This window comes from Vulpes lagopus, chromosome 12 (assembly GCF_018345385.1).
Source record: "Vulpes lagopus strain Blue_001 chromosome 12, ASM1834538v1, whole genome shotgun sequence".
Lineage (NCBI taxonomy): Eukaryota > Metazoa > Chordata > Mammalia > Carnivora > Canidae > Vulpes > Vulpes lagopus.
In genome coordinates this window covers 5,850,613-5,905,491 of record NC_054835.1, presented here as the reverse complement: position 1 = coordinate 5,905,491, position 54,879 = coordinate 5,850,613, and the positions used below count along the sequence as shown (strand labels likewise).

Here is a 54,879-nt window from a genome sequence, read left to right as displayed (position 1 = left end):
ACTGTGGGACTCTGGGCAGTGACACCCTCTCTGAGCCTCCATGTCCTCATCTGTCAAATGGGCATAATGATAGTCTCCACCTCAAGGGGAAATTGCAAGGGTTTGAATAGGAGAAGGATGCCCCTCTCGGAGCAGGGGCTAGAGTGGCTTCAGTCCCAGCCCTGGGTAGGGGGCCCTGGGACAGGGGTCTGTAGGGAAAAGCCAGCTCTGGGAGCCAGGGGGGCAATAAGTAGAGTCCCATTCTAAGCAGAGCGCCCTGGGTCAGGGGGTGCCATTCCCCTGGTTCTGGTAAATGAAGAACACAGTGGTCTCCAGCGGCCTGACAGGTGGCCAGCAGGCCAAACTCTACTCACTGGACTTACCGACTCCCCCAGACCTCTCAGGAGAGTCTGATAATTTTTTCTTTCTTTCTTTCTTTTTAAGATTTTATTTATTTATTTGACAGAGAGAGAGCACAAATCACAGGAGGGGCAAAAGCAGGTTCCCTGTGGGGCTCGATCTTGGGACTCTGGGATCATGATCTGAGCTGAAGGCTGACACTTAACCAACTGAGCCACCCGGACACCCATATTTTCTTCATTTTTTTAAAACCTGAAAATAATTAATGCCCCTTGTGATGGCAAACACTCAGATAAGGTAGAGGGATGGTGAGTACTCTGGAGGCAAATAGACTAACGTTTGGAAGCAGCTGCCTCAGTTTCTCTTGCAGAAACAGTCTGCTATCTGTTTGTTCTCATACCCATCATGGGCTTCTGTCTGTGTCAGCACATGTCACGCCAGCTCTGTCACAGCTGCAGAGGGCTCCTCTGTATGGATGCACCGTAGCCCACCAGCCAGGCCAGGGGGAGCACCAGCCTGGTCCCCTTCCTGTCTCCCTGGGAGTGTCTCTCCTGTGGGAGGAAGCAGCCAGGGCCTGAGGCCACATCAGTCTGTGGCATGAGGAGCCACAGAGGCCACCTCCAGGAGCCACCCTTGTGTCCAGACACGGTCCTCCTGAGTCAGGCCTTAAGTCCTGAAAGGCCTTTGCTCCAGGGACCTGGCATGACCTGTGGATCCCAGAGCCTCCCTCCGCCAGATAGGAACTGGGCCAGCAGCGCTATGGGTCCCCCAGGGAGCGCCTTCCCTGCATCCCTGTGCCCCTTCCCTTCTCTTTGCAGATACCTGTCGTGACCCCGTGGCCAGGGGAGGGTCTCACCACCCTGTGTTCCCTGCCCCTCTTGCTCCAACCAGTGATCATGTCTCCCAGCCTGGCTTTCCTGCCAAGGCCTGGTCTGGCTAAGGAGGCTTGGGTGCAGGCCAGGCCCCAGTCACCTACCTTCTCCCTATTTTCACAGATTGAGAGATTTTTTCTGTCTCTGCATCTTGCAGAGGAGAATCCATTGGTGGCAGAGCCATGCTGGAGATAGGGACCTGACTCCTGACTGGGGCTTTTACCCTGTGCTGCTGCAGGCAGAAAGGCACATGCCTGCACCCTCCACACCCACCTCCACTGAATGGTCACCCTAATGAAAAGTCCAGGGACTATACTAGCTAGACCCGTTCCCAATGGCTGGGGCTGGAGAGACTTTTTTCACTGAGCATCCCCCTCCTCCATCCCTGGTGACAATCCTGCCTGAGTTTTCCCAAATGTTCCTTGGCCAGCCCCTGGGTGTATTTTCCCCCCTAACCACTAGAGGGCAGCGGAGGATGCGAAACAAGGCCTCATGCTGTCACCTTGTGACCAACTTCAGAATTGCATCTTGTCGACAATGTTATCCAGGGACTCTATTTGCTCATCTGTAAAATGGGTTTAGCAGATAAGGATCCGAAAATAGGCAGGCAGGAAAAGCCACACCTCTCAGGGGAAAGGGCCCCAAGCCAAGAGCCTCTGCGGCATTGTGGTCACGCTCAGATCAAGGCATGTGCTCTCTGGCCTTGATGGCAGCAGAAGGCCTGAGGTAGGAACCCTGCCACTACCTTACCCATCCCTGGGTAAGCCCTTGGAAGTCAGTTAACCTTCGTGGAGCATATTCCTACCTTAATATGGGGTGGTTCAACATAAAGTCTGACATTGATGTCTATTTGTATTTTATTTATCTTTTGTTAATAAAGATATGTAATTGAGAATTAAAAAAAAAAAGAGAGAGATGGAAAAAAAAGAGATGGAAAGCCTGCAGAGAGTCAATGGGCACAGTTGACATGTATGGGCATTTTATGCAGCCAGTGGGGTCTGCTAGCTTGGAACATGCTCCCTGCTCTGTTCCCACCCGGGGTCCTCAAGCTCATGGTCAAGAGCTCCAGGAAGTAAGAAGAGAGGAGTCGTGAGAACAGCAAGATCTTTCTGCCCTGGGAGTCAGGGAGGTCTCCCTGGGGAGGGTAAGCCACAGCTGGGGCTCCAAGATTCGGGAAGATTCTCATTTGCTTTTCTGTTAGATTGTTAAAATTTAAAATTTCACTTTGATTATGCAAATGATTAAGTATTGTACATGAACAAAACTCAGATAATCAAAAAGATGATACCAATAGTTTACAGTCCCACCAACCTAGAGGTATGACCACTTAAAAATTTGGGGGAGGGGACACCTGGGTGGCTCAGTGGTTGAGCTTCTTCCTTTGGCTCAGGGCATGATCCAGGATCGAGTCCCACATCCGGCTCCCTGAATGGAGCCTGCTTCTCCCTCTGCCTGTGTCTCTGCCTCTTTGTGTCTCTCATGAATAAATAAATAAAACCTTTTTTAAAAATTGGGGGAATAAAAAAAATTGGGGGAATATAGCCTTCTAGATTAATTTTTATGTAGTTTACATATAGGTGCATGTGTGTGTGTATGCAGACATGAATAGGTATAAATATAATTTATATTTTATAAAAGAAATATGTCCATTACAGGGGGCCCATTTTATGGCAAACATTGTTTTATTTTATTTCATTTTTTAAATTTCATTTATTTACTCATGAGAGATACAGAGAGAGAGAGAGGTAGAGACACAGGCAGAGGGAGAAGCCGGCTCCATGCAGGGAACCCCATGTGGGACTTGATCCCCGGTCTCCAGGACCACGCCTTGGGCCGAAGGTGGCGCTAAACTGCTGAGCCACCTGGGCTGCCCAGCAAGCATTATTTTAAGCACTTTACATATTTTACCTTATTTAATCTTTGCAACCCCATTTTACAAAAGAGAAAACAGTCTTCAGAGAGGTTAAGTGAATTGTCCAGTGTCACACAGCTAGTAAGTGGCAGAGGTGGGATCTGAACTCAGATCTCCTGGCTCCAGAATCTGTAATCTTAACACAGTGTCTTATTGTTCCTCTCTCTCTAGGTAAGTTTTTCCTTTTTTCTTTTCTTTTCTTTTTTTTTTTTTAAGATTGTATTCATTTATTCATGAGAGACAGAGAGAGAGAGAGGCAGAGACACAGGTAGAGGGAGAAGCAGGCTCCACGCAGGGAGCTCAACACAGGACTCGATCCCGGGACTCCAGGATCATGCCCTGGGCCGAAGGCAAGCGCTAAACTGCTGAGCCACCCAGGGATCCCCAAATTTTTCCTTTTTTCAAGGAAAAATTTGGATTGTGAACATATTCCAGATCAGCAACTGTTTTCTCTTACTGTTTTTTTTTTTGTTTTTTTTTTAAATTTGAGAGCGAAAGAAGGAACAGGGGGAGGGGAAGAGGGAGAAGGAGAAGCAGACTCCCTGCCAAGCAGGGAGCACGGCACAGGGCTCGATCCCAGGACTCCAGGATCATGACCTGAGCTGAAGGCAAATGCCCAACCGACTAAGCCACCTGGACGCCCCTCCCGTACCAGTCCTGATGACTGTGTGGTGTTCCACAGTAGCCAAGTTCCATCGGATGGCTGTTCCCTAATTTACTTCACCAGTCAAATGGGATTTTGCTGGGCAGAAGTGTCTAATGAGGAACAGGGTTTGCAGCGGGGAAGTGGTGTGGTGGATTGAATAATGACCCCAATATGTTCAGGTCTTATGCCCTGGAACCTGTGACTGTCAGCTCATGGGGTCAAGGGCATTTGTAGATGTGATTAAATTAATGATTTTGGGATGAAAGGATTTTCCTGGATTGCTGAGGTAGGCCCTAAATGTAATATAATCATAATCCCTTATCAGAAGAAGGTGTGACTCCAGAAGAGATGAGAAGCTGTGCCTGGGGAGATTTGAGAAGGGGCCACGAGCTGAGGAATGATGACACCCCCAGAACCCTTAGGGACAAGGAGACGGCCTCTCCTTAGGGGTCTCCAGAAAGAACCCGCCCCGCGCACACCTTGATCTCAGCCCAGTAAAATTGAGTTTGGACTTTCAGCCTCCATCACTGGCAGAGAATAGATTTGTTTTGTCTTAAGACGCCACACTTGCGGCACTTTGGAACAGCAGCCATAGGACATGAATACACATGATCCGGGATCCCTGGGTGGCGCAGCGGTTTAGCGCCTGCCTTTGGCCCAGGGCGTGATCCTGGAGACCTGGGATCGAATCCCACATCGGGCTCCTGGTGCATGGAGCCTGCTTCTCCCTCTGCCTGTGTCTCTGCTTCTCTCTCTCTCACTGTGTGCCTATCATAAATAAATAAAAAATTAAAAAAAAAAATTAAAAAAAAAAAAAAAGAATACACATGATCCAAGCCAGTGTGGTGGTGTGGGGGGGAGGTGGAGACTCAGCCACAGGGGGTCTAGAGGCCTCTGGTAAGTCCCTTGCCTGGGCTGCCAGTTTCCTCCTCTGGAAAATGAGGGGTGAGGCTAGACTGGAGCAGAGTGGGTGCTCGCCCTGGTGGGCAAGAGTGGATCCAGCCCCCTCTCTCAGCAGCACCCACAGCTGCTGTGGGGAGACAAGGGGTGGTGTTGATGGGCCACAGCATGTGGCCAAAAGAGGTGTCTGGTGGCAACCCCGGCCAGCTGGTGTTCCAGGAAACTGCAAGCAGGAGGCCCCCATCTGTCTGAGGACAGGCCTCTGGCCCTCTCTGGCCTCAGTTTACCCATCCTTGGTTTGGAAGGTAAAACCAAGGGGAGGGACCTTGGTCCCTGCCCCATTGCATCCCTCCTGCTGTCCCTTCCTAGCCAGCCCTGACCAGTCTTTCCAGCCACCGTGACCAGGCCTCGCTGGCCTGCTCCAGCTTCCTCATTAGCCCAAAGGGCAGGGACCAAGGTCCACACCTGGGCTGCTGAGCTGAGCACACAGGTGCTCCCCTCTCCCTTCCCGTACATTCCAACTTGCTCAGACCAGTACGATCGGGACTGTGGGTGGCCCAGCTGGGAGCCAAGGTTGAGAACATGGCTTCAGAGTCAACAAAGCTGGTTTGAATCTCAGTTCAACATTTACTTAGCCTTTGTATGAACCCGGACAAGTCCCTTCCCCTTCTGAGCTGTCAGGAAGGTACTGTGCCCATCTTGATCGTAAGGAAACTGAGGCCCAGAGAGGCAGATTTGCCTAAGATCACACAGCGAGGTGCCAGGATTCAAGCACAGGCCTGCCCAATGCTTCCCAGGCTGTCTGTGGCCTCCTGACCCAGGAGAGTAGCCAGGGACTGGATGCCACCTGCCTAAGATGAGGCAAAGAGCACTTGCTCCTGGGTGTAAGTCCCCACAGGTGGGTCGAACATGTTCCCTGCCTCCTGGGCCTCCTGACAGGCAGCCCCAGCAAACCCCAGGGGTCTGCTGACCTGCATGTGAGGCCCTGTCACCTACTCATGGTGAGGCCCTGGCCGAGTCACTTTTTCCCCAGACTTACTTTTTTTTTTTTTTTTTTTGAGATTTTATCTATTTATTCATGAAAGACACAGAGAGAGGCAGAGACACAGGCAGAGGGAGAAGCAGGCTCCATGCAGGGAGCCCGATGTGGGACTCTATCCCAGGACCTCACCCTGAGGGATCATGCCCTGAGCCAAAGGCAGACACCTAACAACTGAGCAACCCAGGCATCCCAGACTTAGTTTCCTCATCTGTAAAATGGGGTCATGGCCATTTTAATACCTCCTCGAACCTCTGAGGGCTAAGCTAAGTCCTGTGTGTGCCATGCCCCAGCTGGTGCCCTTAGGATTAGAGATGGGAGGGTTTAGCTTCAGGAAGGAGGCATGAAGAGGAGTTGCCAGATCTTGCAGCACAAATGGCTCCCCCCCTCCCCCAGGTTGGATATCTTCAGGTGCCAGAGATCCCAGACATGTGCAAAGCTCCTTGCATCAGAGGCAGGATTGACAAGCACTGAGGGTGAAATTGCTGTGTGTGTAGAATCCTGGATGGGGAAGGGGAGCTGTTTTTTTTGGGGGGGGGGGGAGCTGGTTTTTAAGGACCAGTTATTTCAATTTCCTGTCTCATTTCAATGTTCTTTTTTTTTTTTTTTTTTTTTTTTTAATTCATGAGAGAAAGAGAGAGAGGCAGAGACACAGGCAGAGAGAGAAGCAGGCTCAATGCAGGGAGCCCGATGTGAGACTCGATTCTGGGTCTCCAGGATCACATCCTGAGCCGAAGGCGGCGCTAAACCGCTGAGCCACCCAGGTGTCCCATCATTTCAATATTCTTTGTAAAAAAAAATATTTTTTAGATTATAGTTGACACACAATGTTACTTTTCATTCCAACTTGTTAAAAAATAATTTATGGGGGATCCCTGGGTGGCGCAGCGGTTTGGCGCCTGCCTTTGGCCCAGGGCGCGATCCTGGAGACCCGGGATCGAATCCCACGTCGGGCTCCCGGTGCATGGAGCCTGCTTCTCCCTCTGCCTGTGTCTCTGCCTCTCTCTCTATCTCTCTGTGACTATCATAAATAAATAAAAATTAAAAAAAAAATTTATGGCTAACATTTTTTTTTTTTAAAGATTCTCTTTATTTGAGAGCAAGAGAGAGCATGTGGGCCCAGGGAAGGGACAACCGGACGCGTGCTGAGCTCAGAGCCTGACATAGGGCTCCATCCCACAACACTAGGATCATGACCTAAGCTGAAATCATGAGTTGGACACTTAACTGAGCTACCTGGGTACCCCACATTTTTTTGAAGATTTTATTTTTAGGGGCACCTGGGTGGCTCAGTCAGTTAAGCATCTGCCTTTGGCTCAGGTCATGATCCGGAGTCCTGAGATCAAGCCCAACATGGAGCCCTGCTCAGCAGGGAGCCTGCTTCTCCCTCTCCTTCTGGCTTGTGCTCTCTCCCTCTCTCTCTCAAATAAGTAAATAAAGTCTTTAAAAGAAATTTATTTTTAAGGAATTTGTACACCCAACGTGGGGTTTGAATTCATTACACTGAGATCAAGAGTCACAGGCTCCATCCACCAGCCAGCCAGGTGCCCCTCACTCCAACTTTCTTTCTTTTTTTTTTTTTCAAATTAAAGATTTTATTTATTTATTCATGAGAGACAGAGAGAGAAAGAGGCAGAGACACAGGCAGAGGGAGAAGCAGGCTCCATGCAGGGAGCCTGACATGGGATTCAATCCCGGGACTCCAGGATCATGCCCTGGGCTGAAGGCAGGCGCCAAACCGCTGAGCCACCCAGGGATCCCCCTCACTCCAACTTTCTAACAACACTTCCAGGCAAGCCTTACTCTCTTGATCTAATGAACATGGGCTCAGAGAGGAGGTGTGACTTGCCCAAGGCCACCTCTCTGCCACCGTGGGGCAGGGATTTCCACTGTCCTGGTGTCTGTCCGTGGGAAGTCAGACAGGCTCTCTGCAGCTCCCACATCCCCCGTTCCCCAGACTGCTCCAGGCTCTCCAGCCATAATCTAACTGTAGGTGGGTGGCTGGATGCCATCTACACAGACCTGAGTACCTGGGGCGGGGTGGTGGTGGTGCCCACAGTGCTTGGGCTTCCTGGTGGAGCAGTAGGGGTCTGCTGGCCCCTGACAGGGTGCTCCTGGGGCTTCAGTGTCAGCCACCTACTCAGATGGGCCAGGAGCCAGGCTGGAGCCCGGCCCCTCCTAGGTCACCATTCCCTGCATTCCCCACCTGCAAAGTGCCAGCTGGAGGCAAACCCCAACCCAGGGGAGGCTCTTCTCAGCCCAGATGGAAGAAATTCAGAGCTAACCGTGTGTGTGTGCATAGAGCCTTAACCAGTACAAAATTATCTTACAGTCCTGGAGGTCTGAAGCCTGACATGTGTCTTACTAGGCTAAAATCAGTACATCAGCAGGGCCGTGTTCCTCTTGGAGACTCTCCATGAAGATTCCATTCCTCCTCTCTTCCAGCTCCTAGGGGCCACCGACATTCCTTGACTCGTGGCCCCTTCCTCCATCTTCAGAGCCCGTGACCGTGGGCTGAGTCCTTTCTGTGCCTTCTCCCTGGCCCTCCCATTGAAGGACCCATGTGATTCCGTGGGGCCTACAGGGATAATCCAGGATAATCTCCCTATTTTAAGGCCAGCTGATTAGCAAACTTGATTGCCCCACGCCTCATAACCTAGGTCACAGGTTCTGGGGATTAGGCCAGGGATGTCTTTGGGAGGGGGTGTGACTCTGCCTACCATACTATGGGACATTTGGTTGGGAGAGCAGGTTCAGAGTAAAGGGGATCCACTTACCAAGACCCAATCATTGGGAAATGGTTTCTGCCTGTTACCCTGGCAATGAACTGAAGCAGGTGGCATATTAGTTTCCCCAGGGCTGCTATTAACGAAGCATCACAAACTTAGATGACCCCAAACAACAAAAATTCATTCTCTCATAGTTCATTCAGGAGGCCCAGAGTCTGGAATTCAGGTTCTGGCAGCCGTTGGGTCCTTCTGGACAGGCTGAAGAAGAAACTACTTCCCACTCTCCTGGCTTCAGGTGGCCCCCTGCAATCCCCGGTGTTTCTTGGCTTGGAGGTGCCTGTCCTGTGATCACGTGGCCTCTTCCCTGTCCCTCTCCTCTGGGCTTGTCTGTCCAAAGTCCTCTGTTCTAGGACACCACTCATTGGTCTTGGGGCTCACTGTAATCCAGTGTGACCTCATTTTAACTTGATTCCATCCGCATGAGCCCTATTTCCAAGTGAAGCAACATTCTGAGGTTCCCAGGGGACAGGAGTTTTGGGGGGGATGTAATTTGACCCAGGACAAGTGGTATATACCTCTCAAACCTGGACACACTTCTGTGCCTCCCTACAGTCTCTGGATGCCACACCCCCTCCTGGGTTCCCCCAGCTGCTTCCTAGTCTGCTGCTGCCCTGACCCATGGTGCCTGGGGCCATGAGGAGACAAAGGGTGGATAGTTTTTTAATGAAAACGGCATCTGCACTGTCTTAAGTGCTGAAGAGAATGCCACAAACGCATTCCCTGCCTCAGAGGACTCATCCCCTCCTGGGAAGACAGAGAACAAACCGAGAATGCCAGGTGGAGCTCTTCAAGACTCTAAGTGTGCAAGTGTGTATGTAACAATGAGGCTGGGAGGGGGGCAGCCAGCGAATGGACAGCACAGCAGCGTCTGCAGGTGCTTCAGGGGTAGGGAGTGATCAGCTCCGCCCAGGACAGACTTCAGAGAAGGGCTGAGAAGGACCACCAGGCTCCGGTGACCTGGGCAGAGCACCCCAAATCCTACAAGCACCCACTTTAAAGAGGCAGTGCCTCCAAGAAGCCCGGAGAGGGAAGCTTTCTCATTTTCTGATGGCAAACATGGATTCATCTTCTAACACGCAAAGCCCCCCACCCCAACAAGCCCATATCAGAAAAACCATGGCTCTGTCATCAGCTTTGAAAACAACTTTATTAGAAGGCTGTTTTTTAAATGACAACTTCCAATCCTTTCTTAATTTGCTTTTTCACAAATTCCAGTTATCGCTAGATTTATATATAACAATTTTTGCATTGATCTTTGCATCCTATTTGAATTGTCCTCACCAGGCCATTCTGGTGGAATGGAAGTGCGACCCTGAGAGTCGCAATTTGACCAGCATTGCTGAGCAGGGGTCGTGGTGGCAGGAAAGGAGGGAGCCCGATTCACAGGCAGGAGGGCGGTGCTAGCCGCCCTCTCCTCTCCTCCCCACCCCAATCTCACAGTGATAGGACCCTTGGCGCTTGTTGTGCTAAAGGATGAAACAGATCCTCCGAGCCCAAGAAATGATGTGAACCTCCATCTTTGATGGAATTGAGATTTCTGCCACTCTTCCTGCTGCTGGTCAAACCCTCAGACCCTAAGGCTTCCTGGGTGTGAACCCTGTCCCAACCTGCCCACAGTCCTCTCCCCCTGGCCAGGGCCCCTCCCGATCTGACTTTTTATCTGTCGCCAGTTCTGAGGAATTTCTTTGGACAGACTTGACGTCAGTGTGGCCAGTGGCGGGAAGGGCCACTCCCACAGCCCCTCCTTCCTCTCCCCACCCGGCCTGGAGGGTGTAGGGAAGGTACAATCAACCACAAACATAAATATGAATACAAAATGAACTTGAAAATGACAGGCTATTAATTAAACAAATCTATAAAAATAGTTAGGACATAACTCTGTTCAAATAAATATGAAATAAATAGGCTCCAAGCAGTGACACCCTGCATCAGTGGAATGTGAGGCTGGTCCCACTCTGCCCCGATTGGGATCCAACAGGAATCCCCAGGGGCTCGGAAACAGACTTTAATGCCATCAGCCAGGCTCTCAACCCCCTTTGTCTCCCTCTGGAAGCACAGAATTTGCACATTTGTCCAGCTTGTCCTTCTGAACAAAACCCTTTGCCCAACGGTACATAATTAAGGCCTTGAATACCTTCTCCTCTCATTGGGGTGTGCAGACACTGGGCAGCAGCTCCCTTCCAGGAACTATGTGATGGCCCCCTGCTCTCATTCCAGGGCGGGCACGGGGAGCTGGTTCTGAGCTGGTGCCAGTACTGACAGTCTGGGGACAGCACCAGGACAACCCTGGCAGCAGGAGCAGCAAGGCCCTCCATATTGCAGAGGCCAGTACTTGCCTTCTGTGAAGCCATGCACTGGGTCGCCAGGCAGCCAATGGCGGGGCTTGGCCTTGCCACCTGCATGCACACACACATCCAGGTGCCCATCTGTTGGTGAGCTCAGAGGCCAACAGCAGGGCTCAGAGGAGGATGAGCAAGAAGCCAGACTCCTCCCTCTCCCCGGCACAACCTAGCCAAAGGTGACACCATAGGCCAGAAGTCAAGGTGTGAGGCCCCCATGGACCGAGGGGAGGGGAGCAAGCGGTAACATGAGGAGCGGGCTGGCAGCCTTCCTCCTACCATATCAACACAGCAGCAAGGAAGGAAGCAAGGTGGGCATGGGGTAGATGCCCAGCAGGCCAGAGAGCAGGGCTTGCGGCCGGTGGTCTGGCTGCCAGAGGGAAGAACTAAGCCGGCTCTGGGCTCTGCTATCTGGCAGGCACCTCAGGAAAGGTCTGGAGCTTGCGTGCCTGTGCCCATGTCCTGCTGGCCCCGGGAACGTACGTGGTGGTCGGCCAGAGTCAGCAGGACATACCCGGTGGGCCTGCCAGGCCCTGCCCCACTCCCTTGCGGGCACATCCCAGGCTTTTCACAGCTTGGCTTCTGTCAGCTTAGTGTTGGCACATTCACAGAATGGATGACTACATATCCCGGGGCTGCAGACCCAGGATCTGGGAGTCCGCCGAGCAAGCGCAGCTGCCCCCCGTCCCGTCACCGAGACTGCACACCCAGGGTGATCTTCAGGTTCTCATAGACCACGTAGCTGATGCTCACAGCTGGGATCACCTTCATGAAGTTAGGGGCCAGCCCCCGGTACAGGCCAAAGGCCCCCTCGGTTCGCAGGATCTGTCTGAAGAGGCTGCTCATGGTCACCTCTGGAGCGCCCTCAATGGAGGCTATAGTGAGAGAGGCACCATCAGAGGTCTGCCAGTTCTGCCCTGGAGCCCAACCTGCCCGGGGACACAGGCCTCTGGGGACTGGCCCAGAACCAGCATTACCTTGGGCCTGCATCCGGGTCCTGACCAGGGCCAGTGGGTAGCTGGCCAGCTGGCCACAGGTGCTGGACATAGTGCCACAGGCCAAGAGCACAAACACGCCAGGGTCTGCACTGTTTACCGCATACCGCTGTAGCCAGGCGTTCTTGAGCGTCTGGAGGGGGACAGGGGGACAGGGGTGAGCCAAAATGCCTGTGAGGCCCAGAAAGAGCCTATGAGGCAATAAGAGACAGGGGTCTGGGAGTGGGGACACACAGTTACTGAATCCACTCAGGACGCATTTCCTTATCACATGGCATCCTTGAGGCTACTGTAACCTGACTCGCTTGGCCTGACTGCCCTTTGTTTCTGCTGTCACTGGGGATTCCTGGATGGGACAGGGGGTGGGGATGAGGCAGGGGCAACACCCACTTCCCCACCCAGAGTCTGACTGCTGTGGTTTCAAGTCTGCTGGGGGCCCAGTGAGCAACCCTGGCCAGAAATCAGTCTGGTTATCTGTCCACTTGAGTCCCTGTCGGTGGAGAACTGGGCGGTCCCAGGGACAGGGAATGTGACAGGAGACCCCTGCAATCAACAGAGGAGTCTGGAAGGAGACACTGTTCCCTGCTGCAGCCATCCCCCATGTCTATCAGGAGGTGAGAGCAGGTGGGGGGGCCTGACTAGGAGGAGTTTCTGGGTCTCTGCTGCTGGGTCAAGGGGCCTGAGCCACCAGAGCCTCACCTCATAGACGGCTAGGTCTATCCCAGCGTAGGGGATGATCCCCAGCATGTTTGGAACGTAGCCTTTGTAGAAGGCGGCCATTCCCTCTCTGGCTAGGATCTTCTTGGCACAGTCCAGCATGCCCGAGTACTGGCCTGTCTTGCGCAGGGCCATTCGGGTCTTCAGAACCTGGAGGACCCGAAAGAGTGATGGTAGTGTGAGCATGGCCCACTCCCCACCCTCAGCCCCAAGGGCACTGACCACTCTAGGACCGAGGGGGCCCTCACCTCCATTGGGTAGATGCTACTCTGGGCGATGGCCCCAGCCAGGGACCCTGCCACAAGTCTCTCGTGAATCCTCAGAGTCTCCTGGTCACTCCCCACAAGACGCTTGATCTAAAACAGAGAGCACATGAACCGATATAGCCCAGAGACCAGCACAGCTGCTCCTGCTCCACCGTTCCTCCCAGAGCCAAAACCTGGTGCCTCTGGAACACCCGTCACTGCCCAAAAATAGAAGTAACTGGCCCACAGTGGAGCTGGCAGCAGACTGGGGGCTTGTCCCAGCTTCCTGCCTCACCCTGCTGACCCCTCAGTACAGTGACTGGCTCCACGTTCCAGGGCATCAGCAGGGCAGGGAGGCTCAGGAAGCAGCTAACGACTGATGACTCTCCCTGGGAAGCTGGGTCCTTACCTGCTCGTAGGCCATGAATTTGATGGCTGATTCAGGGGCAATTTTGAGGACATTGATGCCATTGCCCCGCCAGAGAGATTTGGCCCCGCCTTCTCGAATCATCTGGGTGAACCCGCCCACAATGCACATGTTGTTGCTGCGGGAGGCGTGGACCTAAGGAGGGAAGGACAAGCAGTCAGAAAATTCTGCAGCCAGAGGGATGCCATCAGGGCACAGAGAGCCTCTACTACAGGCCAACACAACAAGGTCAGCAGGCAGCTCTCTCCTCTTGGTGTCCTAAAGGGTAACTGGGCACTGGGAGAATTAACCATGGCTACCCTGGTTCTTCATGGCACCTGCCGCGTGCCAATCACCTCCACGACCACTACTTTAAAAAAAATTTGTTCAACTGAGCCTTTAACTATGGAGTTTCAGACACATACAAAAGTGCACAATATTCGGGATCCCTGGGTGGCTCAGCGGTTTAGCGCCTGCCTTCGGCCCAGGGTGTAATCCTGGAGTCCCGGGATCAAGTCCCACGTTGGGCTCCCTGCATGGAGCCTGCTTCTCCCTCTGCCTGTGTCTCTGCCTCTCTCTCCCTCTCTCTGTGTATCTCATGAATAAATAAATAAATAAAATCTTAAAAAAAAAAAGTGCACAGTATTATATATTGGGCTCTCGGGAACCCATAATCAGCTCTGATAATCATAAAACCATGGCCCATGGAAGACTGCACACTGCCCCCACCTCTGCTGGATCAATTTAAGGCACATCCCAGTTACTGTGAGTCCATCCATGGACAACTTTTCATCTCTCCAGCATTCCTGGGAATTCAGTTAGGAAAAACAAACTGATGAAGCAATTTGTTCAAGCCTCTTGGTTTCTGCAGAGGAATGGAAATCCTGGCATTGAAGTGACTTGCCCAAGGTCACACAGCTGTGGGGTGGGACCTGGTCAGGTTCTAAAGCTCTTCTCTCCAAACCATTACGCTGCCTCTCCACTTCTGCATGAGAAGGGAGCTCATTTAACAGGCTTCCCACCAATGCCAGCTCAGGAGGGCAAGGCGGGGAGGAAAGGATGTCACCTTTTTTTTTCTTTTCTTCTCAAAAAAAATTTTAGGTAGTTACCACATAATGCGAACTTGGTTTCTGGAGTAGAACTCAGCAATTCATCACTTACACATAACACCCAGTGCTCATCACAAGAGGATGAGCTCGAAACACAACGCTAGCACCTATGCCAAGAGGCGTGTGTGTGTGACCAGCCATGTTCAGGCAACACTGAAGTCCGACAGGGCATCCTTGTGTAGGCCAATTTCGCAAGCCTGTCCCTGACGTGCACCTAGCTTATCTCTGCCCTGTGGATGTGGAGTTGGGCGTCTGGCCAAAGTAAAGGTGTCTGGGCCAGGTGGGGGTCTGCTCGCACTTATCCCATGTGCCTGCACAAGATGTACCCAAGGCAACAGGTTCCTGCCATACCTGGTTCTCACTGGCTTTACCTGTCCACACTTCAGCCCTTTAATGTGACCCCTGGCTTTTGTGCCCCGGATAAAATGAAATAAGTTCTGTGCAAAGGTACCCCAGACCTGGATCTTATGTTGCCCTTGTCTGAACAATGATTCCAATCTAATTCACTGGGGTTAGAAAAGTATGAGCCCAGAGAGCACAAGACACAGGAGGAGGAGATCAACCTACTGAGGACCCCTGGGGTGGAAAGCCAGTGGTCTGAGGCCTGTTTCCCTACATACCTGCATGAGCACCTTGAGCCTGTCCAAGGGCGCCGTGCAAGTTCTGGATACAGCCCCCGCCCCGCCTCCAGCCACGAGGTGTCTCCACCACATCCCGGTCTGCCTCTCCTCCACTGTGAATTCATCAGGGACTGTCAGATTCTCACCCACATCAAAGATCTGCAAAGGAAGACCAGCAAAGATAAAACAAACAGGCTCCTGACGTTTGCAGCCAAGCTGCTGGCAGACAGCTCAGTTCATAACCTTCCACCATCTAGAATGGCCAGGCCCCAGGGGCCATACAGTGTAAGAAGGCCCAGGGGAAGGAGACTGGCATGCCCCTTCTCGTTTATCTGTGAAGGTGGCATAGCTCTGGTCCCTGTCTAAGCCCTGAAGAGGCCCAGGGAGAGAATCTGAAAGCCTAGGGAGAGAAGAAAGTGGTTATACAACCATTTGGATGGCCTTGCAGATACCTGCCCACGGCTCCTGCAAGAACGGCTTACAAAGGCATTTCAGTTGAGGATCACCAGACCGCCTGTACTGCAAGGGTCAAGTCAGGGGTAAAGATTCTGAAACCCAATGTGTAACCAGATCACGCTGGCAGAACATTGCACAAGGCCTCGGCAAATATCAGAGCGCTGTGATGCCTATGTAACAGCCGCTCTCCTGGGCAGCATTTCGCCTGGCCACAGCCAGCTCTGCTCCAAAGCGTGGGGCACCGTGCTGGATTTCAGCTAGCTGGAGAACCAGGCGTGCCCTGAGGGTAGGCCCTGCCCTGGGCACTGTGGGAGACAGACCAGAGGCACGCCCCTGGCCTCCCCTCCCAGAGTGGAGAGTCTGGGGTGGCTAAGATTGCAAATAGGGTGGGTGTACCCCGAATGAAGGGGCTCAGAGGTGGGGAGTCAACATGGCCATGACCAGGGAGGTGTGGATGTGTCTTTCTGTTTTTGTTTTGTTTTTTTTTTAAAGATTTATTTATTTATGATAGTCATATATATATATATATATATAGAGAGAGAGAGGGGTGCAGAGACACCGGAGGAGGGAGAAGCAAGCTCCATGCCGGGACCCCAGGATCGCGCCCTGGGCCAAAGGCAGGCGCCAAACCACTGAGCCACCCAGGGATCCCCGGATGTGTCTTTCTGAACAGCAGCACTGACAGGGGTGAAAAGGCAGCATGTACAGGACCACAGGGACATTTCCTTTTGACAGAAAGGACACACAAAATGGGGTGGTGGGGGAAGAAACTTAATGGCTCTACTATTTGCTGTCTGTGGAGTGACCCTGCTGCCCAGGGCGCACACGGGCTTTGGGAGAACAAGCAAGATTGGGGCAGGGGTGTTTGGAGTAGACCTGAAGAACAGGCAGCGGGAGGGCATCCTTGGCAGATGGAGGCCTGCATCTGGGAAATGGTTAGGCTGCTCAGGTTGGCTGGTGTGTGGGATTGCGGTGGTGGTGGGTACATGTGGAGGGCTCTGCGGGGCTGGTGGAGTTGTGGACAGCCTTTTGTTGAAGGAGGCAAGCTGAAAACCCTACGTGCATCTCCACGGATGCCGCAGGACCGGACCCGCCTTCGTGTCCCAGGGCACAGGACTCACCGTGGAATGCTTCCAGTACAGGATGATCTCAGGGATGTTTTCCACAGGATGGAGGAGGTGGTAGTCTCTCCATTCATTCCAGTCAATAGTCATTGTGCCATTCTTATCCATGCTGTAAGACAAACATATGGTTGGTTGCCCGGGGGGGAAGACAGGCCGGTGGGTCAGCTGCACACCCCCCCTCCCAGCAAGCTAAGGGCAGGTGCTGGGCCACCGAGGAGACCATGGGCGGTGTCTCTGTCCCAGTGAAGAGGTGAGGTGGCTCTACTTTGCACAAAAACGGGAATTTAATGGCCCACAAGAACCCCACTCAGATCAGGCACAGAAGGGAGGGAGTCACCGGGGTGACACGGATACTTACTAGGTGACAGGGCCCCAGAAGTGGCCCGTTCGTATTCTGACAGACAGACAAAGGAGGATGCAGAGGAGAGAGGAGAAACACAGATAAGTGCTCTGAGCAGATGTTAGTGAAGCAGGCACACAACCACAGCATGATGCCCGGGGATGCCCCGGGGATCTGGAAAGGTGCACGTGAGAGAAGAAGCCGCTCCTAAGGCCAATCTGCATGATTTCCTGGTGGGGACACTATGTTCTCCCCTGGGACCAGGGCTCCCCCATGAGCTGTCTCCAGGCAGCACATCTGATTACAGGGTGGAGGAAGGTCAGTATTCTCAGGAAGCCCACCCTAAATGGGGTGCTGCCCCTGGAGCCCCTTCCCCACTAGGCAGAGAGAGTGCTCCTTGCTGGCCTTTCACCCTCTTGAAATCTCCCCAACTAGTCTCTTCTCTTCACGGGTCACTGGTGAGTGGGCATGCTTCCAGGCGATTTGTGACCCTGGCCTGGAAGCTGGGGAGCGGCTGCTCTTGGGGATGGGCTACCTTTCCATCACGTCAAACCACCTGAAGCCAAAGTTCAGAGAAACTGGGTCAATACAGTGAAGGGCACCACAGAGTTTGGTCCAAGAAACTCTCTTTCATCACATGTTTGTTAAACCAAAAACAGAAGCTGACTAGGCTCTCACCTCTTGAGAATCTTTTCCGCCTGCTGTTCGGATATCTTTACTCCTAGGTCCCGCAGGGACTGCATGATCTCCTGAGCATCGATTCGTCCTGTAACAACAAAGGCTTCATCCAGGGGCCAGGCCCATGAGAGGTCTGAGACCCGGGTGGCCGTGGACTCTGGAGGGAACACTTACCATCATTCTTCTTGTCCAAACTCTTGAATACCAGCCTCAGCTTCTTCTCGTGATCTTGTAGATAATGGACAAACTCTTCAAAGTCGAGCTGCCCATCGAGGTCTTTGTCTCCAGCTTGCACGATTTTCTATAAAACAGAAATTGAGGTTTCTTCCTTTAGCATGTACCCCAGCTTTTCCTTGTCCCTCATGGTGCCTCGTTCCCCAGGACACAACTGTGCTAACCCAAGGACCGAGGTGGCTCTGAGGACCTGAGAGGCTTGCTCTGCTCTATTCCCAAAGCTACCACTTGGATCCCCGAAGGCCATCCAGAACCCAAGTGAGAGCCCACCTTGCTTCCCTCACAAGCAAAGAGGAGAAAGGCACCCCTAGGAGGAGCCCTTCAGATAGAAACCAGTGCTGGCCAGCTTGGCACTTTCTCATTCCAAGTATCCTGAAGACTAGCTTGCACAACCAAGGTCAGTTGTGTGGCTCCCCTGCAGCACTGTCCCTGGCACCAGGCCTCAGCCCGCATGCTCTCTGCCCAAATGTGGGGACGGCCTTGGACGCTCCAGATTCCATGAGGAATGCTGTATCTTGCTCTTTTTATCCCTAGAAGTGGCACCGGCCCAAGAACCAATGGGTGACCAGGGTAAAAAGGTATGGGGGCAGAGCTAGCTCCTGCCAATGCCTGCAAGGCAGAAACACTGCCAGAGAACCCTGGTAAGAGCCAAGGGGGACTATTCTTGGGCATGGACATGGGCTTGATGGCACTGCTGGCCTCTGACTCCTAGGGAACCAGATGACATCGCCAACCTCAGCCCACTCAACCAGGCACTGAAAAGCAGGACAGCTCTTCTTAGCAGTCCTGACCCAAGAAGGCTTGAAGAGACCCCTTGAAGAGAACTCTGTGCCTGTCCTCAAAAGTGAGCTTTGTTCAGCAGCCGCAGTTTTACACTCTCAGCCCTGGAAATTCTCCCTATAAGGAGGGAGCAGCCCTTGGCCTGTGCCACAGGGCCTGCTAAAAGCTTTACCTCTGGTAACCTGCTGAATCCTCTCAAGCAGCTCTAGGAGGCAGGTACTGTTATTTCCCCCATTTGTACAGAGAAGAAAACAAGCTCAGAGAAGTTAAGTAATTCATCCAAGGTTGCACAGCTAGGGAAGTTGTGGGTAGGATTCAAGCTGGGCCTGTCAGACTGTACCTCCCTGGATATCCTGCTGCCACCCTAAAAGTTAATCTCAAGAAGGTGCGTGACACACATGAGTCACTGCAACCCAACAACACCCCAAAATCTGGACGGAGACTCTCCTAAGGAAAATGGGGATAGTCTTCAATTCTCTCAGTGAGAACCACGTTCACTAGTCACAAACCAGGATGGCTTTAAAAGTCTCTGAGCCAGAGGGTTTGGAAATTGATGGACCACTGGCTCTGGCTGGCTGGTACTCTCCAATGACTACAATCATGGTTACTCTCTGAACCACCTGATGGCCCTTTGTGACTGCTCAGCCACTAAGGGTGCAAGGAGGAGGCCTGGACAGACACCATGTCACTTAATATGATCCAAAGAACAACGCCAGGGGTGTGGCTGGAATGTGAGATAAGCTGGCACATATTTTATCTGTTATCTGGAGTTAACTTCCTGCAGACATTTGTGCTCTCAGCCAAGAATGGTACAAATTACATATAGGGTTATTATTCTAGATTTATAGCAGGAGTGGAAATAGAATCTAGGAGGCGAATGCTAGGCATTGAGCTTTTTGGTATCCAAGCTGCTCTGCCACCAACACAATCCACGTGCCTTAGTGGGGTGGGTGTCTTGTAATATAGAAAACCCAAGGATGTGTTCATTGCAGCTGATTTCAAGATATTCTCAAAGACCTTGCTTCTACCTCAGAACCACTAGATCTACTTTCTGTCTTCTTCCTAGGATACGCTAATCACCATCCCTGGCACACCATCTAACCCCCACTGCCATCATGAGCACCGGAGGACAGCATGAAATCTGATTAACAGAAAAGTCAGAGGAGGCCCTTTTAGGAGGCAAGGAGTCCCTCACAGGCTCTGGAGCCATTTCCCCATCTTTAAAATGTGATTTCTGCTGCCTCTCTGCTCCCAAGGGAAGCTAGGAAGGTTCCCCTCCCCAAGGCACAGCCAGGCCAGCTCCAGCCTCTGCAGCTCCAGTTCCAACTCCTGGCCTCCAACAGGAGCTTCTCTGCCTCTCCCTCCCCCAGCTCTGAGAAATGGTCCCACAGCAGCCCTGTACTTCTCTGGAACTCCCACCACTCCACCCCATCCCCGGCTCCCAGCAAAAGAACTCCTTTCCATCTCCCACAGGTACCTTCCCCGTAATTCCAGCCTTCCTTCCTTGGAAGTCATAAGAAAGCCAGTCATTCCCGTGACATGACATAACCCTTTCCCGGCTACAGCCACATGACAACTGGGGAAAGAACTCGCACATTTCCGTCATTCTTGCCCTGTAGCGGGGGGACGACGACGACGACACAGTTCGCGCATGCGCACCCCTACCACCACTCAGGCATTTGCTCAGCCGGCCCGACCCGGCTCCCCGCCCGGGCTCCCCGCCGCGGCTCCGCCGCTCCAGACCTGCTTCCACTGGCGGTAGGTGGAGAACTCCTGGGAGGGGATGAAGACGCTGAGTTTGAAGATGGACTTCAGCTCGGCGGGAAGCCCCTTGGACTCGAAGTACTGGAACTCGCTCTGGGTCTCCCCGATGAGCGGCACGTAGAGGCAGAGGCAGAGCATGCTGACCGGGATTCGGGATTCGGGATTCGGGATTCGGGCGCGCAGCCGCCGCCGGGGAGCCAGGGAATGCTGCCCGGGCGCACACTCGCTTCAGATAAGCCGGGGCGCAGCTGTCATTGGCTGCTCCGGCCCTGCCCTTTTACTTAATTGCGAAAAGCCGGCCCAGGGGAAGTCCTGCCCACAGCCAATGAGCACGGCCCCCACCTCCAGCGCCAGCGGAGGGGTGTAAAGATCAGGGCTGACGTCACCCGCGCCCCGAGTTAACTCTTCGGTAGCAGGCCGAGAGATCGAACTTTCACCCTTCGTTGCCAACCCCTCCAGATGAACAAATACTCCTCAGCATATTTTTCCACAAGGTCCCCAAACGCGTCACGCCGTGGTTTTCTCCCCTTAGTAAATCATTCCCAGCAGAAAAATAATGGAGGTACAGACTGAGTCGATGCTCGCTGGAGAGGGGCCCAGTTTAGCTGTGAGGGCAGAAGCTGGGGAGCCAGGTGCCCAGCCTTCCTGGAAGTAGCCCCCAGGCGGGCTCATTCATCCGCAGGGGAGTTGCCCCTGAACTGACTGAGCCCTGGACTCTGACTGCCTGGGCCAGCCACCTTCCAGCTGGCTCCAGTGGCCTTCTTTGGGCCATTCCGTGATGTGAGCACTTCAGCAGAAACCCATTCCCCTGGGGTTTCCCGTGAGGGTCCTGCAAGGACCCTCGCTAAAGGTGGTTGTGCTGAGGGCCTCCAGAGGAGATGGGGTCAGCCAGGCCCTCACAGAAGACTCCAGACAGCCTTCAGAGCCCACTCTCAGAACACGTGAAAGTTCGGTATAGTCCTAGCTTTCTGGCCTAGGTCTGTGTTAATCAAGCAGTTTTAAATTTTGAATTAAAGCCTGCTTTTCTCTCTCTCTGCCTGTGTCTCTGCCTCTCATGAATAAATAAAATATTTAAAAAATAACTAAATAAAGGTGATCCTCTCCTGGCCAGCCTACCATCTCCACCTCACCTCTTGCCCACAAAAAGTGTCAAGAGATTCATGCTGCGGAGGCAGACTGCGTCACAAAGATGTTCCTTCTATATAGTGTACCACTTCCTAATATAGACTAAATCTCACTACTGGGATGGATAAAAATGGATGGTTATAATTTGGAAATAACCAAAGTAAAAGGAATTTTGTAATTCACTAAAGAGCTTTTTTGTTAAAAACTAGAAAAAATGATTTTAAAATAAGATGTTGGGGCGCCTGGCTGGCTCAGTCGGAAAAGTAGGTGACTTGATCTCGGGATTGTGAGTTCGAGCCCCATGTTGGGTGTAAAGATTAAATAAATAAAACTTTAAAAATATAAAATGAGATGTTGATGCTTACATACAGTATTATGAAACATTTTAATAACTTACATGACATTTCAGCCCTTCTAAAAGAGATGTGATAGGGGCAGCCCTGGTGGCACAGCAGTTTAGTGCCGCCTGCAGCCCAAGGCATGATCCTGGAGACCCTGGATCAAGTCCCATGTCAGGCACTCTGCATGGTGCCTGTTTCTCCCTCTGCCTGTGTCTCTGCCTCCCTCTCCTCTCTCTGTGTGTGTGTCTCTATGAATAAATAAGTAAAGTCTTTAAAAAAAAAAAATTAAAAGAGATGTGATGGGCAGCCCCGGTGGCTCAGTGGTTTAGCGCCACCTTCAGCCCAGGGCGTGATCCTGGAGACCTCGGATCAAGTCCCACGTCAGGCTCCCTACATGGAGCCTGCTTCTCCCTCTGCCTATGTCTCTGTGCCTCTCTCTCTCTCTCTCTCTCTCTCTCTCTCTCTCATGAATGGATAAATAAAATCTTAAAATAAAAAATAAAAAAATAAAATAAAATAAATAAAACAGATGTGATGATGAGTCTATAAAGACAGGTCTTGGACTACACTGGGGAGGATTCGATGAGGAATCTAGAGGCAGCTTGGATTATCCAGATTTCTGCTCAGCCTCCACCCAAGTCCATGACACTCATCTATCTCTTCAACTGCCCCATCCAGAATTTCTGGTTCAGGGGTATTTTCGTATATAACTTATCTCTGCTACTGGGGTTCTTGAAGGCAGAGGCTATTGGCTTTGAAACTTTGTATCTTGACTTGGGTCATGGAGGGTGCTGATACAAACAGCTTCTGAATGAGTGAAGCCAGTGGCAGCCCTTCAAGATCCAGAAAACAAACATGATCACTCTTGATGAAGACTTAAAGTGTGTTCTCCTGAGCGTCTGCAGTTGTCAGGGTATTTTATCCACCTCAAGAGGATCACGTACTATTTTTATTTTAAAGGAGGTTCACATTTATAAGGGCACCTGGCTGGCTCAGTGGGTAGAGCATGAGACTCTTGATCTTGGGGTCGTTAGTTCGAGCCACATGTTGGGTAGAGAGAGTACCTAGCTAAATTTTGAAATGGTGATCTTCCTTTGTTAAATTATTCATGTTTGCCTCTGAAACAAAAATAAGTTAGAGATGTTGAAATATCTCAGTTCAGTGATGACTGCATTCATTCCAATACAATAGGACAAATATTTTGACTGAAAAAAATAAGTTGTTCAACTTGGAGATGTTCATTTCCTAATAAACTATTTTTCAAATAATTATGATAACTGTACCACTGAATTTTTCTTTGTGTACTATTGAGTTTTCTGACCCATTTATAGAACAAATGTAAGAAGAGTAGATAATAACAAATAAAAGTAAAACCTATATTCTATACTTTGGGGAAAACTTTATAAAGTATTATCAGATAAGAGCAACTGTTTTCCAGAAAAAAAAAAAAAAAAAAAAAAACAAGGTGAAATCCTAATTATAACAAAGCTCATTACTCCACAGACCAATGGCATCATGGGGTCAGGAAATGTCCTCTGACAAGCTCTGCATGTGCTTAATCAAATGTTATTTTACAATGCTAACGTTAATTCCATTCCAACGTTAATTCTAAAGGTTCAAACTTATTTTTATTGTGCAACTGTGATGGAATCCAACAGAATGTCTTCATTGGGCAAATGTGAATTGCTATTTGCTTATTTATTTAAACCACTCCTCCTGAGTCTCATAGGTCATGCAGAATTCCACTTTGAAACAGAAACTGGAAATTCTGCCCAAGTGAACCAATCTCTAGGCACCTGGGATCCATGGTAAGTGCTGTATCCCTGGGGTTATAGACAGCGGGGCCTGCAGGGGCTCCTGGGGTTGCCCCTTAATCTCTGAGATGAGCAAAAGGACTTAGGAGAGGTGACCTGGTTTGCCCAAGCCCAGAGCCTGTTTGCAGCAGGGCTGAGCCTCACCCAGGACCCAGCTCTTGTTACATCCACGTAAGACGGCACCCAAACCTGACACTGCCAAAAATATTTTAGAATTCAGTTTCCAAAAAAGCCCATACGCCTGATACTGAGAATTACAGTAAGCCATACTTCATATTAAAAGGTGGCAGGTGTGTGGGAAAGGTGTGACCCGAGCAAGTTCAGGCTTAGGCTTAGCTAAGAAACGACACAAAAGCTGATATGGGTTACAGCTTCTGAACGCGCATAGGAGAAATAAAATAGGAAAGATTAAATCAAGGTTGTGTTCAGTTCCTCACGATTCACACCAGTGCATGGTGTCACTTGTTGTCCCTCTCCTTGTCCTGTTGTGTACCATTCTTTTCTGCTCTTTTTACTTATTCTGATTTTGTGACCCAGATCTACTTTCGCTGGTCTCTTCTGATGTCCATTCCTGTAACAACTAGCACACAAAACCAATGACAGCAACTCCAGATCCCTGAGGATCTAATGGTTATCAGGTTCCATTTCATCCGTAATGTAGAAGTTCCTCTCCTGAGCATCTCAGCATCCTGTCCCCCTCGAATCTGCCAATACCACAAGTTGTCCCTGGTTCTACCACTCTGGTTCATGCCCTAGGACAGGCACTTCCTGTTAAGTGCTGAATACCTTGAGTAAGAACAGGGCAGGTAGAGTACCTTCGGGACTGTAGCATTAAGTCATAAGGTATCACCCCCCTCCTCTGCAATGACTCAGACCAAGCCAAAAATATTAATATGAGAAGAAGCCCTGCCAGCATCCGGCTCTTCTAGCCGCACCCACCTATACGGCTCTTGAACCTCATTTGCTGCTGTGGCCAGAGTGTCATTTGATGATCAGGTTGCCATGACAGCCCAGTGTAGCAGGTTTCCAATGAAACCTGCCTACACTTGGTAATTAGACACACAATGAGCAAAATTCTCTGAGCTTCTGAGAAGACGGCCCCTTGGGATTTGCAAGCTTGAATGCTGCTGAGGGCACCTCCCACTCCACACTAATGGCTTTCTTCTCCAACTGCAGATTAACTGTAAGACAAAGATAAAGGGGAGAACTGGAACAGTTCCTAGAATAAAAAAGCCTGCAGGAACCTGACTCCCTGGCAGACATATTTCAACGGAGGAAGTGAGAACAAAACAAAGTAGTGCAGCTGGGGAACTGAGGAGCTAAGGACCAGGGGGCACGTGTCTATAAGGTTTCCGCAGTCTTTTCAGGGAGACAGTCAGCGAGGCCAGGTCCCCTCAGCCAGTGATCCCAGATCACAAATCCCAGACCCCACCTTTCAGAGTCACTGGAGCTGGTGGGTGAGGCCACGCTCTGTAGAAACATGCTCTTCCAACTGTCAGTTGAGACACAGAAATGCTCCTGCTATTCCCAGGTCCCAGTTTGTCGGCTTTTAAAGAGTCCACACTGCCCAGGTGTGCTTGTTCTCTTGCTTCAAACCAAAGAGGCTGATCTGTCTCTCTCCTGGGGCTGCCCCCGCCCCCACCCCCTGCCAGCTGATCCACCTCTCTCTTTCTTGGGGAGAGTGGGTTAGTGAAAGGTCTGGGTCTCCATCTCAGCCCCATGGCCCTGACTGGCAGGCCAGGAGTGAAGCTGTTCAGAACATGAAGTCCTGATGCCAGGACACCCTGGGGAGGAGTAGGGGGGGAGGAAGGCTGGCAAGAGGTGACGGGATGAGTTTGGAAAATGGTTCAGTTTATTTATTTATTTATTTTTAATTTTTATTTATTCATGAAAGACACAGAAAGAGGCATAGGCAGAGGGAGAAGCAGGCTCCACACAGGGAGCCCGATGTGGGACTCGATCCCGGGACACCAGGACCACGCCCTGGGCCGAAGGCAGGTGCTAAACCCCTGAGCCACCCAGGGATTCCCAAATGGTGCAGTTTAATGATTAAAATCCAAAGCAGGTGAATTTAAAAGGGAGCCAGCCAGCCAATCCCTTGATCCCTTGCCCGTAAGGCCAGCAGATCTGGAAATAAAAAAGCTCACAAAGGAGAGTGCCATTGCCATTTCTGAGCTCACCCCAAGATGACAGAAAGATAGAAAGTGACAGGGCTCGAAGCACACCTCAGGCGAACACAGACTCTGAGATCCTTGCTGACCAGGACAAGCCCAGGGGAACTGAGGCTTCTCTGCCAAGCTCACGCCTAAATGCCCACAGAAGCTGTTGGCATCAAAAGTACCTCCCACTCAGCCAAGGAAAATGGAACACTGAATTCTTTGATGTAGCAATTCAATTCAAGCAACATTTCTGGGGTAATCTACAATGTGCCAGACATGGGGCAGAACCTCTTTCCCTCTTCTAGTTGATTTTTATCATGACAAATGAGAACAGATTCAAAATAACCGAAACTCAAGAGGTCAGCAAGGTTGCCCCTAGTGCTGGCAGCAGAAATCCCAGGCGAACTGCACTTTCTGTTCTAATCCTGAGAACACGACCGTATATTAAAATTGCTTTCTTAAGGGTAGTGAGGCCAAGTACAGGGCCAAAGTTCCACACAGATTCAGGTGAAATCTCATCTCTACTCCCCGTAACTGTTTAATCCTGGGCAAATGACTCAACCTTTCTGCACCTGTTCCCTCATCCATGAAATGGGGGTGCTACCACTTACCTTGGCTTTTGTGAAGATGATCTGAGATAACCCACACTCAGAGCATGAGATGAATGGAAGGCTCTGGCACTCAGCAGACCCGCAGACCCTCGAGGGGCACCGGCCTCAGTACCTTGAGATTCCAGCCTTTCCTCCGACTCCTCCTCCCACTCCCTTCCTTGCAGACCCAAGGCAAGGGGTCTTGACCTTAGGGATGCAGGACAGGCTGGCCCTCCCCAGCTCCAGGCAGTTGGGTTCAACTTTGAAGATCCTCCCTGCATTGTTCAGACAGGCTAAGACATAAGACACACTGTAATAGTTTGTCTCTTCCTTTCAAATGGCTTTCTGGGGCCAAACCGAAAAATCCTAAGGTAAATCCTCTATTGCCTTCAACCTTCAACCTTCCTTCCCCAAATCGCCACACTGAAGCAGTCATGGCAGGCTGATAAAGCTCTTACTGTGGCCACAGGAAGATTCTAGACTGAAGACTTGAGCTTCTTCATTGTCTAATATTCTCCCCAGCCTCCAATACCAAACTGATTGATTTCTAAGTCCTTGCTTCCTCCCCACACTCCAGCTTTTTTCCAGGAAACCGATCCTAGACCAGCCCCTAGAGTAGGAGGTCTTCTTGAGGTTGCCATTACCTTAGGAAAATGCTCTGCAGGTCCGACCACCAGCAAAATGGTGGGTCTCTTTTCCGTGGCCTCAGCCTTTCCGTCCTGTTTCCCCAAAAAGCTTGACATCTGGTCTCCCCGAGCTGGAGCCAGGGTGCCTGTGACTTCATTATCCTTCCCCTCTCTGGAGCCTTGGCACCCAGCCCTAGGGAGAAAGCTAGACAGAAAATGCCACAGCATCTGCAACATCACGGCTTCCTCTCAATGTCGCGGACGGTGACTGTTCACTTTTGAGGAGGGATGTGACCACAATACCAAGGATCTCTGGCTACACGGTTGCTTGGAAGACTAGCCTGGGGAGTTGTAAGGCTGGACGCTCTGCATGCAGTGGCTGTTTCCTGCTTTTTCAAATTTGCTAGCACTGCTGTCCTGCCTGACCAGAGAAGTAGCTCCCTCTCAGCGCCGCCGCTGGGTTGCTGGCAATGAGAGCAGCTGGAGCTTCTTCAATAAAAACTCACTTTTGCAGGTGGACGGTGATCAATTGTGTGGCTTTTTTCAAAAAGGAAAAAGCAATACCCCGGCTGATCTCTCCTGGTGGCAGAAGCAACTTGGAGCTCCCAAATATTCAGCAGTCCTCGCTCCACTAATGATCATCACACTAGCGAGGACCAGAGTACCCCTACCGCATTCTCACTGCAGCAGGGCGCGGCCAATCACCTCTGCCGACACTACCCAGTTCATTATCCCAACCGGCAGCGCCTCTCCAATCACAGGCGGCCGATTCCCTGCATGCATGCGGCCGGCAGCTCTGCAGGGAGGTGCTGATGGCGAGCTCCAGGCTCCAAGCGAGCCTCCCACCTCGCAGAGTCCTCCCTGCGCTGGTGCCTGCCCGCAGGACCCCAACTTCCTTCTCCCCGCCTGCTCGTTTCCGGGACATTCACCATCAAGGTTAACATGATCGACGGCCCTGGCAACACTTCCTAACACATCTAGCAACATTTTTCTTTGCTCTGTTATCCCATTCTCTCCAACGGAGCGGAAAACAATACCCGCCATACCGGCACTTACTCTCCCCGAGTCTTCCTCTACACCATGAGCTGCTTGGGGACAGGAACCAAGTCACTCATGTTTCTACCGGTAATACCCACAACCAGCACAGATGAAGTCTGCAGACTGGGATTGAGTCTATGATCATGAATAAAAGGGAAATAATCTTTGGTTATCTGTTTCTTAATTTGCTAGCTGCAGTGACCAATATCCTTCCAAAAGTCACCGTTTGATATGGTGTTCACAATCATTATTTTAAAAACACAAATATGGGGGGCACCTGGGTGGCATAGTCGGTTGAGCGTCTGACTCTTGGTTTCCATATTCACGGTGATCTCAGAGTCATGAGATAGGGCCCAGCAACAGGCTCCTTGCTCAGCTAAATAAATAAATCGTAATAAAAAATGATAATAATAAAATAAAATAAAAACACAAGTATGAGGGACGCCTGGGTGGCTCAGTGATTGAGCGTCTGCCTTTGGCCCAGGGCGTGATCCTGGAGACCTGGGATCGAGTCCCACATCGGGCTCCCTGCATGGAGCCTGCTTCTCCCTCTGCCTGTGTCTCTGCCTCTCTCTCTCTCTGTGTGTCTCTCATGAATAAATAAATAAAATCTTAAAAAAAAACCAAAAAACCCAAATCACAAGTATGAGACAAGTTTCACAAACTGTGTTAGAGAGTGGAGGGAAACATGTACCCTCACACTCTCATAGCAAGAGTACAAATCTGTACAACCTCTCCAAAAGAGTATGTCAGTCTGATTTTTTTGTTACATTTTAAAAGCACAAACCCATTGACACAGCAATTCCACTTTTAGCAATATATCCTGCAGATATATTTGCTCTTGTGGGAAATCACATATACATTTTTACGATACATATGTGATAAAATACAAGGATATTGTATTTTATCAAGCAGCCCTGTTTATAATAGTGCAAGTCTGGAAGCAACGTCAAGTCCTTTACAAGAGGAGCAGGTAAGATTCTGGCACACCCATACATGGAACCCTACAGAACTGTTAAAAAAGAATAAGGTATGGGCAGCCCCAGTGGCGCAGCGGCTTAGCGCCTCCTACAGCCTGGGGTGTGATCCTAGAGACCCGGGATCGAGTCCCACATCTGGCTTCCTGCATGGAGCCTGCTTCTCCCTCTGCCTGTGTCTCTGCCTCTCTCTCTGAATAAATAAATAAATCTTTAAAAAAAAAAAAAAAAGGTGTCTCTACCTACTGTTAGGAATGACTTGAAGGTATCTTTTTATTTTTATTTTATTTTAAAATTTTATTTATTTATTCATGAGAGACACAGAGAGACGCAGAGACACAGGCAGAGAGAGAAGCAGGCTCCATGCAGGGAACCTAATGTCCCAGGTCCGTGGGATCATGCCCCGAGCCAAAGGCAGACGCTCAACTGCTGAGCCACCCAGGCGTCCCTGAAAGTATCTTTTGAAATGAGAAAAGCAAGATACAGAAGAAAAGAGATGATATACTGCCATTACATTTCAGTGTACATGTGACAAGTAACTCTGGAAAGACACACTAAAAATTGAAGAGATGGTTTAGGGCACTTGGGGGCTTGAGGGGAGAAAGGCAGGTAGATTTCTTTTCAATGCATAGCCTTAGATCTTGTGAAACTGAATCATACGCCATGTATGACCAGGTAAGCATACATATGTACATACATACAATTACTTAAAAGATCCCAGGTTTAAATCCTGGCCATCCCTTACTGGTAGTGTGAATGATCTTGGGCAGTTACTTTAGTTCTCTGTACTTTAGTATCTGTATGTGCAAAATGGGCATAGTAAAAGAACTGTATTGTTACTTCATAGCATTGGTTAAAAACTAAATTAGATAAGATACATAAAGCTCTTACAACAGTACATACTAGGGGCTCTGGGGTGGCTCAGTCAGTTGAGTGTCTGAATTGTGGTTTTGGCTCAGATCATGGTCTCATGGGTTGTGGGATCAAACATGGCTCCATGGTCAGTGGGGAGTCTGCTGGAAGACTCTCTCCCTCTGCCCCTCCCCTCCCTAAAATAAATAAATAAATAAATGAATAAATAAATAAATAAATAAATAAATCTTTTTAAAAAACCAGTACATGCCAGCTATTTTATTTTTTAAAACATTTTAAGTGGGCAGCCCAGATGGCTCAGTGGTTTAGCGCCACCTTCAGCCCAGGGCCTGATCCTGGAGACCCCAGATCGAGTCCCACATCAGGCTCTGGCATGGAGCCTGCTTCTCCCTCTGCCTGTATCTCTGCCTCTGTCTCTGTCTCTCCCTCTCTGTGTTTCAAATGAATAAATAAATAAATAAAAATCTTTAAAAAAAAATAAAAATAAAAATAAAAAAAATAAAACATTTTAAGTAATCTCTATACCCAAATGGGGCTCGAACTCACAACCCAGAGATCAAGAGTCACATGCTCTACCAACTGAGCCAACCAGGCACCCCCATACCAGCTATTTCATTATCATTATCTAGAAAATGACTGTGAGTTCATGCAATTCAGTAGTTTTAATAGCAAAGAAGAGTCAGCCCAGAGTCCAAAATCCTACACAAGTAATCCTTTGAAGATGGGTCTTGTTTTTAGGTACCGAAGGTCTGGTGAATTGCACATGGCAGTGTTTTGGACTCCCATCTGCAAACACAAGAGAAATCTCTAATGTAGTAGATTACTAGCATTTCATTTAATGGACTCTTCCATTCCACAGAACTAAGTAAAAACTCAGGGGTTTTGAGCCAAGATGGAATAACAGGGACTGATTCACCTTTTAGCCCATAAGCAACAAAATACAGTGACTCCTGAGAGATCCATGCAAATGAGACAAGCCCTGCAACCGCCCCAGATTCCTGGCTGGAGTTTCCAGGCTACAGTCTAGGAAGTGGGTACCCAGGCAGAGCCCAGCAGTCTCCCCATGCTGAAGGCAGGGATCTGGAGGATCAGGGAGGCCAGGGAGCCAGCGGAGGAACAAATATCAGGGAGGAAGGAACTGCATAGATAGCAAGCTCTGGGGAGCTGCTGAGGGCCCCCTAGAGTCATGATGCATGCATACAAGGAAACTGCCTGAGGGTGGGAAAAGAACCATCAAAGGCATCCTGTTCCCACCAGCCAGAGTGGAAAACCTCATAATATAGGGAGGTTCAGGGATGCCTGCCTGGGTGGCTCAGTGGTTGAGCATCTGCCTTTGGCTCAGGTCGTGATTATAGGATCCTGAGATTGAGTCCCAAATCAGGCTCCTTGTAGGGAGTCTGCTTCTCCCTCTGCCTGTGTCTCTGCCTCTCTCTGTGTGTCTCTCATGAATAAATAAAACCTTAAAAAAATAATAATAAAAAAATAGGGAGGTTCAGGAAGGGTATGCAGAGTACTTTGCCTAGTAGTGGGGCAAAAGTGGCCCTAGGCTAAATGTTATTCTGGCACCAAGAATAAAGCTTTAAGTTTATTTTTATTATTTTTTAAAGACTTTATTTATTTATTCATGAGAGACACATACAGAGAGAGGCAGAGACACAGGCAGAGGGAGAAGCAGGTTCCATGCAGGGAGCCCGATGTGGGACTCGATCCCGGGACTCCAGGATCACTCCCTGAGCCAAAGGCAGACGCTCAACAGGTGAGCCATCCAGGCAACCCAAGAATAAAGCTTTAAACATTAAACAGCAAGCCCTGTAGGGTCAAATAGTTTCCAAATAACTGCATCCTAGAATAAAAGCTCAAGAATAGGGATCCCTGGGTGGCGCAGCGGTTTGGCGCCTGCCTTTGGCCCAGGGCGTGATCCTGGAGTCCCGAGATCGAATCCCACGTCGGGCTCCCTGCATGGAGCCTGCTTCTCCCTCTGCCTGTGTCTCTGCCTCTCTCTCTCTCTGTGACTATCATAAATAAATAAAAATTAAAAAAAAATAAAGCTCAAGAATATTCATAGGAGGAGTGCCTGAGTGGCTCAGTCAGTTAAGCACCTGCCTTCGGCTCAGGTCATGATCCCAGGGTCCTGGGATGGAGCCCCATGTCCGTGTCTAGCTCCCAGATCAGTGGGGTATCTGCTTCTCCCTCTCCCTCTGCTGGTGTTTATACACATGTGCACTCTCTTTCTCTTCATGATTGCTCTCCCTCTCTTAAATAAAAAATAAAAAGAATATTTGTAGGAATATGAGAATATCTAGCACCCAGCAAGATAAAATCCAATTAAAAAAAAAAAAAACCAGGAATGCAAAGAAGCAGGAAATGACCCATAATGAGAAATCAGTTGAAACTGACCCAGAGGGAGGCTTGGGTGGCTCAGCAGGCCACCTGGGTGGGACAACCAGTAACATGTTAACGTGAACTGGAGTTCATGAGGGTAGGGACAGAAAAAACATTTAAAGAAATAATGGCTAGATTTCTACCCCCAACAAATTCATTGAATACTACAAATCTACAGATCCAAGAAACTTAACAAACCCTCAACATAAGAAATATAAAACAAACTACACTCAAACCTATCAAATTAAATTTCTGAAAACCAGTGATAAAGTGGAATATCTTAAAATCAGATAGAGAAAAAAGACCCAAACATACAGTGGAACAAAGATAAGAATGACGGGGGACTTACCATCAGAAACTGTTAACTTAGAAAAACACCTTCCACAAGGAAGGAAAAATAAAAACTTTCAGGCTTATGAAAGCTGAAAGAATTTATCACCAGTAGATTTGCATTACATGACATGTTAAAGGAGTTATTCAAGTAGAAGGAAAATCTAGATTTATACAAAGGAATGATGAGCACCAGAAATGGTAACTGTGTAGGAAAATATAAAGGACTCTTTCTTTGTTATTTAAATCTCTTTGATCCCAGGACCCCAGGACCATAATCTGGGCCAAAGGGAGACGCTTAACCCACTGAGTCACCCAGGCGTCCTTAAAAGATAGTATCAAAGTGAAAGTAAACCAATGTATTGTGGGTTTATGACAGATGTAGAAATAAAAATGTATGAGAACCACAGTACAAAAGCTGGGAGAAAAAAAAAAAAAGCTGGGAGAATAGAAACAAAAGTACAGTTGGTCCTTAAACAATGCAGAAGGTTGAGGCATCAACCCCTGAACAGTCAAAAATCCACTTTTGATTCTCTCAAAACTTAATAGCCTACTGTTGACCAGAGCCTTAATGATAACATCAATAGTCGATTAAAATATATTTTCTATGTTCATCTGCTTTTGGCTCAGGTTGTGATCCCAGGGTCCTGGGATCGAGACCTGCATCAGGCTCCCTGTGGGGAGCCTGCTTCTCCCTCTGCCTATATCTTTGACTCTCTCTGTGTGTCTCTCATAAATAAATAAATAAAATCTTAAATAAATAAATGATTTTATTTATTTGAGAGAGACAGAGAGAGAGAGCATGAGCAGAGAGAAGGAGAAGCAAACTCCTTGCAGAGCAGGGAGCCCGATGTGGGGCTTGATCCCAGGACCTAGATCGTGACCTGAACCAAAAAAAAGACGCTTAACCAACTGGGCCACCCAGGCACCCCTGTATTTTTTTCCCCCAAGAAATCCACATAGAGAAGTGGATCTGTACAATTCAAGCTCATGTTGTTCAGGGGTCAACTGTATACTAAGATTCTTAAACTATTTAATATAGTACCAGTTAAAGTAGGCTGTGATTAAAGTTGCATGTATATTATAATCTCTAAAGCTACCATAAAAAAAAAAAAAAAAAAAAAAAAAAGCTACCATAAGAGAGTTGGCTCATAAGCCAACAAAAGAGACAAAATGGAATCACAGATCATACTCAATTGACCCAAAAGAAGGCAGAAAGGGAAGAATAGACACACACACAGAAGACAAATAGTAAATTAAAAAAAAAAAAAAAAAGCAAGATGGTAGATTCAAACCAAACCATATCAGTAACAATAGGTACAGGTGGTCTAAACATCCCATTTAAAAGGTAGAGAATGTTAGATTGAATTAAACAGGCAAGATCTAGCCTATGTTACCTATAAGAAACACATGTTCTTGTACCACATTATAGAGCCTCAAAAATACATGAAGCAAAACCAACAAAACTGCATGGAAAAGGAGACAAAATTATAGTCAGAGATCTTAACATCCTTCTTTGAATAACTGGTAGAACAAGAAGACAGAAAACCAATAAGGACACAGGAAGACTTGGGCAACATTATCAACCACCTTGACCTAACTGGCACTTCTAAAGCACTCTCTACATTAAGACTAGAATACGTATTCTTTCCAAGTACAGACAGAACAGATTCTGGCTCACAAAACCAGTCTCACTAAATTTAAAAGGATTCAACTTGTACAGAGTACGTTCTTTGACCACAATGCAATTAAATTAGAAATCAATGATAGAAAGATACCTGGAAAATACCTATATGTTTGGAAACTAAATAACCCAACTCTAAGTGATCCACGTGTCAAAGAAGAAATCAAAAGAGAAATTAGAGAAGTATTTTGAATGGTGTGAAAGCAGAACACATGAGAAGTTGTGGGACACAGCCAAAGCAATACTTAGCAGGGAAAACCCATATTAGAAAAAAAAAGGCCTCGAAGCAATGCCCTCAACTTCCCCTTCCCCTTCAAGAAAATAAAAAAGAACAATGTAAACCCAGACTGAGCAGAAGAAAGGAAATAATCGAGGCAAGGGAGTGACCAAGCCTTATCTTAAAATCTGCACTGAAGACCCAGATCAGTGAAAACTTGTTCATTCTTTGCCAATATTGTTATTTTGAAGCACCTTCTTTTGTATCTTTGATTCCCTTGTGGGTTAATGCAGTACCTCTCTTTTTCTTATATCACATCATTACTGAAACCAGTGGTTTTCTGGAGAACCATTAAACTTCTTTTGGGTTACAAGCAATTCCTATAATATAACTCTACTTCCTTGGGTATAAGAGGCCGCTGGTAGCCAGACACCAGGCTGGCAAGTGCAACCCTCCAGTAGCTGTTGCTTGTATGCATCAACAGAACCTGGTTAACAAGGCTAACCACCAGAAGTTACCCACTCTCGCAAGAAGCCAGGAAACAGACTTGCTGGATAAAACAGGATCTCCTGTACTTCACAGAGAAAACAAGACTCTAATGGAATGGCTGCCCAGCAGGAGCCCATTCCAAATTCTCCTGAGGAATTGCCCGGGGTGCAAAAGCCCTGGAGCAGCCAACAAAAGGAAAACTGGAGATTCCTGAGGAGTCTCATAACACGGGAGAGAGATTTCCCATGACTGACTCCAAGGCAATGTTTCATGTCTCATGTCTACCAGTTTAACTACCTATGACCTATCTGAGAATTATTACCATTTAGAAGAGCTGTAGTCAGAGGGAAGACTATTAACACTTTTTTTAGATTTTATTTACTTATGAGATTGAGAGAGAGAAAGGGAACCTCAAGTGGATTCCAAGCTGAGCACAGAGCCCACTGCAGGACTCGATCCCACAGCCCTGAGATCATGACCTGAGCCAAAGCTGAAACCAAGGGCAGCCCCGGTGGTGCAGCGGTTTAGCGCCACCTGCAGCCCGGGGTGTGATCCTGGAGACCTGGGATCGAGTCCACGTCGGGCTCCCTGCATGGAGCCTGCTTCTCCCTCTGCCTGTGTCTCTGCCTCTCTCTCTCTCTCTCTGTCTCTCATGAATGAATGAATAAAATCTTAAAAAAAAAAAAAAAAAGATCAAAGCTGAAACCAAGAGTTGGATGCTTAGCCCACGAAGCCACCCAAGCGCCCCAACACTTTTTTTTTTTTAACTGAAAAATTAAGCCAGACTTTGACAGAAAGCCACACTGATTTGGTCTGAAATGAGGGCCAAGTAGGTTATATGGAGGCGAGGAGACAAAGCGAGGCACACCAGTTGGCACCAATGAAACCAAGGCATCGAAGATGACGATTCTGCAATGAAGAAGGTGAAATCCCCTAGTTTATTTCCATTTTAGGATATAGAACTAAAAAAATCTAGCTTTGGCAAAAAGTCCCTGAAGGAAACTCCTTTGACTGTGGGAAAGAGAAGTGCACTTTGGAGAAAACTCTTGGGAGGGCTTCTGTCTACTCCTGGTGAACAGCCAGTCCCCACCAAGGTTCAAGGTCAATGCCTACTAAGATGTCTTTTCCTTTTCTCTAAAAGAAAGTTAGGGGCCTACAAAATTAACCCAATTTAGAATTGGGATGTGTAAGATTTTGAGATGTGACACGTAAATTAAGCACTATGCCATGTAGAAACATGCATGATTTTATGTGTGTGCTCTTAGAAGAGCAGGATTCTCCTTCAAATCAGATGTTTGCCAAATGTTAAGGGGGAGGGGAGAATGAGGTATTGAGGCCAGCAGGTAAAAACTCCATCAGGGCAGCCCCAGTGGCCCAGCGGTTTAGCGCCGCCTGCAGCCCAGGGAGTGATCCTGTAGACCCTGGATCGAGTCCCAGGTCAAGCTCTGTGTGATGCCTGCTCCTCCCTCTGCCTGTGTCTCTGCCTCTCTCTCTGTCTCTATGAATAAATAAATAAAATCTTAAAAAAAAAAAAAACTACATCAGTTAAAATGATCAGAAATTTCTCAACCAATCCAAAACTGGCTCAGTGGGAGCCACACCCACTGTCATACATTGAGCCTAATTCTGCAGCCAACTTATCCTTATTCACACTTTCCCTTCTCCACCTCAAAAAGGGAAACCAGCAGATTTATTATTAAAGCAACACTAAGTGTTGATCTCAGGGGGCACCTGGGTGGCTCAGTGGTTGAGCCTTTAGCTCAGGGTATGATCCCGGGGTCTGGGATCGAGTCCCACATCGGGCTTCCACACAGAGCCTGCTTCTCCCTCAGCCCATGTCTCTGCCTCTCTCTCTCTCTGTGTTTGTCTCATGAGTAAATAAATAAAATCTTAAAAAAAAAAAAAGAATACTGATTTCAGGATTACAGTCTAAAACTGAAATCAAATGAACAGTGCAAAAAATCATTTTCCCCAGCTGCTTGCTCTGTACTGAGCGGACTGCAGGGAAGAGCCTGTGTGAAACCCACCCAACCACACTGCCTTCAGCAAACATGCACCAGAGCTCCCATTGGGGTGCAAAGGGCAGCCTTGAGAATTCCGTGTAAGCATCATGGTTTCTATCTTTTTAGCTATAGATTTATTAGATGCCATCTTTACTTCTTACACAGATTTTAATCTTTTAGAAAAGACTCTAGCAAAAGAACACACCTCTGATGTGATGAAAAAAAGGACAGCCGTGTCCACAAATGCATCGCTAAGGGGTGCTCCAGGGACCTTACCTTACTCCCCCTAGTGAGTCTGCAGGTCCCTGGACAAGTCGTTTTAGCCTCTCTGGGCTGCCAAGTGGGGAGACTGAACTGGACAAACCTTGGAAAACTTTTCCATTCTAACATCATATGGATTCAGACTCAGCCTGCAGTAATAACCAAAAGCGATAAGGGGGGGGGGGGGGGAGGCCAACAGATAAATGAGGTGGGTGCTGTGGCTGGCTGGTTTTAACCGACTATTTATTTGTGTCACGCCTAGGGCCAAGATTTCACAGCTTGTGCTCATTCTAAACCCTCTTCTGCCGGCCCCTCCTATTCACCACTGGCTTTCAATGGTTTTTGCGTTTTCCCACACAATATAGATGGTTTTGTGTTTTGGTAAGAAGAGTCACGGCCGACTCCAGCCAAGGGGGGGGGGGGGGGGGGGGTTGGAGGAGAGAAGGTGCAAAGCCAGGGGTTGACCAGAACAGCCCGAAAGACTTCACAGAGCAATACCAGGAACAGGGACAGCCACCATCTCGTTTCCCCTTTGGCCCTAGAAAATGAGTCATTCACCTCCCTTTCAAGCTTCCTGGCCCAGAGTGTAAAGCAGATAAGAAGCTCATTGGGCTCTACCTTTGTTATTCATTTATTTAAAGAAAGGTGCACCAAACTTCTGGTTTGGTTTTCTTTAGGTATTGTGTTGAGTCTTTTCTATTCCGTATTTAGGAAGACCATACCATACGCATCATTTTAGTCACTGCTTCCTGAGCACCATGGGGTCCTGCAATGCTGAGCTGGTCTTCTACATGGTTGGTCACTGTCATAAACTGTGAAAATAAAAGTTGCAAAGTCTTCAGGGCTGGTGAAGTATCTGCAGCTGTAGAAGCAAGGAGGCAGGGTTTGCTGAACTAAATTGGGCAGTCAGAATCCTGGGCTCTGCTACTACTGCCTTTGCCTCCAACCAGCCTGACTTCTATGCCCCAGTCCCACTTCTGCAAAATAACAAGGCTGGTGAGCTCATCTCTGAAGGTTTGAAGTCAGCTCCACTTGAAGCTTCCATTTTCACAACTTCCAAGTAAACTTCCAATCTGAGAAAAGGCCATCCATGGTTCATGAAAATAGGCAACAGGCTTGTGAGAGCCCATAAGCACCCAGTTCTGTCCAGGGAAACATTTGGGCCAAAGACATCTTTTTTTTTTTAATTAAGATTTTATTTATTTATTTTAGAGAGAAAGAAAGAGAATGAGGGGAGGTGCAGAGGGAGAGGGACAAGTGGACTCCTCGCTGGAGCACAGAGCCCACCTGGGGGCTGGATCTCAGGACCCTGAGGATCACGACTTGAGCTAAAATCAAGAGTCTGGACAATTAACCATCTGAGCCGCCCAGGTGCCCTGAGCCAAAGACATCCATCAGTGTAGATTGACTCTACCCCTTCAGTAACTTTTTAGATATTTCCTGTTAGCAGGGTTTGTTTCTATCTTCCTAATGTCTGTAGGGCCCAAACTTTCCACAGCCCACACCTGTCCTTCCAAACTGCTGGCCCTCCCAGACTGCACCACCCAGGTGCTACACAAACTTTATTACTGAGGTCCATCAGATGTTCTTTCTTCTTCACCTAAGCCACCTGGGAAAAAACAATTCTGGGCATCTCATTTTCAGAGACTCTGTGTGCGAAAAAGCCACTTTGTGCCAAATACCTAGATGTCAGACAGACACTGCCAGGCTCTTTACATACTTTGTCTCATTTAATCTCACAACCACCTTATGAAGCAGGTATTCATAATGCCATGTTTCTAATAAGGAGACTGAGGTGTGGAGAGGTTGAGTAACATGCTCAAGGTCACATGGCTGGCAAGCAGCAGAAATAGTATTTGTTTGTTTTTTTTTTTAATTTTTTTTTTATTATTTATTTATGATAGTCATACAGAGAGAGAGAGAGAGAGGCAGAGACATAGGCAGAGGGAGAAGCAGGCTCCATGCACCGGGAGCCTGATGTGGGATTCGATCCCGGGTCTCCAGGATCGCGCCCTGGGCCAAAGGCAGGCGCCAAACCGCTGCGCCACCCAGGGATCCCCAGAAATAGTATTTGAATTCAGATTTATACCACAGATCCTGTACTGGGTACAGGATCTTTTATTGTCATTGCTGTTGTTGTTTTTAAGTTTATTTAAGTAATCTCTATACCCAGTGTGGGGCTCAAACTTATGAGCCCAAGATCAAGAGTCACATGCTCTTCCAACTGAGCTAACCAGGTGCCCCTGTACTGGGTTTCTGAAAACAGTTTTACTGAGATAAAACCCCATGCACCCTACAAATCACCCCCTTATACAATTCGATGGTTTTTCACAGATCTGTGCGATCATCACCATAGTCAAGTGTAGAACATCTTCTCACCTCCAAAGAACCCCTAACCCTTTAGTTATCACCTTATCTCTACCACTCCCCTCCCAGGTTTAGGCAACCACTAGTCTACTTTGTCTCTTTAGCTTTTCCTATTCTGGACTTCCATATAAATGGATCATGTAATACATGCTCTTTGTGACTGGCTTCTTTGACTTAGCATATTTCCAAGGGAAGACTGTACTCCTAGGGTATCCAGCCTCAGATGAGGGACCCCAAAAGGTATGGACAGCATATCATGTGAGCAATGCATGATGAACCCTGTTTTGGGCAGCAGCAGCAATTATTTTATAGACAGCTGTTTTCAGATACTTAAAGAGCCTTTGGATCACTTGGGTAGCATCTACAGATATAAACAGACTGTCTGACATGAAAGCTCCCAACACTAGATATGAAGCTGGCCTATGGTGACCAGTGACCCTTTCAAGACTAAATTCTTTGATTCTGCCAAATTCATGTAAGAAGAAATAGCTATACATGAAAAGTCTGCCCGGCCTTAGTTTAATGAGACTGGTCCTATACAGTTTTGTTCATTAGATTCATCCTGGAGCTGTGCTCAGTAGGACTGGAAATGAATAGTAGCAAAAGTTTTTGTTTCTCTCAATCCCTGGTGGTCTCTGTGAGGCTTCAACAATTAATGACTCTTTGAGCATCAAAGGAATTCATTCAGCTGAAGCTCCAGATGAGGCCCACTCTGGTATATTCCCAACTATCATTTGGTTTTAGGATTGGGGTACCTGATTGTACCTTTCCAAATATCAATTAACTTATTTTATTTTTTAAGATTTTATTTATTTATTCATTTAAGAGAGACACAGAGAGAGACAGAGACATAGGCAGAGGGAAAAGCAGGCTCCTCGCAGGGAATCCAATGCAGGACTCGATCCCAGGACCCAGGGATCATGACCTGAACCAAAGGCAGATGCTCAACCATTGAGCCACCCAGGTGCTCCGCAAATATCAATTAATTTTAAAAAGCCTTCTGGTTGACTTGATAATTACTTCAAACTAGGAACCAATTTCACAACAACAAAACACAATTAGTTTAATATATGAATTAAATCTAAGCTGTGGAATAGCATTTTTCTTTTTCAAGTGGGCCATTATAGTTTACCAAGTGTTGTCTATCCTTTTTTTTAATAAAAAGGCTCTTTATTTTGCAGATGATCTTACCTGAGTCTGGCTATTTAGGTAAATACCTTCCCCACAAATGGCCAATCATTTAAAAAGGATAGAGTTCAACAGCACTGTCTGATTAAGCAATACCAACCTGATATCTTCTATTCATTCATTTTAAGTCAACAGAGATTGCCTCCCGTACACTGCTCAGGTCAAGGAGAGAATTAGGGCAGGGCGGATTCTCATTCTTTGATAATCTCCAGACAATCTTGAAATCTATTTTGGGAATAACAGATGTGGGTCTAACTGGATCTTTCTCAAAGTTCTTTCCAAAGACTGCGTTGTGAACTCTCTGTGTGTCCCTCAGAAACAACTGGTATAGTTATGGAGGAGTGGAGCAGGAATCAGAAGACAGTTCAGTTGCTTCTCTGGTGTAATTCCTAGGTGGCCAAATGAGTTTTGAGGTTGTTTCACGGTCTTTCCAGACCTCTGTAAAATGGGGTGAAAACACTGCCTTGCTGCCTTCTCATAGTTATGGTGGAGCTCCAACTCAATGGCACATGTGCAAGTCTCTGAACTGGACCATCTTCTAGAAGCTTCACCTGCATTAAACACCAGTCTGGTAAGAGGGCCCAAGAGCCACAGCTAAGGGGACAACTGTTTACATGTTACACAGCTTGCATTCTTTCTGTAATTGGCTCCCTGGGATCTACCCTAGGTTTTAAATTTTGTTTTAAAACAAAGATTGCGTTTGGTCACATGAAACTGCCTTAAATAGGCAATCTATAATTAGCTCCAGCTGAAGCTTCAACTCCCAGAGTCACTACCGGTGTCGTCATCTCTTTTCTTTCTTTAATAAGCTCTGCCCCTCTTCTGTCCTAGGACGGGCTTCTGGTTCACATGCCCTGGCCGGCTGCCATGGGTTTCTCTGCCCACATCCATTTTAAGTCATTTTTCCTCAACCGTCCCAATTTCTTCTGAAATAAAGGGAGGTGACCCAAACTGCTGGTTCATGTCTAAAGAAAACTTGACTTGACCTGTTGTAGGCTAGCCAGAGGCTTTATGTGCTCACATGGCCTGGGTTCACACCACACACTGATAAGCACCCACAAGGGATTCCTGCACAAACCCTAACATCTAGGACTGGTCCTCTGGGTCTCATGATGCAGCTACCAAAGCGTGATGTTGTGTTTTTCAATGCCTATTCCCACAACAGATGACCCATTTCAAACAGAAGGCCCCCCACATTCTCTTTTGGCTTTGCTAGTTCTGCAAAACTACAGCAGTTTTTTCTGTATGTAGCTAATACTGATAGAATTTCAACAGGAAGTGGGGGGGGGGTCGTGAGAGAGGGTGTCTTCCTGTGGCCCAGTTATTGACAAAAAGGCAGGTTCTCTAATACTTCAACCATTTGCCACAGGACTAACTTGTATATAAATGAATAAAATAGATCATTCCCAATTTCTCTCAAGCTGTACGCTAATTTTACTTATATAAAACCCAAAAAAGTTGTAGAAATAGAGTCCATACTAAATCCACACACCAAAAGAATGATAAAGAAGGAGCAGCCCCAGTGGCGCAGAAGTTTAGCTGCCGCCTGCAGCCCAGGGCGTGATCCTGGAGACCCTGAATCGAGTCCCACGTCAGGCTCTCTGCATGGAGCCTGTTTCTCCCTCTGCCTGTGTTTCTGCCTCTCTCTCTCTCTCTGCATCTCTATGAATAAATACATAAGAAATCTTAAAAAAAAAAAAAAAAAAGAATGATAAAGAATTGTTTCACATCACACAACTGAGATCAAAGATTTCAGCCAATGTGACCCCAAGGGGAAAAGCTCCTTTTAGTTAATTAAAGTTTTAACACTGGAAATCAAAATGATCACTTCCTCCATATTTCCCTTACAGATTTACTGGCCAAAAAAAGGGATTAGCATTAATATCAGATGTATCATGAATCACAGTTGAGGCACAAAGTATGTACAAATATTGAATAAAGCCAGATGCCCTCAATGTGCCTGGGTAGGTTCACAAAAGCAGAAAGGTTCACCTAGGCTCACACCTCACCAAACTCCTAAAGCACAGACCCTGAGTTTAGTCATCCCATCTTTCCAGGCAACTTATTCATCAGATATGCATGGAAAAATATCTAGGGGCGCCAGGGTGGCTCAGATAGCTAAGAGTCTGCCTTTAGGCTCAGGTTGTGATCTCCCAGTCCTGGGATCAAGCCCTGCATTGCTCCGGGCTCAGAAGGGAATCTGCTTCTCCAGAGGCTTCTTCCCCGTTTGTGCTCCTTCTCAAATGACTAAATAAAATCTTTAAAAAACCTAGCTCATTGTATAAAAATGCAGGGAAAATAAAAATCTTAAACTTGTCTCCAAGCCTCTTAGACTTGGCCAAAAATTCTATCTTGCATAGTTTTACTCTCGGTCTTCTAGGCTGATCCTAAGTAGGTTAAATTTTTTTTTTTTTAAGATTTTATTTATTTACTTAAGAGACAGAACACCGGAGAGAGAGCAAGCACAAGTGGGGGGCAGAGAGAGAAGGATAAGCAGGCTCCCGACTCAGCAGGCTCAATCTCAGATCCTTGAGGATCATGACCTCAGCCAAAGACAGACGCTTAACCAACTATGCCACCCAGGCACCCAGGTTAAATACTTTAGATGTTGACCCAATACCCTACTCTGTAGGCAGAAGTTAAAAACACCTTAGATGTACCCACTTGACCAACAAATGGGTTTAAAGTCACTGGTGTTTTATCAGATTTTTTTCATACTTGGCTATAAGAGATTCTCTAATTGTTGTATGTACAAATGGACCAAACAAACGAAAAGAGAAACAGGTTACCAGGTAAAGTACTCGGAAGTTCTATGCCACGTTGGAAATCAGATTAAGTCATAATAAATGAGGGATCCCTGGGTGGCGCAGCGGTTTGGCGCCTGCCTTTGGCCCAGGGCGCGATCCTGGAGACCCAGGATCGAATCCCACGTCAGGCTCCCGGTGCATGGAGCCTGCTTCTCCCTCTGCCTGTGTCTCTGCCTCTCTCTCTCTCTCTCTCTCTCTGTATGACTATCATAAATAAATAATAAAAAAAAATTTAAAAAAAAAAGTCATAATAAATGAAATACTTGGGAAGAGTATCTGCAGCTACCAAGCCAGGGTCGGAAATACCAGGGAGAGATAGAAGGGGCAAGTGACAAGCCTCTGCTTGAGGTTCTTCTGAAGAAAGAGCAGCACTTTCCTGGCAGGCCTAGATGGCCATTCTTGGTCCTCCCATTCCTCTTGGCCAAAGCCCGTTCCAGAATAGGAGTAAAAGTATCCCCTTCTAGGTGTGCAACGCTTTCACTTTTAGGAAGAATTTTCCTCCTTCCACTCGAGATCACCATTCCATCTTCTGGATAACCATGTCAAATGAGGATGAACCTAAACCATGAGAACTGTCAAGTCTTCAGTCTTCACCAACCTCCTCACAGATCTGCCTGAAACCCCAGTTCCCATTTTTTCTACTCCCACATGCTTCTAAGAGGAACCAGATCAGGGCCCGCGGCGGCAAAGAATCGAGAGGGGAAGGGAGGGGTGCCGCCGGAGGACGGACGAAATAGTCAATGCAGCGGAGGGGAGGGCATCAAGCTTAGCTTGGAGGTCAGGAGGTGACAAAAGCGACTGCCGAGACCTGGCCTCCTACTTCGAGAGAAGGCCGAGCAAAAAGGGCTATCCGCCCACCAGACAGCCCCCGAGTGCCCACCTGTGCCTACAGAGGGCCTTTCCCCCAGTCCAAGCGCCCACAGAGCTCAAAAAGGAGCTCCACTCCCACGAGCACACACACGGTGCGTCCCACCCAGCCCAAGAGGCCGTCCACCAGCCCCGCCGCCACGCTCCACGGTGCTGCTCAAGAAGCGGGGCCGCTCAGACCTGTCACCCCGACCGCCGGAGGAGCTGGGGCGCGAAGGGACCCCCTCCCAGCCCGCGCCGACGGAGCGCCGCCTACCCGGAGCTCGCCCTCCGTGCGGTGCAGTCCCAGGCGCCGCAGCCCCACGGCCAAGTCGTTGACACACAGGCCGCCGTCGCGGTTGACGTCGAGAGTCTGGAAGAGGCTCCACAAGCGCAGCTGGTGGTCCGGGCCCCCGCAGACGGCGCCGCCGCACGGGTCCCCGGACGCCGGAGACGAGGCGGACGACGAGGAGGCGGCGGCGGCGGCGTCCGGCGGCGGGGAAGCCACGCAGCGGCACAACACACTGCTCACCATCGGGCGCGAGGCAGGGGCGCCCGGCGCGGGGCGGGGGAGGCTGGCCGGCGGGGAGAACGCGGAAGACACGCGGGAGTCCCCAGACGCGAGCGCGGGTTGAGAGAAGCCGGCAAGCGGGCGGGAGGGGCCGCTTCCGGGAGCCCGGCCCCGCCCCGCCGCCCGCCGCCTCGCTGGCCACGCCCCCAAGCGCGCCACCGGCCAGTCACAGGCCCGGACCGCCCCCCGGGCGGGGCGGGGCCTTCCCGAGGACAGGCCACGCCGCCGACTGCCTGGATCAGGGAGGAGGAGGCGGGGCGATCCCTGCTCAGCCTGCGGTCGATTCAAACTGAAGGAGGCAGGGATTGGCTGAGCTGGGCTAGAGAGAGCAAATCACGCCGCGATAGGCAGAAGTTCTGTGATTAGCAGGCGGAAGGCCCCGTGTCCAGTTTCCATCGAGAACGCTGTTTAGGCTAAGGAATCCCGAGGAGACATCGTAGTCTCCGGTGGGAAATAGGATTTGTGTGAGGACCAACTGGGAGCTGCGGCTACGAAGCAGAATTTGCCCCCGTGAGTAGGATTAAAATTAATTGGCCAGTGGTTCAAGGCCGAAAGCACTAGGAGGCCGGGTTTTGGTACTTTAACTCCCTAAACCACCAATAAAATAGCTGAATTTAACGGCGTAATAGTCGTAATGCTGACGATTGAGGGACAGAACGATTTTCCAATGGAAGTGAGTAAAGGCAGGTGGGCGGAGCGCTCTGTAGCGACAGACACACGTTTAGGCCAATGACCAGGCCAATTTGGTAAGTAGGCGTGCTCTCCAGTTGAGCGACAGATCAAAGGAACCAGTGATCGGCGTGACGTTTGAGCCCCAACCAATCAGGAGGGCGGGTTCCCCTGAAGACGCTCTGGGAGGCGGGAAGAGGGGAAGTGGGCGGATCTCCGCACACCCCGGCGGAAGAGGCAGATTCAGGAAGCCATTACGCAGCTGGCTGGCAGCGGCCGGGCCGGTCTGGGCTGGGCCCTACGCACTTTGCGTAGCGAAGGGGGTTACCAAAGGCCTGGTGCTTGGCCTTGGGCAAGCCCGGCCTCTCCCCCCGTAGGGGGGTGGGTGAGGGGCGAGGCTGGGGAAGAAGGGAAGGGGAATTGGGCAGTTGAGGGGATTATAATTTCTTTAAAAAGGGGGAGTGGGGAGAGGCCATGGCTGTCCCAGCCAAGAAGAGGAAGATGAACTTCTCTGAGCGAGAGGTTGAGATCATCGTGGAGGAACTGGAACTAAAGAAACACCTGCTGGTGAACCACTTCAACGCCGGGGTCCCTCTGGCTGCCAAGAGTGCAGCCTGGCATGGCATCTTGAGAAGGGTCAACGCTGTGGCCACCTGCCGCAGGGAGTTGCCTGAGGTCAAGAAGAAGTGGTCTGACCTCAAGACCGAGGTCCGACGCAAGGTGGCCCAGGTCCGGGCAGCGGTGGAGGGTGGCGAGGCCCCAGGGCCCACTGAGGAGGATGGAGCCGGTGGGCCTGGGACAGGTGGTGGCAGTGGCAGCGGTGGCCCAGCTGTAGCCCCCGTCCTGCTCACCCCCATGCAACAGCGCATCTGCAACCTGCTGGGTGAGGCCACCATCATCAGCTTGCCCAGTACCACAGAGATCCACCCCGTGGCCCTCGGACCCACAGCCACTGCAGCTGCAGCCACGGTCACCCTGACACAGAGTGAGTGACCTCTCCCACCCAGTCTGTCGTGCATAAATGGGAAGGGCCAGCCAAGAGCTGGGGCAGCCTGGGGAAGGTTGGCTGCCAAGGGTCAAAGGTCAGATGGGAGACTCTGAAGACCATGAGGCCTTCCAAGAGCTCCCCAGACAGAAGTGATCCTGTACTCTTTGGGACTTCCTCAGCACGCAGTCTGGTCTTCTGAGGAGCTGGATTGCTCTCAACCGTTTTGCCACCATTCCTGTCCATGACTGACTGAACTCTGTGATCCTTGAAGACAGAGACCATGTCTGGATCCTCCCCGCCCCCCCCCCCCCCCCCCCCTTATCCCAGGGCCTGGCCCTTAGTGGCAGTCAGGACATATCTGTCAAATGAATAGCTAGACGGGAATGATAATACCCAAGTGAGACATCGATTCTGGACAAAGACATTCTGGGTTTTCAGTGCAGGGAGCATTCATCAGGCACTGCCCAGAAAACTCATGATTCCTAGTGTTAATCTATTCATTCCTTCAGTCCTCAAACACTAGATCTTATTCCTTCCACGTCAGACCCTGTGCTTGGCACCAGGATTACCCTGGTGTTTAAAATACAGGCCAAACTGTATTCTAGTAGGACAGATAAGACACACCCATGAACAACTGTACTGTCGGTCAGGAGAACCTAAGGACTCAGAAGAGGAAGGGGCTTCCTGTGGGGTGGGGACTCACAGCTGATGTTGGCATGGTAGGGTAGAGAAAGTTGTCCTTTCCCACAAGCCAGGAGGCCCAAACAGCCCACCCAGAATTCCTTTCAAAGGTCTCAGTTATGAATGACAGTGGTTTTGTTGGACTTCTTAGTTCAGATAAGGGTTTGTACCAGTAACTGTTAACTGCTAGTTTGTGCTGGGCTGTGACCTGTATCAGCCGGTGATTCTCAGTGGGGTTGGGGGGAATTGGGTGTATGTGTGAGTACCATCCCCATGCAGTCGTGTTTCCTAAGGATATCAAGGTGGGAAAGAGGATCAAACACTGGTCTAAGTCAGTTGCTATTCTAGAACTAGAAGGACAAGGTGATGGAGTAGGTGGGAGGCATTTATTGGGCACTTAAGCAACTGCTGTCCCGCTCCCACCTCCTTTTCTGCCTGGCTGTAAAAGAAGGAGGGAGGTAGGAGGACTAGTGTGGCTCTACCAACAGATCAGGTAGAGTCCCATCCAAGCAGGCTACTGTGTGCCAGCCCTGCAGGGAGTATGTGGCCCTGCCTTTGTTAGCTGGAGGCATCCCAGTGAAGTGGTTACCCGCAAGTTGGACTCTGGTGTTAGGGAGACCTGGGTTTACTTCCTGGACCTGCTGAATAAACTCTGTGAATTTAGGCAAGTCACTCCATGTTTTTGAGTCTGTTGCCTCATCTCCCAAGATGAACATGACAGTACCTGCCTCTTGGTGTCTTGTGAGGATTCATTGAGCCAACAAGTGCGAAGGGCTTAGTACAGTACCGAGCACATAGTGGGTGCCCTAAATTTTTTGCTAGTATTGTCATTAGCTTTGCTTTTGCCAGATCTGGTACTGGCCCTTTGGTTACCAAGTAGATTCTAAATGCTTTAGACTCCAGATTTATATGAGAAGAGCTCTAAAGCCAGAGGAGACCTGAATTCCCCTGAATAGGGATTAATGGCCTCCTGCCAACCCCATTTGGCCAGCTTCATTCCTTCCAGAAGGTGACCTGCCACTGCCTTTGGTGTTTCTTCCCCACAGTCCCCACGGAGACCACCTATCACACACTCGAGGAGGGAGTGGTGGAGTACTGCACAGCAGAGGCCCCTCCACCCTTGCCAGCCGAGGCCCCCGTAGAGATGATGGCCCAGCACGCCGACACCTCAGTCAAACCCCAAGCACTCAAGAGCCGCATAGCCCTCAACTCAGCCAAGCTGATCCAGGAGCAGCGGGTCACCAATCTGCACGTGAAGGAGATCGCCCAGCACCTGGAGCAGCAGAATGACCTGCTACAGATGATCCGCCGCTCCCAGGAGGTGCAGGCCTGTGCCCAGGAGCGCCAGGCCCAGGCCATGGAGGGCACCCAGGCAGCGCTGAGCGTCCTCATCCAGGTCCTCCGACCCATGATCAAAGATTTCCGGCGCTACCTGCAGAGCAACACACCCAACCCCACGCCTGCCTCTGAGCCTGGACAGGTGGCCCAGAACGGGCAGCCCGACAATATCATCCAATGAGGGCAGGGATTGCACCAGCTTTCTGCTATGATTGGATGACACCGCTGTGGTCTTGTAAGTGGGTTCCATGATTGGCCTTAGGCTAGGGCTGGTCACATGGCCAGCTCTCTCTTTGACAGACTGTTAGGAATCCACTGTTTCTCAGAAGTGAGGGAGACTGAGCAGAACTTGTGCTCCTGGGAGCTGAACTGCCTTACCCCTACCACTTGAGCTGCCTTGCTGAGAGCTTGCAGATTGGTTAGGTGGGGTTTGGGCACTGGTGATGCAACACGTGGTGTCGAGCCAGGGCTTGTAAAAGGACACAATGGGAGGGGAGGTTCTCACTGGTGGCCTTCTCATAGCTTAGGGTAGGGGTGGGGGTGCCCGGAGAGTCTGTGCTGAAATGCTGCCCCACCCCGCAGTGTCATACTTTTGAATGAGATAATGTCAGTGGTGCTGGCATGGGCACAATATCTTCTTCCTCCCTTGGGAGGCAGAGTGACTGGGCCTGAGGAGGAAGCTCCACCCTGTTCTCCTTCCCACTGTGCCTCCATTCTCAGGGGACTTTAGTCAATCTGTGCTCTCTCCACACCCCACCCCACTCCGGGCATAGCAGGGGCCCCTGTTATGCCCCCAGGCTGCCTCTGCATTACACCCAGGATGCAGCCCATGGGGCTCAGGAGTGCTAGGTGTGCTGGGGACAGCCTAGCCACCAGCCAGTCTTCCCTGCATCCCCAGGCAGCCCTTCCGTGGTTGGTCCTGACAGCTTTTTGACTCAGGGCAAGATTCCGGCTTTGGGTGCAGTAAATTTGAGAGAAAACGGACCAATGTGGAAATTCATTGCTCCCCTGCAGTGGTTCTGAGGTGACCAATTGGCTTCTTCCAGAAGCTTGCTTCAAGCCAGTTGTATTTATTCTATACACTTATCCCTCCTTGGAAGGGGCAGGCAGCTCTGGTCACAGCCTCCGTCCTGTCCTTACTGGCTGCATGATTCTGAAACTCAGTGTGGGGGGGAGAAAGAAAAAGAAAAGTATGTGTGTAGGGGGAAAGGGCATCATGCCCCAGATTCCCTCTCACATTATTCAGCACCTTGTGTTCTTGAGAGACCCCAACTGACTGCCAAGGTGAATCTAAAGGCCTGATCAGCCCTGAACATTTGAGGGGGAGAGCCAAAGCTGACCCAAGAAGTGGGATCTTTACTTTTGTGCTCGGGAAAGAGCAGACTGACCTCGGAGCGCCAAAGGAGGTAGTGTTCCTTGTCCCATCTTGATGCTCTTGCCCCTTTTGTGGGGAGTTTACCAAGATGGCACTTGCTTGGTTCATTTCCAGAATTGCCCTTGATCACTGAGACCCTTACATCTTCCCCAGTCATTCTCCAGGATTGCCATTTTGCTGCCGATGCCTTGGCTACATGTGATCAGTGGTAACACCTCAAGGCTCCAGATCTCAGCTAAACAATGAAGGTATGCTCTTCATTGGCAACGTATGCTTAGAGTGCTCACTTCACTGTTGCAATCACAGGAAGATGCCCCCAAAGACAGTTGGGAGATGACTGCGGAACACCAGCCTCTCTAGAGGGCAGGTGTGGCGCCAACTACTGAGCAATGGAGAGGAATCAGACTGGGGAGGGGGGTGGGTGACAGAAGGAAGCTCAGTGGAGCCAGAAAGCTACAGCCTCCATGGAGCCGGATGGCCCTGGCAGGGAAGCTATGGGGCCTTCCTGAGGCTTTGCCACTTGGTTTAGTTTTTCTTTGGGGTTGGCAATCTGAGCCAATATTGCATCTGTTCCAATTGGTATAAAGAGGAGGCCTGGATCACTTAAACTGACTGTTCCTTTCCAGGTCATAATTTTAAATTAAAAATATATCACTTTTTTTTTACACATATCTGTGTCTTTATTGATTATATATAGAAGAGATAGGGGCTGGCAGAGAAGAGACTGGCACACGATGGCCCCCAGGTCAAATCTGGCCCACCACCTGCCTTTGTAAATAAAGTCTTATTGGAACACAGTCACCCCCATTCATTTACTTAAAGTCTGTGGCTGTTTTTGTGCTACAGTAGCAGAGAGTTGAGTAATTGTGGCAGAGACCTCTGGCCCACAAAACCAAAGGTATTTACTCTGGCCCTTTACAGAAAAGCCTGCCTATCCCTTGCTGAGAGCAATGTTCCAGACTCTAGATGAGAATTACCTGGGCTGTCTGATAAACGTACCTCAAACCTGACCCCCCTAAAACCTAGAAGAGACTCCTGGAGGGAGAGCTCTAAGAATCTGCTTTGTAAGCAAGCTCTCTGGGTAATTCTGGTATTTCCTGAAAGTTACAAATTTTGGCTTAGAGGCTAGAAAGACTTAAACTCCGCTAGAATCATGGAATCACGGATTCATGCCCCATAGAGGGCTGATTCTCTGGAGTTGCTGCTGATAAGTCCTGCCAAGCAAAGATTCTCACTTAAGATTGGCCTTCATTCTGGATATTGGAGGGATCCCAACCTTCCTGAACATAGTTTGTTTGTTTTTTTTAAGATTTTATCTATTAATGAGAGACGCACAGAGAGAGAGGCAGAGACACACGTAGAGGGAGAAGAAGGCTCCATTCAGGGAACCCAATATGAGACTCGATCCCGGGACTCTGGGATCACACCCTGAGCCAAAAGCAGATGCTCAACTGCTGAGCCACCCAAGCATACCCTTCCTGGACATAGTTATCACTCTCTCCCATACTTAGTAACAATAAAAACAGAATTATCAAGCCTTTGCTCTGTCTAGGCCTTGAAAGCTTTACCTTATTTACTCCTTGCAACAGCCCCATGAATTAGGTAATAATACTGTTCTCACTTTGCAGATGAGGATATCAAGGATCAGAGGGGTTAAGCTATTTGCCAAAAATCACACAGCTACCTTATTCTCTGGGGTGGCCCATGCTTTTAACAATGCTGGCCTCCACAATAGCCAAACTGTGGAAGGAGCTTCGGTGTCCATTGAAAGATGAATGGATAAAGAATATGTGGTTTATGTATACAATGGAATATTACTCAGCCATTATAAATGACAAATACCCACCATTTGCTTTGATATGGATGGAACTGGAGGGTATTATGCTGAGTGAAATAAGTCAATTGGAGAAGGACAAACATTGTATGGTCTCATTCATTTGGGGAATATAAATAATAGTGAAAGGGAATAAAGGGGAAAGGAGAAAAAATAAGTGGGAAATATCAGGGAGACAGAACATGGAAGACTCCTAACCCTGGAAAACGAACTAGGGGTGGTAGAAGGGGAGGAGGGGGGGAGGTGACTGGGTGACGGGCACTGAGGGGGGCACTTGATGGGATGAGCACTGGGTGTTATTTTGTATGTTGGCAAATTGAACACCAATAAAAAAATATATTATTAAAAAAACAAAAAACAAAAAAACAAAACCATGCTGGCCTCGCTACCAGTCAGATGTGAAATCACCTAGAGACAATTTGAGCCTGGCCTTGGGGAGTTTCTAGGTCAAATGTGGAAGCCCAGGAGGCACCTGGTGTTACTACCCTTGACACTTGAAAGGGAAACACAGTGACCTCTCCAACTCTATAGGCTTTGGACATTCCTATTAAGAGGGAAAAGGGTGGCTTTACAGAACTGAATTCATGTCTCGGTGCTACTGGTGAAATGTCAGTTACACTGGAGAGACTTTTTGGAGTCCTTCCTGAAATGTGGAATTTTACATAAAATCCTCCAAGCCACTGAAGCTTACTGCTTCAGGCAATGAAGCTTTTTACATTTTAAACCATTTTGAAGGTGAGAATTCTGGGTGGCTCAGGGGTTGACCGTCAGCCTTTGGCTCAGGGCGTGATACTGGACCCTGGGATCAAGTCCCACATCAGGCTCCTTGTGGGCAGCCTGCTTCTCCCTCTGCCTATGTCTCTGTCTCTCTCTGTTTCTCATGAATAAATAAATAAAATCTTAAAAAAAAAAATGGGGCTGCTGAGTAATAGTCCCTACTTGCTAGGGGTGTCATAAGGTATTAATCAGTGGAAATAGCTGCCATTTATTGAGCATTAACCATGTGCAGCACTGTATGTATTAACTCATTTCATGAGATTAGTCGGGTCTGTAACACTTGGCCTGTACCTACGATATGACATGCTCAATAAACACTGGCCACTGTCATCATTATTACAGTGTCTTGATACTCCAAAGGGGTAACTAGTGAGTCTTCTCTTGAGATCACAATAGGAGCTTTGTCAAAAGGGGTTTGAGCTTAAATGACAATCATTTGTGATCTTGCAGTATGAAGAGGGCTCAGAGGGAACAGCTTGTCTCTGTTTCTGTGTCAGCTGGAGCACTCTCCTGGGCATGGGGGGTCCACTTCCAAGATGGCCTACTCACATACCTTGCAAACTGTTGCTGGATGTGGGCTGGGAACTGGACCAAGGCCAGGAGTTGGGGAGGGGGACACCCCAGTTTTCCTCTCCATGGGTAATTCTCCATGTGGCTGCTTGGACTCCCTCACAGCATGGTGGCTGGGGTTCCCAGCACAGGAAGCCAAAGCTGCCTGTCCCCTTAAAGATTAGACTTCAGGGACACCTGGGTGGCTCTGCGGTTAAGCGTCTGCCTTTGGCTCAGGGCATAATCCTGGAGTCCTGGGATCAAGTCCCACATTGGGCTCCCTGCATGGAGCTGTTTCTCCCTCTGCCTAGGTCTCTGCCTCTCTCTCTGTGTCTTTCATGAATAAATAAATAAAATCTTTAAAAAAAAATTAGGCTTCAATCTGGCCCAGCATCACTTTGTCACATTCTCTTGGTCAGGCAGTCACCAGCCAGCCCAGATTCAAGGGGATCCAGGAAGAGATTCCACCTCTTTTTGGAGGTGATGGCCCTGGCAAATGGGGGAGGAGAGGACCTAATGGTGGCCATGGCTGCAATCAAGCTAACTTGCTGCTTTTATTGTTATAAATTAGAGTCAGGACTCCTGACCCATGAAAGACAGAATCTCCTCCCCATTCCTGCATTCTGCCAATCAGGAGGGAAGGAAGCTCCCCTAGTTTTGAAACAGAACTTCTTGAACTTACTTTTCCATTTCTTGTAGCTTTGAGTCCAGATAATAGAAAGCAGAAAACCTCGGCCGAATGAAGACTGCTTTGGCTCCTACTCGGGAAATCTTTGCCCATTAAGAAAGGGCCCTGTGCCCTGGAAGGGCCCATCTGTGCAGACCCACTTGGAAATCTCCCTGGAAGAGGCTTCCTGACCCGTGGGAGGGGAATTCCAGACAACTGGTCAGGGTGGCAAGCTGGTGGCTGAGGGGAACAGGCAGGGACAAACCACTCTTGTCAGAAGAGGATGAGCTAAACTCAGCGTGGATATCTACAAAAGAGGAGATGGCTCTCAAAATGGCCTGTCTGGTGACAGAGGTATAGAGGCTATGCTGGAATGTACTGGTTCTCTGTCAAATTTGGGCCATCGTCTTCTGCACCCTACCTCTTCCCTGGCAAACTGGTGGGTGGCGCCTTGGGGTGCAGCCTGGATATCACTTCCTCAAGAGGCCCTTCCCTGCCCCCCATGTGCCAGGGGAGGCTCTCCACCACTGTGTACCCCGATAGCTCTCCACACTGGCTCCCTAACTCATGTCCATATGTACTTGCTTGTTTTCCAGCTGATACCCTCACTGGGAGCCACATGGTTTCTGTAGCCTCATCCACCTTGTTCTTGGCTCTGACAGTGGCACCCCTGCCACACACCCAGTTGCCCAAACTGGAAGGCCAGGTGACATACTTGTTTCTTTCCACTGCCTCATCCCTGTATGTATCCTCCAGTGTTTTTTTTTTTTTTTTTTTTTAAGATTTCATTTATTCATGAGAGACAGAGACAGACATAAGCAGAGGGAAAAGCAGGCTCCATGCAGGAAGCCCCATGTGGGACTCTATCCCAGGACTCTGGGATCATGCCCTGAGCCAAAAGCAGATGTTCAACTGCTGAGCCACCCAGGCATCCCATATCCTCCAGCTGTTAAGGCTCTCACTATCCCTCAGATCTATCTACCTTTCTCTCATCTGGATTGCCTACCAC

The 54,879-nt window shown here is 49.2% G+C and overlaps 2 protein-coding genes across 12 annotated transcripts; one reads left to right on the top strand and one right to left on the bottom strand.

Moving 5' to 3' along the window:
* Nucleotides 1-9,625: 9,625 nt before the first annotated feature.
* SLC25A25 (solute carrier family 25 member 25) lies at nucleotides 9,626-45,068 on the bottom strand. Of its 8 annotated transcripts, none has more exons than XM_041725196.1 (11): nucleotides 44,699-45,068; nucleotides 17,701-17,827; nucleotides 17,527-17,614; nucleotides 16,867-16,902; nucleotides 16,506-16,617; nucleotides 14,929-15,087; nucleotides 13,203-13,355; nucleotides 12,797-12,904; nucleotides 12,531-12,698; nucleotides 11,814-11,964; nucleotides 9,626-11,711 (listed from the first exon to the last, which is right to left on the bottom strand). In XM_041725196.1, exons 1-11 carry the CDS (start codon nucleotides 44,954-44,956, stop codon nucleotides 11,527-11,529), a joined length of 1,545 nt encoding a protein of 514 aa, XP_041581130.1. In that variant the 5' UTR covers nucleotides 44,957-45,068; the 3' UTR covers nucleotides 9,626-11,526. The 8 variants fall into 8 exon arrangements, with proteins under 8 accessions (XP_041581130.1, XP_041581132.1, XP_041581134.1 ...); XM_041725198.1 differs by lacking the exon at nucleotides 44,699-45,068 and adding an exon at nucleotides 26,978-27,213; XM_041725200.1 differs by lacking the exon at nucleotides 44,699-45,068 and adding an exon at nucleotides 20,284-20,856.
* Nucleotides 45,069-45,269: 201 nt separating this feature from the next.
* Nucleotides 45,270-54,600, top strand: NAIF1 (nuclear apoptosis inducing factor 1). 4 transcript variants are annotated; one of them, XM_041725206.1, is made up of 3 exons: nucleotides 45,270-45,502; nucleotides 46,118-46,646; nucleotides 48,377-51,879. In XM_041725206.1, the coding sequence occupies exons 2-3, from the start codon at nucleotides 46,136-46,138 to the stop codon at nucleotides 48,847-48,849; spliced, it is 984 nt and encodes a 327-aa protein (XP_041581140.1). In that variant the 5' UTR covers nucleotides 45,270-45,502; nucleotides 46,118-46,135; the 3' UTR covers nucleotides 48,850-51,879. The 4 variants fall into 4 exon arrangements, 3 of the variants coding, with proteins under 3 accessions (XP_041581140.1, XP_041581141.1, XP_041581138.1); XR_005983113.1 differs by lacking the exon at nucleotides 45,270-45,502 and adding an exon at nucleotides 53,903-54,600 and having other exon boundaries at nucleotides 45,510-46,646; nucleotides 48,377-50,291; XM_041725207.1 differs by lacking the exon at nucleotides 45,270-45,502 and adding an exon at nucleotides 45,510-45,738.
* Nucleotides 54,601-54,879: the final 279 nt, after the last annotated feature.

Coding starts and splice junctions, on each gene's coding strand:
- NAIF1 (XM_041725206.1), top strand. CDS start 46,136: ATGGCTGTCCCAGCCAAGAAGAGGAAGATGAACTTCTCTGAGCGAGAG. Junction 46,647..48,376: donor CACGGTCACCCTGACACAGA/GTGAGTGACCTC, acceptor TCTTCCCCACAG/TCCCCACGGAGACCACCTAT.
- SLC25A25 (XM_041725196.1), bottom strand. CDS start 44,956: ATGGTGAGCAGTGTGTTGTGCCGCTGCGTGGCTTCCCCGCCGCCGGAC. Junction 16,618..16,866: donor TTCTGGGGCCCTGTCACCTA/GTAAGTATCCGT, acceptor TTTGTCTTACAG/CATGGATAAGAATGGCACAA. Junction 11,965..12,530: donor TAGACCTAGCCGTCTATGAG/GTGAGGCTCTGG, acceptor GTCCCCCTCCAG/ACGCTCAAGAACGCCTGGCT.